The sequence below is a fragment of the Diadema antillarum genome, unplaced genomic scaffold, assembly GCF_040938485.1.
Source record: "Diadema antillarum isolate AM-2024a unplaced genomic scaffold, OU_Dant_1.0 seq00000919_RagTag, whole genome shotgun sequence".
Classification (NCBI taxonomy): Eukaryota; Metazoa; Echinodermata; class Echinoidea; order Diadematoida; family Diadematidae; genus Diadema; species Diadema antillarum.
The window spans coordinates 472,488-544,576 of record NW_027271771.1 but is presented as its reverse complement, the minus strand read 5'-3'; the positions used below and the strand labels follow the sequence as shown (position 1 = coordinate 544,576).

General features: G+C 38.3%; 3 protein-coding genes across 3 annotated transcripts in view; 1 reads left to right on the top strand and 2 right to left on the bottom strand.

The window, feature by feature from the left end:
* The window catches only part of LOC139741319 (geranylgeranyl transferase type-2 subunit alpha-like), an 11,540-nt gene extending 8,557 nt beyond the window's left edge, over positions 1-2,983 (top strand). The window contains exons 9-12 of the mRNA XM_071651905.1: positions 1-98; positions 788-1,014; positions 1,833-2,031; positions 2,496-2,983. The exon at positions 1-98 is cut by the window's left edge and continues 43 nt beyond it. Coding sequence (XP_071508006.1) covers positions 1-98; positions 788-1,014; positions 1,833-2,031; positions 2,496-2,653 — 682 coding nt within the window. The 3' untranslated portion in view covers positions 2,654-2,983. The remainder of the gene's footprint in view (positions 99-787; positions 1,015-1,832; positions 2,032-2,495) is intronic.
* Positions 2,984-12,073: 9,090 nt separating this feature from the next.
* LOC139741311 (uncharacterized) lies at positions 12,074-18,187 on the bottom strand. Its single transcript, XM_071651898.1, has 7 exons — positions 18,164-18,187; positions 16,164-16,261; positions 15,280-15,561; positions 14,851-14,964; positions 14,063-14,222; positions 13,531-13,612; positions 12,074-12,319 (listed from the first exon to the last, which is right to left on the bottom strand). The coding sequence occupies exons 1-7, from the start codon at positions 18,185-18,187 to the stop codon at positions 12,150-12,152; spliced, it is 930 nt and encodes a 309-aa protein (XP_071507999.1). The 3' UTR covers positions 12,074-12,149.
* A 12,748-nt stretch (positions 18,188-30,935) lies between these two features.
* LOC139741310 (putative ATP-dependent RNA helicase TDRD12) lies at positions 30,936-67,855 on the bottom strand. Its single transcript, XM_071651897.1, is given in 30 exon segments — positions 30,936-31,053; positions 32,725-32,838; positions 34,391-34,470; positions 35,113-35,242; positions 35,586-35,710; positions 36,096-36,185; positions 36,470-36,748; positions 37,762-37,864; positions 38,696-38,760; positions 39,777-39,914; positions 40,403-40,542; positions 41,068-41,188; positions 42,179-42,307; positions 43,221-43,412; positions 44,370-44,414; positions 44,943-45,044; positions 45,721-45,858; positions 46,297-46,485; positions 47,397-47,565; positions 48,045-48,331; positions 48,370-49,118; positions 49,459-49,525; positions 50,661-50,746; positions 51,267-51,322; positions 52,748-52,867; positions 56,005-56,052; positions 56,823-56,911; positions 57,568-57,723; positions 60,043-60,097; positions 67,738-67,855. Coding segments are annotated over 29 exon segments (4,152 nt in total). The 5' UTR covers positions 60,070-60,097; positions 67,738-67,855.
* Between the last annotated feature and the right edge of the window lie 4,234 nt (positions 67,856-72,089).

Genomic DNA, 72,089 nt, shown 5'->3' with positions numbered 1-72,089 from the left:
TCTGTTCACTGCTGAGCTCAGCGATGAGAAGTCCGAGCTTCTCAAGTCAGAGCTGGAGTCTTGCCAACAGCTCCAGGAGCTGGAGCCAGAGAATAAATGTAAACTGTTGATTCATTGTCCTACTCATTGGCTCAAGTTTTAAGGATTGTGTGCTTTCAAGTGCATGCTTTAGGCCTTTAGGGCTTTTTTTTGTGTGTATGCTGTTGTTTAAAATCTATATCAAGGTCTTTGTATCTGTCTATATGTCCGTTTAATGATCTTGTATGTCTGTCTGTGTTTCTATGTGTTTTGTGCATCTCAACATCTTTCTATCACTTTTGGCACCTCCTTGTCTGTCCATCTCTGAACTGGTTTTTCTGTCTGTCATGTGGTATGTCTCACTCTGTTGGTCTGCCTGGATGTCTGTCTTGTCTGTATGCTTGTCTGTTTATCTGTATTTCAGTCTGTCTGTCTGTTTTTCTCCCTGAAGGTCAAAAGACAGGGCTGCAAATGACAACCCCTGGTAAAGAAGTGTGCATAGAATGTGAATGTGGCAATAAAGTGACCTATGAAATCTATAAAACAAATCCACTGGTTAGGAACTTTGACAGACGTCCACGATTACCGGTAAAGATCAGATTATACAATAAAACAGCAACAAATGTAATAAAGGTATATCACACATTCATAGTGTGCTTACCATATTACTTGCTATTGCTAGTGTGAATTGATACCTAGGCAAGAGCATCACGGATTGTCAAAATCTTTTTTTTTTTTTGCACAAAATTAAATCTTCATTCTACCACAGGGTGTCTCCTGACCATCATTCTCCTCATGAGGGCGGTAGACCCTCTGAAACACGAGACAGAGATGCTTCGCTACTTCCAGACGCTCCTCACCCAGGATCCCTACCGCCAGAACTACTTCCGGGACCTCCGCAGCAAGTTTGTCATGGAGAACGCCATCATGAGGCACCTCCAGGGGTCAACGCAGGGGTCAGAGGGCACGCAGAGGTCGCTGGACCTGTCTGGAAAGGTGAGATTGCGCCTCTTGATTTGCTGTGTGATCACTTTCTGATTTAGTCTAAAAATGTTTCATGTGAGAGAGGATTAAAGGTAATGTAAAGGCAGATGACAAACAGATAGATTGAAGCAAAGATTAACTTACAGATAGAGTGTTAGATGTCTTTATATTCAGTGTAACATACTCTTTGACAGTCTTGTCAGGCTGAAGTTTGACACTTTTGTGCTAATTGCTGTTCATCTGTTATCTAACTTGCCTACAAACACACAGATGGTTACTCAAAAGAGAGATGCCTAGGAGTAGTAGAATAAAGTGATAATTATGTCAAAGAAAATGTATTATTTGTGTGCAGAATGTTACCCATATGTTGTGAATATGAGATGAGACAGGACAACTCATGTTTTCAGCGGTAAACATCATCATCATGACCAGTAGAGACATTGATAGAATGTCCACGTCAGTATCATACGAAACTTTTGACTCCATTCTACTCCATTGGCTCGTGACTATTGGATAAGCAATTTTCAGCAGCTTTTTTCGCTATACGAAACTTAATGAACACACACTTAACCCGTTGAGGACGAGTCCCATGCATACTTGGGCAGGGGTCTATGGGAAATATGTGTGTTAGCAAGATCAGCCCGTCCTCAACGGCTTAAGAAGAAAAGAACATCTTACCCATATTGGTATTAATATTCTGCTAGGATACTTTGAAATTCCATGTGGTCATTGTCAAAGTGTTTATCGTTTACTCTCATGAAGCATGAAAATTATCTTTTCTATCTCATTAAACTGTATCTCTCTTTCCAATGTGATCTCCCAATATCCAGGAATTGTCCACTCTCCATCACCTTCATCACTTGTCCAGTCTACAGAGCATTGACATCTCCAACAACCAGCTTGCCTCCCTCTCTGGTGCCAATCAGCTCTTCTGCGTGAGCAGCCTGGTTGCCGATGGCAACCGTCTCCAGGACATCTCCCACCTGGCCAACCTTCCACTCTTAGAGAGTCTGTCTCTGAAAGACAATCGTATCCTCTTTTTCGATTTTCTCTCTCTTCTTGTTTTTATGGGGATAAGCATATTTAAACAAATTTTAGATGGTTTATATATATGTTTTGTAAGTTAGAAAGCCACATCGGTCCCTAAGATGTTATAGTTTACTGGCTTTTCTCATATTCACACAAGTTTCTAGATGGTTTTCGATATGTCCCATTGCCCCCTTGGGAAAGTTATATCAGTTCCTGATAAGCAATACAGTACAGGTTTTTCTCTGATTGATTGTAATGACCATTAGGAATATCTATTCTGTGGGTATTATTTTGTTTCACCATTAGTGATATCTATTGATCATTTTCTTATATCACATTTTTATACACTAGTTGCCTTGTTGCCTTCTTTGTGTATCAAACCACTAATATAACAAGGATGAATAGCTTATATTTTACTCTATCTGACACTATTGAAGGAATATTTCTTAACCATTTATTTTCAGAAATATCCACCCTCTCGCAGTTGCAGTCCCTGTCTTCGTGCACGGCGCTTCGCAGCCTGGACGTGTCCAACAACGCAGTCTGTGAGGTGCCAGATTTCACGTCAAAGGTCAAAGAAATCCTACCGCAGATTACCACTCTGAATGGGGTTACACTTTGATGTTTGCATGTCTGTATAAGTATGTGATATTAACCTGTTTCTTCAGTGATAAGATAATGCCCTATAGATTTTAATGTGGGGTGCCCCATTCCCATAATCAGTGGATTAAAATATCATGCAACTTTTTGGAGTAACTTGACATTGCAGGCAGATAATCATGGGCCAAAGGTATTGGAGTGTTATAATCTATTTGCCGTATCTACATATGCAATGATTATGCCTTAAATTGAATGGTGTAATCTGTGGTTTCAGGCTTGTGTTTTAAATGACACACTAATGATGGTGTAAGATAAAATAAGGTTTGGCAGCCATGTAACTCTCCTTCACCATCTTCAGGGAATCTTTGTCTAGGGATTTGGTACCTTTAAATTGCCTTTAACAAATTGATTGTAGTAAAAACAAAAACAAAAACAAAACAAAACAAGATAAAACAAAACCCTTTTCTATTGAGGTGGCATATTACATTGTAATACCATTGTATTTACTTGATGGTTGTCAATGACATTTTTTGAGCACCAGTTCTAATTGAATAATGATGTTTTGTAGTGCCATATGTATGTCTGTGTATGTGTGCACTAGTACTTCACTCGGTATCTAGAGATCTCCACAAATACAAAGCAAAAAGTGTTTTGCTTTATATGTTCTTTCTGCAACTCATTGCACCACAATACTCCCATGATGTTACACTTCTGCATGTGAACAGGCTTGTGGCAATCCCACATTATGCCTCATTGTGAATCAAAAACATTCCATTTTAATTATTAGCAGAGATAATAAATTGCAATACATATGACTCATGTTTTGTCTTTTCTGCCTGGTGTATTCATTTCTGATGCTGTCATATGGATTTGCCCAAACACAACATTCAAGGTTTCTAGAATGAATTCCTTGTCAAGACTTCAGTAGTCAAAAGAAAAAAAAAATTGCTTTGTAAGCTTTCCTACAGCTATCCAGTAGCAGGTCATTTTCATCCTACATGTAGTTCTGATAGTAATGCAAGGGACCACATCTCACTGCCTTTACATGGCTTCGGTCTTCTCTTTATTAGAATTACAGTTACACACTTGCCTTGCATTTTTTTGCAAGGATGCATAGCACCATTGAAGGAGATGGGGTAGTCTGATGTATGCTTAATGTATTGTGTACCTGGAATATAGGATGGGGAAGCTCTTGATAGAAAGCATTGGTTTGGCATTTGAAAGGAAGTCATTCTATGAGTGAATGTTATTGATGTCATGTGTGATAAATGACTCATTTGTATCAGGGTCACACTAACTTTGAGCACACATCACATCTATTGGCTAATGGAGTGTTAAAAAAAACGCTGTACATTCTTATGTGAAAGTCCTCACAGCCAGCTTCCACATTTGAGAATAAAACTGAAATAATCTCTGCACGTGAAATGATGAAAAAAAGACAATTTCGCCTGCTACTCCAAGGCTGGTAATCCAGAGTGTCTGTAGTGATGGTAATCTATCATAGAGTCCTAGTTTTCAGATGTCTACAAATGTGTACATTACAAATGCAGCTTAATCATGTGAACAAACACATTCTACTTTTGAAGTCACAGATCACTGGATAGACCACAAAAGCTCTGAAAGCAATGAGTGATTATAAAACAAAAAAGTCTTCTCCTTTTTGTTATTGATGTAGTGTCTGTTGTGAACTTTGATCTGGAGCTGTACAAACTTATTTAATGTTAGGTGTAGAGACTTTAGGAGGCTGTGGACAAAGTTATGTAACTGTCGATGTGATGCAATAAATTATTATATTAATCCAACGTGGTGCAGAATAAATGAACAATATCAGAATGGAAAACATTTGATATTTAGTCTCTTTTCTTTCTCTGTCCCCATCCTAACCATTCTTTTTTTATTAGTAGCACACAAACACACACACACACACACACACACACACACACACACACACACACACACACACACACACACACTACCCCTCCCACAAAATACAACCTCGTGCACTTCATTGTTACAGATACAAGTACAGTCAACCTTACTTAAGTCAACCTCGTGCAAGTCAAATAATTGCCTAAGTAGGTCTTTTTCAAGTCCTCTTCTCTTTATACTCTATTGATTTTATTTCTATTAGAGAGAGAGAGAGAGAGAAAAGAAAAAAGCAATCCCTCATACATTTTATGTCGAATTTTCTCAGAAGTCGGTGCTTTTTCTTCAGTTCGAATAGATTCGACCTACTAAATTTGTGAGTAGAAGCTAATTCTGCAAGGTGAACACGAGAACAAGATACAGCTGTACGATGTTTAATTGCACACTGCCCAATACCAAGGCATCATTTATACTAAAAGAGATTAAATCTACTGCAGCTGATGTGATAAAAGTACTCTTCGGTGTCATGTAATTTTCATGCGAATGTTATTGACAAATTAAACATGAGATTTCCAGTGGTGACTGTGCCAAGTGTTTGTGGCTCTGTATTGTGTATTCCTCTTACAATCAACACACAACCGTCTACATCTCTTAACAGCAAAAAAAAAAAGAAAAAGAAAAAAAGAAAAAAAAATATAAAAAACAGGCTGATTGAACAATAAGTAGTAATAATTAAAAAGTAAATTTATTTGGTAAACATGAAGCTGTACATGTATCATAAAGATACAAAATATTAAGTTTTGAAACAAAAAACTTCCCTTTGCATAGTTCAAAATGCATACAAAAGCAGATAAACACAAATTTCGTGATACATACCTCGCATAAGTTGAGCATAAGTTGACAAAATCAGAAAGTCCCAAATTTTTGCTCATTTTATTTTCTCTGAAATTCTTTGTGTAAAGCGAAATTTACAAGTCAACAAATCGCATTATGCCGACATGATTTCTTGGTCCCACCTGGGAAAATCCTGAGTTAAATTTTCGCACAAGTCTATTGTCATATGGGTAACAATGAAAGACAAGAGATTGATTTTCGGCAATGTGGTTCAATTCTCTGTGGTGTTCACTTGAACACACACATACTTCTACAGTATGTGTCAAATACACATGTTTGTGGGTTGATTCTGACTGTCAAGATTTTTTTTTCTTAGTTGATATCAATACCAGCAACAGTGATACTGCTGACTTACAATGAGCAATAAGATTGGAGAGAGTGGAGTGGAGAGATTATGGATACAGTAATTCGATAACACGTTCAGTTTGGGACTGGAGTTGCCTTCTTGGTGAGAATACAAGCCATTTCTTGGGTCTTTGCACGAGTTATGGTGAGTGGTCACTCACGGCGAAGTCTCCTCTAGTGAGACAGATAGGCTCTTTGGTGTACAACCTTGCCCACATCCAACATCCAAATGTGAGTTTGAGTATCATTTAAATCAACAGTGAAAACGAGAACAGAAAGAAATGAATACAAAACTAGTTTCTGCCAAAATCGCAAAATACGAAAGCCCCGTGACTTGTGTGGGGTGGATGAAGTGGAGGAAATATATAAATAACTGGCATACTTCTTTCATCAACTCTACAATTTCAGCTGCTGCATTAACAACACAGGCTTATTGATAACACAATCAAATTTTTGCAGCATTTTCCATCATTTACTGGCAAAATAAAAGATTACCAAAGGCATACAGAGGTTTCCTTTTTGGCACAAATTCGTAAGTGGCAACATAAATGTTAAACAATTCTTTTTCAGCCTTTCTGAACATATCATATTCCTTCAAAATTGACGAGATTTCAAAGAAAATGGATACACAAACATGCTAACACGCATCTACAACTTATACAAACATCTCGCGGATACTTTCATTTCAGTTCACTTGTAAAACTTCCTTCAAGAACAAGTTGCATTTTTAGCTCGCTCTCCCTTTGTGACATAAACTTTGTCCAACAGGCAAAATCTTAAAGCTACTTCATGGCCAGGGCTACGTTTTCAAAAGAGGGCGGGAAGCCACTTCAGGGTTTCATCAGCTGACAAGCAAAAAAAAGAAAAAAAGTCTACATCGCAAAAACAAACACCTTACTTGCATTCACAGGTTTCATTGTCATTTTTTTTTTTCTATTGCCACTTCCAGGGTAAAAAAAAAAGGTGGGTGGGCCCCAAAGTGGTGACACTCAACGTATTCCTACACTTGAATGTACGGGTGCAAAAAAAAAAAGGGGGGGGGGGGTGAAAAATAAGTGGCCCCCGGTTCTGCTGGCCCTGTAGTTACATCTCTAGTGTAATGATCACAATGGGTCAAAAAACCTGGTAATCCTTCCATGGATGTTTAGTTTCCCTTTACTTGCTTGCCTAGGTAAATGTTTTTTACTACTACCACTCTTTAAAGTCTGCAGTACTCCAAAAGCTAAAGGCATAATTTACCATTTGCAGATGAAATAAAAACCCAGCTTTAGTACGTCATAATAGTTCTCAAATGTGAGTTAGGGATAGAAACAACCAATGTAAAAATTTGAATCAGTATACTCAATGTTAAGTATTGTTCAAAATGCAAAATGTGAAGAATAGTTTTATTAATAATGTTTAATAAATAATTAATTAATAATGATTAATAATGGTTTCGTACCAGAGCAGAGCGGGCTCTGAAAAATTCTAACGAGCCGTCAGTTGGACTCGACGCGGTACCGCGATAATCAATGTACACGTAGTGTACGAAACCATTATTGCATGATTACTGACATGAGAGCACTTTAGGGCGAGTAAGTCTCACAGTGTTAGTTATATGAAAGGTACATCTGTATACTTTAACCTGAAACACAAACTAAGACAAGGAAACTCACAAAAACTTTTGAGGTACCAAAACTTTATATTATCTTTAACTAGAAATATCCGTTGGAAGTGTATACCCCATGTCGTTTTAACTTTAGGGGGTTACTAGTATACCAAATGAAACTTGCATACCAAAGGAGAAGAAATAAACAAACAAACAAACAAACAAACAAACAGTCAAAAGTGTGGTAAGGAATGTATATAAGTTAGTGACATAAATATGACTAATGACCCCATAAAAGATGGAATACTGAGAGTAGCATCACCAAACACACCAGGAGTCTAGATTTGACCTACACACACATGAGTACAAAACTTCAATAATATCTGTCATGAAACACCACCTGTATGGCATACACAAAATACCCATCAAAATATAACCTTTGACCTTATGAAAAGTGGATCACTGAGAGCAACATTACCGAACTAAGGATCTAAAATTCCCCATAATGTAGCTCTATATGAGTCATTAAAAAAAGAAGAAATCATAAAGAAATGTAGATGGTAGAGCACACACAAAGAGGTGTGACATGGTGATGGCCTTTTGCAGAACATGAGGGCAGTACAACCAAAACTAGTACAAGTCAAGATTTGACAATTATACACCTTTGTACACAACTTGAATGCATTGAGGCAAGTAGAGTGCACACATGCAGACCTTTAAAAACCAACTATTAAAAGATAGTAGAAGTGAGCTTGCTATCACCAAGTTACAGTCAGCTGTTTTTTAGCTATTTTTTTGGGCTATTTTCTAATTGATTCACTTCCATATCGAATTTGAATAAAATCTGTCAAGAAATGGGGCCAGTATTGCACATGCAACACGTAATGCAGCAGCGGTGGTGTGGCCACTGTACAACTCATACAAAAATGCTGTTAAAATGGCAACACACATTTTGACACTCACGAAAAAAAAAGGTCTTGCAAAATGATATATTATGGTAATCATGTGTCCAAAATTACAACTCAAATGCTCAAAAAAAAAAAAAAAAACCCACAAAAAACAAAAAAACAAGGGAGCAGTTTGTTACACTAGATTTAAAAAAAAAAGAAAAACGAAGTTGCCAAGGCAATAGATTAGACATATTCGCCAAAAATGTGTCTTGCACGTTATATTACATTGATCAAATGTGCCAAATTACAACTGAATTGCTTTAAAACTTAGAAAGTACTTTGATCCACAACATTTTGGCATGATTTTTATGAAAATTTGCATTCACCATGGCAATGCATTTATACTCAATACTGACAAAAAAAAAAAAAAGGTGTCTTGCACAGCTACCTATGATAGCAGTCATACATGCTAAATTTTAGGTAAGTTGCTCAAAAATGAGGGAGTACATGTAGTTTGATCCACAAGATTTTGCAACACACTGACCGCATGGCTACCTGACCTCAGGATGATTTCTACATACGACACCTAGAATGGCCACTTTGGTCATGTGACTGTATTTTCACTTGAGTTGTATTCTTGCTTGCTTTCTATACAAAGAGGCATACATGTAGGATGTGATTCATCCCATTTCCTACACAGGCATTAATTCTACCATGGAAGATCTTGGAAGACATGGCAATTAAACAAAGTTCTTGATGACATCCGGGAGGTGTTTCATCAACGCTTGTCATCGCCGACAACTGTCGGCGCTGACCAATTTCAGCAAAATCCTTGGTTTTGATTGGCCGAGATGCTCTGGTCACTGACTGTTACTATGGTGATTAAAGTTGTCAGTGCCGACAAACGTTGATGAAACACCCCCCCCCCCCCGATAGAGTGTCATGGCAACGGTTCTTCCAAGACATCTAAAACTGAATGTTTCACTCATGAAATGAAAGTACATCTTACTGATATGTGACCAGTTGTCACATCACACTGAAAAAGTAGCAGATAGTAAATCTGACAACACTACAAGATGAAGTGATGCTCCTGAAGTATATGAATTTTGATATGTATGAGAAAAAAAAAATAGGACTTTCACATTTTCACAACCTCCTACCTAACTGTCAAAGTCCAAGGAAGTTGATAACTTTGAAAGTTTTTTCTTCCCTTGAAGCATATTACAAAGGAGTTTTGAATTGTCTCATTATACAGTCAACCTCGCCTAAGTCGAATCTACTGGGACCGGCGAAAACACTTCGACTTACGCGAAATTCGTCTTCTGCGGAAGTCGAATTTTTCTTCGACTTGTATTTCCAGACGAATTTTCATAATGCAGTGTCTTTTTATGTTTTTAGTGGCCATGAAATTACAGCAGACGGTAGTATTATGTTGTAATTAGTATTTTTGTTTTGTTTACGTTTTAAAAAAGAATCCTGGAGCTCAATTATTGGACTGTGATAATCGAAATGCGTTGCACGTAATTGCTGCAAAAGATCGCAAAACGAACGCGGGATTTCGGGGCGCCAATATTTGTTTGGGGATGTTTTTACTTCGGTAAGAATTTGAATTACATATATATATTTTTTTTTTTTCAATGAACTTTTCCGCACAATGCGTCATGATCTGGTCGTGATTTGTTTTTGAAAACGTCTTTACTGTCTCGACATAGCGCTTCACCTTCGCCAGACATGCGCGATGTTCGCAAAATCTTCGTGAAACCTCGAATAGACCCCGAAGCTTCTTCGGAGAATGTCTCGCGCATGTTTCGTGATATTCTCCGATAAATTTTTATAATGCAGTGTCTTTTTATGTCTTTATTGGCAGTTGAAATACAGTAGACGGTAGCAATACGTATAGTATTTAGTGTTTTTTGTTTTGTTTTGAGTTTTCAAAAATCGAGAAACTTAGTTATTGGACAGTAATAATCGAAATGCGTTTCATGTACGTCAAAGGGATCATTCGACATTTATTTTAGCATCTTCCGGAGCTGAATGTTATTGCTATTTATTTTCGAACGTAAAAGCAAACATCCGGCATTTATTTTATCATCATACGGAGTTGAATACTATTGTTATTCATTTCCGAACGTCAAAGCAAACATCACACGTTCATTTACGCTGCACCATCGAATGCATCATTTCGAAATTTAAAAGCAAACTTCCGACAGTTACTTTAGCATCGTATGGAGCAGAATATTACTGTTATTCACTTGCGAACGTAAAAGCAATCATCTGACATTTATTTCAGCATCTTCCGGAGCCGAATGTAATTGCTATTTACTCTTGAAGGTAAAAACAAGCATCCGACATCTATTCTATTTAATCATGGTACAAATACGGTGTTGAATATTATTGTTATTCATCTCCGGACGTATGAGTGACCATTCGACATTTATTTCAGCAACTTCCGGAGCTGAATGTTATTGCTATTTACTTTCGAACGTAAAAGCAAACATCCGGCATTTATCTTGTCATCATGGAGTTGAATACTATTGTTATTCATTTCCGAACGTCAAAGCAAACATCAAACATTAATTTTACCATCGAACGCATCTAAATGTTACTGTGATTCATTTCAAAATTTGAAAGCAAACATCTGACAGTTATTTTAGCATCGTATGGAGCAGAATGTTACTGCTATTCATTCCCGAACGTAAAAGCAATCATCTGACATTTATTTCAGCATCTTCCGGAGTCGAATGTTATTGCTATATTTACTTTCGAAATTAAAAACAAGCATCCGACATTTATTAAATCATGGTACAAATACGGAGTTGAATATTATTGTTATTCATCTCCTAACGTCAAAGTGACCATTCGACATTTACTTTAGCATCTTCCTGAGCTGAATGTTATTGTTATTTACTTTCGAACGTAAAAGCAAACATCCGGCAATAATTCTATCATCGTACGGACTTGAATATTATTATCATTCATTTCCGAACGTCAAAGCAAACATTCGACATTCATTTCAGCATCTTCCGGAGCCGATTGTTATCCTTATTCATTTCCAAACGCAAAATCAAATATCTGACATTACTTTCAGCACCGTACGGAGCTTAATCTTACCGTTATTCATTTCCAAAGTATGAGCAAAGATCCGACATTCATTCTAGTATCATACGGAGTTGAATATTACCGTTACTCATTTCCAAAATTAAAAGCAAATATCTGACATTTATTTTAGCATCTTACGGAGCCGATTGTTACCGCTGTTCATTTCCAAAAGTAATGGCAAACATCCGACTTTTTCCGCGGGCCACCAAAATCTTCATTTCTGAAATTTTGGTGGCCCCGGGCCACCATTAGTGTCGAGCCCTGTATATACACTGTAGGCCTGTTTGGAAACACATTATTTTTTTAATAAAAAAGTCCCAAAATACACTTTAGATAACTCTAAATGCACGCGGAAATTATGTTTGAAACTTAAGATAATGTGTGGGGGAACCTAGGGGGAAAAAAAGATGCTTGTGAAAGATGCCTGTTTCGACTTATGCGAGGTCAACTTAGGCTAGGTTGACTGTACATGCATAATCTCTTTCACACTTGATTGAATCTAAACTCCGGAGCCAAGTTTCCACACACTGCGTCTGTCTCAAGGATGGCTTTCTCACTGTTTTCTTGGCAGCTTTGTGTAAATAAGGTGAACAAATTAGATATCGCTGGACAGCTCTCACAGTTTGGAGAAATTGCCCACAAAAATATCCGATACTTGCTGGTCGGCAACTTTATCACAGTTTCACAGCGGCGGGTCATTATGTGACTTCTGTCTCATAGATACAAGAACGTGGTAAGCTGTGACCTCACAGGGCTGACTGTTCATAAATAAGAGAGTCCAGGATCACACATGACATTCAGGCAAGAAATGTCTAGGAAGGAGGAAAGTCTTTTTTTCAGCTGCTGTAGCCAGTCTCCTGCTTTTCTTCTGACGAGTGACTGATATCTTCGAAGGCCTTGTCGAACTCGTCTCCTGAGAAGTCTGAGAAATCCTCGCTTGATTCCTCTTCCGATGTCTCTTCTTCCGATCCCGGCTCCGCTATCCTTCCTGGGGCTTTCTTGGGAGCTGATTTAAAACAAAATAATAATCACACTGATGTAGTAACAACTACAAGTACGACCTAGCTCACAACCATAACTACAAGTATGTGTATGATCCAACCCACAACTACATGTACAAGTAGATCCAACCCACATCCACAACTACAGTGTACATTCAGATCCAAACCACAACCACAACCACAACTACAAGTAGATTCAACCCACAACCACACCTACAAGTAGACCCAGCCCATAACCACAACTACAAGTAGATCTGACCCACAACTACAAGTAAACCCAACCCACAATCTGAATCACAACTACAAGTAGATCAAACCTACAACCACAACTACAAGTAGATCCAACCCACAACAACAACTAAAAGTACACCCAACCCACAACCACAGATACAATTTTAAGGACACCTGGGGTACATCCATAACCATACCAACAACCCAAACCCAAACCCCAACCATAACTACAACCACAACCACAGCTGCAACAACCTCTACCACAACATCAGCGGCACCTCCAACACCACCACTACTTCCATCACTGTACATACCACTGTGATTATCCCAATGTTAAAGCTTGATTCACTTGAATGTCCTCTGTGTTTTAGTCACATCTTTTAGAAGATGACATTCGGGTTTTTCATCTTTATCATCTGGGCCCCGTTTTATCAAAAGATAAAATCGATTTTAAATTTCCTTACCACACAGGCTGCCATAGACTTACAGTTGAAATCAACTATATAATCAATTTTATCTCTTCATAAAACAGGGCCCAGCTAATGCATCAATCTTCTGGTAATTTTCTGTTTCATATTTTCCACAGCCTCTTTCACCAATGCATACATGCTCTATCTCTTTGCCGTTTAACTCCACCAATCCTCTCAATCAGGAATTAATTCATTGTTTTGTCACTTCTCATCTACTGTAAAAGTGAATATTTTCGCGCAACTAATTTTTCGTGCTTGGCTTGGTAAGAAGAATTCACATGTTTTTAATTTCGTGGAATGAAGACATCAACTACTGGAACATATGGCAAGCAAACATATTCGCGTGCTTTCATTTTCCCGCTAATTTCAGGTTGCGCGAAATGCGCGAAAATTTCAACACCGCGAAAATTTCCACTTTTACAGTAATAGAAAGATAACCTTTGGACAGGTTTGACCATGTTGTTGACCATTGCATATTAAAAAAGAGCACAGAATACTGTTACAGTGCCACTCACCTCTCTGTTTGACCTTCTTGCGCTCTGACTCTAAGTCGTCGTCGTCCTTCCATCGTTCGAAGTCGATGCCCACAAACGGCAACTGATCGAGAGGAAAACATTCATAAGAGAGTAAACACGAGTCTGACTGAATGCCCACTGCAGTACTACGAGTTAACAAACTGTGGTTTTTATAGCGTACCAAAGTGTGACATCATACCATAGCCATTCATCTGCATTCATGGGCAGTAGTCCAGAAGAAGTCTGAAGAAGGCTCTCAGTCAAATGCTACTTCAGTCTTTCCCTGTATTCCTGTAAGTTCTAGTGACCGGCTACTGCCTGTCAGCGTATCTTCAACCTAACACTGCCTTTCACTCTGTTACCCAAAAAGTGCATCTTCAACCTGACATTGCATTTCACTTGGTTACCCTGAAAGCATATCTTCAAGCTAACATTGCCTTTCACTCTATTACCATTCAAACAAAAACTTATTGAAGATATTGATAATGAAGATATTGATGGCAAGAAATGATGAGACTGTTTGGATCTCCACCTTTTTGGAATGTGTTAGCCTCGTCCACTTAATGCCGATGCTCTCCTTGTAGAGCGTGATGAGGACCTCACCACCAGCTGGTGCCACCACAAAGTTGCTGCTGTCCACTCGGCTGAAGAGAGCCAGCTCAAACTCGTACTGCATACTCCCCAGAATTGCACTGTAAGTGAAGTAAGGGTCGTAAACTTGAGCAATGACAAAATATGTTCATTTTTTTTTTTTTTTAGAACATTTTTGGTAAGAATGCATTAAGAGCTATATATGCTTGACTGCAGGTTTTAAAAACGTTTACATTGTATTTTGACCAAAAAAAAAAATTTACATCAAATCAAATTGATTATCATTTTGATTTTCTTGTACACAACATTTCTGGATACCAATACTGCCTATTCTGTGATACAGCTTCAATCACATTTCCTTCATAATCTTGCAATTTGAATCCTTTTTAAATTTGAAATACCTCATTTTAAAAGTGACCACTGATATTGCTACACTATACAAAATACACTTAATGAATAAATTAACAAATCAATTAAAATGAGAGTGAATATATAAATAAATCGTAATATTGCACAATGTGAAAGAATAAAAGTGAACAAGCATTCTTCTATGAAGATAAACTTCTTTACATTGAAGTCAAACCTGCACATGTTGATTTTAAGTGTGGCAATATATAATTGCATTGAATGGCCTCAAAGAAAAATGACAAAAACATACAACAGACAGAATCAAGAAACACGCACACACACACAAACGCACATATTGAGAGTTATACTAATGTCTCATACCAGAAACTTATGCTGTTTGTAGTGACGTGGACTTCAGGGTTGACGACCCCTCGTAATTGCACACTGAGTAGTACTGAGTTCGGACGCTGGGACCAAAGGACCTTGGGGTGGGCGCTGGTTAGACATAGGAATATAACAGAAAGAAAATCTTACTTTCACTCTAGAACCAATTCATTCTCATCAATGATACATGCTCTTGAAAGAAAACTACAAAATGTATAATGAGGTGTTTGGATGATAGATTGGTACATAAAAAGAGAGTGTTCTACTTCTATTTCTATGGTGCTTCTCATCAAAGCCAGGCTTTGATGACATTTTCCTATTCCTGTTTCTAGTTAGACGAACATTAATAAATCTCTGGCAGAGCAAGCAAGTTTTAAAAATGCATCAGTGTTGGTCAACTTTTCGTGATCCATTGTTTATACTCACATTTCTAACTCCTCTTCACTGTCCACTAGTGGAGGCATGTCATCAAATTCCATTCCTTCCACTTCCCCGCTGGCATCCCCCCTCCCGTCCAGTGGCGCAGTCTGGGGGCTGCCGGGTGATTGGCCCGTGGGATGGGTCTTTGGAAAGCTTAATTCCGTGGAGGGGGGCATCCGTTGGCTGCTGGCGAGGGAAGCCTCATGGATCTCATGCTCGTCTAGGACCCCCAGGAGTTCCAGGCAGGCATCCTTGGTGTCCTGACTGGTCCGCTCTGAAATGCACCGGCTGAAGCGGTTAAGGGAAAGCAAAAAAAAGATCTCACAATATCACCTCATAATTTGAAAGGTTGCCTGCTCCACCATGTGCTCTGTGACGTGGCACAACATTATGACTCCTTGTTGCAACAACAATAAATTTGCTTCTTCTCTTTTTTTGAAGCGCTATTACAAAATGAAGATTACAATAGCCAATAAAACCTCATACTCATATGTACAGTGACAACATGTGCTTGCATGTATGATAAATCGGCAGCAGTATCTGTGTATGAAGTTTTATTTCTACCCAGAATAAATCATAGGCACACTTGCATAGCAACAAGCCCACACATCTGTTTCTAGAGAATGAATCATGTCTTCACAGTTCGTTCTTGACTGTGAGGTAAAAAAGAACTTTCACATTTAAATCCTACATTGCCAATTTTAGGGCAAACAATGGAACATGGATCACAGTATTTTACGATGAAAACACAACAAAACAACATCAGTGATTCATTATAAATTCAGTTAAAATTCTCTGTCAGTGCATGAAATACACTCTTTTTATCAAATCATTAAAATCACAAAAATGACGACAGGAAACTTCCAATCTTGCCATGACAACTGCCTCACCCTTCCAGGCTTGGAGGGAGTTCTTCTCTGATCATGGTCTGTCTGGCGCTATGGCTGTCTGACATGCTGTGTAGAAACTGTGCCATGGCTTTTATCACCTGTTCAGGCAAGGACAAAGAATAAGCGACATATCTGAATAAATTTTCCTCTTGATAATTATCCAACTCTCAGGACACACTTGCTTACATTTTCTTTTTTCTAATAATGCTATCACGTTTAGTTACCTTTGGTGTCACATAGCCCATCAAAATATCATTCCAGCCTGTCTCTACAAGAACAAGGAAAAGTAGAAATTACGCGGTGCGTAATATATGTCCCCGCCGGAAGTAGCATTTTGTAGCAAAATGTGCAATATAGGTAAAAAATCAAGGTCAAAGGTCAAAGAAGTCAAAGGTCAAAATTCTGTGTAAAAGTTTTGAAGCCCTCACCTAGTGCCATCACATGAAGCAAACGGAATCGAAATCGGGTTAGAAATGGCGAAGGAGTAGCATTTTATAGCCAATGTACAATACAGGTCAAAAATCAAGGTCAAAGGTCAAAGAAGGCAAAGGTCAAAATTCTGTGTAAAGTTTTGAAGCCCTCACCTAGTGCCATCACATAAAGCAAACGGAATCGAAATCGGGTTAGAAATGGCGAAGGAGTAGCATTTTGTAGCCAATGTACAATACAGGTCAAAAATCAAGGTCAAAGGTCAAAGAAGGCAAAGGTCAAAATTCTGTGTAAAAGTTTTGAAGCCCTCACCTAGTGCCATCACATAAAGCAAACGGAATCGAAATCGGGTTAGAAATGGCGAAGGAGTAGCATTTTGTAGCAAAATGTACAAAATAGGTCAAAAATCAAGGTCAAAGGTCAAAGAAGGCAAAGGTCAAAATTCTGTGTAGAAGTTTTGAAGCCCTCACCTAGTGCCATCACATAAAGCAAACGGAATCGAAATCGGGTTAGAAATGGCGAAGGAGTAGCATTTTGTAGCAAAATGTACAATATAGGTCAAAAATCAAGGTCAAAGGTCAAAGAAGGCAAAGGTCAAAATTCTGTGTAGAAGTTTTGAAGCCCTCACCTAGTGCTATCACATAAAGCAAACGGAATCGAAATCGGGTTAGAAATGGCGAAGGAGTAGCATTTTGTAGCAAAATGTACAATATAGGTCAAAAATCAAGGTCAAAGGTCAAAGAAGTCAAAGGTCAAAATTCTGTGTAGAAGTTTTGAAGCCCTCACCTAGTGCCATCACATAAAGCAAACGGAATCGAAATAGGGTTAGAAATGGCGAAGGAGTAGCATTTTGTAGCAAAATGTACAATATAGGTCAAAGGTCAAGGTCAAAGGTCACGACTGAAATTATGTGTAGCAGTTTCAAAGCTCCCATGTAGTGCTATCATATAAAGCAAACAGAATCAAAATTGGCTCATAAATGACAGAGAAGTAGCAAATTGAAGATTTTGATCACACACGGACGCACACACGCACACACGGACGGACACACGGACACACACACGTACGGAGCCCGTTTCATAGTCCCCTGCTCGAACTCGTTCGGCGGGGACAAAAACATGTTTTATATCCAACAAAGTATTTGTAAAAAAAAAGTATTTCTATGTCTCATCTTTTTGGACTGCTAAAAAAAATGTGAGAAAATACTTTGATTAGGTTGAGAAGACTGTTAAATGGTTAGGTATACTGATGGAAAACACAATACACAGTGCATGCTGTTTGTGATGAAGTACAATCATCCCAAGGTGAATTCATATATGCGCTACTGTTGACATTGCAAATTTTGTGGTATAGAAGTTTTCACTATATGCGCCCACTGAACTATAAGCCTAGGTATTAACATTATAACATGTACACATTAAGGAAAACAATGAACTGTGTGCAGAAAATGTTCTTAACCACAAAACCACAGGCAAGCAGAATTCAATGAAATTGAACCAGCACAAAACAATAATATACAATTGAAAAAGTTTTCACTTTTATGGGCTGCAACACCTAATAAAGAGACTTACCTGATTGTCTGTGGCACACCACATCATTTCGCAGGCTGTATCCAAGCAACCACGATCTTCAATGATTTCTCTGTTCCTTTTGAAACATGGGGGTTGAATGGCTTGCATTAGTGCATTTTAAATGACATGACTGACAACAGAGCGTTCTAAATAATGCACCATGGCAAAGTAAAGACGAAGCATTGGAATTATGTTGGAATATGCAAAGCAAAAGGGCCGAAGACAAGTTTGCAACATTGCTACTTCTAATAACTACTACTTTTGTCTCCATCACCAATGATACTGATGATTATACAAGCACAAGATGAAAAACTTTGCTCATGTTTTTCTCCCTTATCTATCATTTAGGGTACACTGTCTCGACCAAAAGACATGGTCGTCAAGCACACATACCTTTGTGTTTTTGCGATGACCGTCAGAACGTGGAGAAGCTCAGTGAGCGTGTTTGCGTCCTCTGATGTCTTTACCATTCTACTGATGGCAAGAATGAGGTCGGCTGGTATTTGCTCTTTCACCCTGTGCAAGCAAACATAGACAAACAAGTTTTGAGCACTCTTCAATAACATGATTCTAGAAGAGGATGTCATTGGCATTGATTTGAAAATGGCTTGAGATCAGAAACAGTTTACTTTACTGGCATCATATTTATCTTCTAATTTCTTCTTTTGTAAATCTTTCAACGGTACAGAATCAGTTTAATGGCACACCATGAGAGTGTTCTGACAGAACCAAGGAGAAATAGTCTGTTACTATATGGGCCATGACGCGAGAAAAGGAGCCTTAGGGCCTTGAATACCGAAAATGAGTTTTCACCTCCACATTGTAGAAGGAACTCTGACGTATTTAGATATGCAAACCTTTTTCTGAAATTCCAATCCTAAATGACCCCTTAACGACATTCAAAAAAGCACGTTTTGTCCAAATCCTGTCAATTTTTGATGCGTCTATATGCATGTGCGCGCATTTAGCTAGTTGATCTTTTTTGCGCGTATTGCTTTGTCAAACTTCCGCGCCGTTTTCTGGCGTTTGCGAGCAGCAGCGCTAAGGGCCCTTTTCTCGCGTCACGGCCCATATATGTGACAGTGCACCTCAAAACGAACATAAAGTCGCACACACTGATTTTGCGTGAGGACTGAAAATAAGTGAAATGGGTCAACCTAGCCGAACTTGACTTTTTCATATATTGTGAAAGAGCGGGTCTTCTTTTACATTATGCTAAAATTTGGTATCATAAAACGGGCAGGAAATTGTGTTTTTTTAGCAGTTTATCTCGAACATTTTAGGTAGAATAGTGTGATTAGGTGTGTCTTTAGAATCCTTTTTTCATTTCTGAAAAACCTTGTCCACACTCTTCACTTTCAACTCTAATAACTTTTGAAAGGATAGTGCTACTGCTTTGAAAGTTGGCATTAATTATGGACAGAATGTGTTAATGAGGCATACTTAATTTCAGTTCAATTTGATAATTCCTTCATTGTTGTTACTCTGGTGGTTTACTTTTTTGTTTTTTGTCCCATTCATCGCACAGCCAGCACGGTTTGGTAAAGATTAAGCGCTTGAATAGACACTGTACTTCAGAGCCTCTTTTCTCAGTTCACACTTTTCCTGAGTTTGTGCTTTCTTTCCAATATTTAGATAGGTTAGGAGAGTCCATTTGATTTGAGTTATACATCATTTTAAAGCTTAAAGTCTGCTCTTTCAGAATATGGTCTCAACTAAAATTTCATGTCTGGCGACTTTTTGTTTGTTTTGAGGTGCAGGGTCACATATAAAAGGGATTTACAGTTCCGTCCTCAAATCCCTGGAATACTAGTAATTCTTTTTTTTTCTGACAGATATGATCACATTTTAAATAATGTTTGAACTACAAACAGTTTATTTTTGAATTTTTTTCTGAATTTTTGTTTTATTACTTTTTTTTTGCATGATAATGAGAACACTAAGAAACTCACAAAAATGTCTGATCAGCTGCTATTTATGAAAATATCAACGTTTTCAGGATATGAGGCAAAGATGTGAAATTACATACATGTCATTGTAGTGAAGCAGGTTGCGGAGCACACCACACACGTTGCTGACCATCACCAAACTGCTACTGCCCGATGCCAGCTGGTCAGCTAAGACGGCCAGTCCTCTGGCAGCAAGGAACAGATCCCTGGGTCTATGTCCATCATGGTACAAGAACAAGATCAGGAATTGTGTTTTGAGAGTACCTCCCAACTATCATGATTACATACACAAATTCCCATTGTTCCATTCCATTGCTATATATGATTAGATGTACAGTGGAATAACTGATATTGCAAGGAGTTTTGGAGGGGGAAGTGTACGGGTATGTATGGTTACAGAATGTTACTCATTATCCAATGTCATCTCTTGCTCACAAGTATCAGCACAGCTGTTAATTGTTGTTCAGCAGTTGCTAACTTTCCTTTTTGCATTGAAAGAATTCTGTCCACTAGTATCCATCAAATCCTGGAAACCCTAATTTTGTGGTATGATGCTGTATGTTTTTATCATTATATTTATCATTCATTGCTGGTATTTCATGAGGTGGAATCAAAACTTCTCTTTGATTTGAGTCTTATTTTGGTCATATAGAGTGTACCACTGCTGATTACAGTTGCAGCACTTATCAAAATCTTGAAAATCACTTAATTCATAACCATTCTTAAAATTGGCAACACATCTTAACCCTAAAAAGGCCGGGGGGGGTTGAATCAACCCCCCCCTCAACATTTTTCGCGACTACTCCGCCACGCGAAATTTTTTGACCGCGCCGTTCACTGACTTTTTACTTTCAAGTCTTGCGCATCTTCTGACACCATTTTCGCGAAAATCGCGCATACCGTTACGACGCTGCATGATGTTTTATACATGCCTGTCAGGCCAAAAATGGCTCAAAAATGTGATTTTGTGTATAAAGTCTATGTAAATGGAGTTTTCTCTTCCTATTCATAAAGATATGATTATTTTCACTTTTATAGGCTGAAACCAATCATTTTTAGCATAATTATGCTTGAAATAGGTTCTGTCATAAATTTTGCGGAAAAAAAATGATAAAACAAAAGGTCGAAAAAACGAAGAAATACATAAGAAATTCATAAAACAATAAAATACATAAGAAATTTATTTTGATACCAATTTTTTTTTTCGAGTACATTGTTAGGAATGCTACAAAGAATGTTTTCACAAAAAATAAAAATTCTAGGAGCTTTAATTTCTGATTTAGAGCAAAATGTATGATTTTATGCATATACAAATTGTATTAGCATAATTAATCATTATGACAAAAATTTCCATTTCTTTTTGTATAGCGTGGTAGAATACGCCACAGGCAATGCACGTGCCAAATTTCATGGCGATTGCGCTATCGATGGCCGAGATCTCAGGGGGGGGGGGGGGGGGGGGGGTGAATCAACCCCTCCCCAGCCACAGAACACCCAAAAAAGCCCGGCCTGGTTAGGGTTAAAGGTGAATATTCTGTTTCTCTCTAAAATGGGTAAATTTGTGCCACTTTCTCTCTGATTTTGAGTATACTTGATGATCTTACTCGTTTCACCAAACATTTCTCCACTATGACAGATGTAGACAAATTCAGCGATGCCAATTTAATGATGAAAAAATAATCATTTCTGGACTGGATGGGTTTCTCAATGACATAGAGCCCATTACAATCATGTCACAGTATGTGTTTAAAAATATGTGAAGTTTTATTCTCACCTTTTCTCACTGGAGATGATTTTGAGAAGACCCGTAATATCCTCCTTTAGGCTCTGGTCACTGGTCTGAACAAACACATACAAACAAACATACAAACAAACAATCAAACTCACTATTTAGTACTTAAAGAAGAAAACATGCCAATGCACGCAGGTACTGGCTAATACAGCTCAAACAATCTCTTAGTTTTACTAATTCTCAAAAATTACATAAGATTGAACTTGCTGCTTTGTACATCTGCTCAGAACCTCGTCAAGTACAAGCCTATTCTTTCTAAATCCTTTTAGTTTGTTTTTTATCTGGATTCATGCATTTCTAATTTATTCATCTATTTAGCTATTTATTCACTTCTTCATTGGAACATTTACTCATTCACTCTTATCTTACTTACAAATTCATCCATATATTTACATATCTATTTTACATATACCCGTATATTATTTCATTCATGATTTTTTTTATCCATTAACTTTTGTTATTGCTTATTCATTAACCTCCCCCCTTGTTTTTTTTTTTTTTTTTTTGGGGGGGGGGGGAGGAAGACTCATGAGTCCACTTTCCCTCTTGCATTCCACATAGAGTTATAACATACAAAGAATCACACTATGCAAGTCAAGTCATGTAAGACTAACCTTCTGTAGCTGAGTCAGAATTCCCTTCAGCGCTCCTTCCTTCACTACTTCACAGCTCACACTGCATGTAAGCACAGACACACAGACACAAAAAATGAGACATTATTATCAATGCATTTGCAATAAAAAGGCATGTGCAACTATCAATGATTAACCTGTGACCTGACTCGAGGATAATTACTTTACATTTAAACATTCATTGATTTTTCTTTTTCTTGTGCATTAATGACAATCTACATTTTGTACCTTATTTTCACTGTTTGACCATGGTGGCATCATGTGATCAAGTCTTCTGGGTACCCATAAAACTAAAAATGTTGCTATAACGACTGGTATGCCTCCAGTTTATTGCATAATTCTCCCAAAGGGCCTACAGTATATCTTGCCAATGTGAGACAATAGTTTCACATGATCACAAACATTCATTCCAAGTATATGGCAATAATCCATCTGTTTTCAAGACAATACTTTGAGCTATTACTTATCATATTATCTTGATCTGGTAACACATATAACGTACCTGTAAAGCTTTGCAGAGGTAAGGGGAAATAGTATTTTGTTTTGTTTTTTTACTTTATCTCAAGACCTTTGATCTTGAGCATGTAACACAGCTTCATCCACTCACACAAACATACATATGCCAAATTTCATTTGCATACCTTAAACTGTTCTTATTAAAGTTATGTTGCCCACAAAATTGGTCATGAATGTATGGACGGACGGATGGACGACCCAAAAACATAATGCCTCTGGCAACACTTCATGAGCGGAGGCATTAAAAATAATTGAAGACAACAATCATTTGTAGAACATGATTGACATTGCTGAGAATAGAAGGTAAGCTAACCTCAGTTCACCAGATGCCAGCTGTATCAAGCTCAACACCAGCTGCTCCTTTGCATCATCTCTGAGCTGTCCGTTGCACAGGACATGGCACAGCCCCCTCACACAGCCACACGCCATCAGGGTCGTCTTGTCACTGCAGCAGAAAGAGAAGAAAAGGAAAATATTGGACTACTGTCAGTAGGGACCATCAGTTCAGTGTTACAATTCTCACATGAGAAGATGACAAATGAGGATGTCTCACTTACAATGTAGATACACTGTAAAACCAGACATGTTTGCGTGCATTTTACTTTTGCAAATTTCACGAGAGCCAAGATTCGTGCAATTAAAAGGCACATCAAAGTTCTTGTCTACACTAAATGCATTTAATGCCACTTGCAATTGGCGAAAATTTCATGCTGCAAAAAAGGCTGTCCGCTCCAATTTGTGAAAATTTCATGCCACAAATAAATCTTGCTTTACAGTAATCTCATCACAATCTTGAATAGGTCATCTTTAAACAATTTTGAAATTTCTGCGACTCAATAACAAGTGAAGAACAAAGCTGAAGCAGCATTGCTAATAAACACTAATAATCACTTATAGCTTTTGAAATCTTACAATAAGATGTCAATATTTCAGAAAGAAATTTATTCAAAAAAAATCATTCTGTTAAGAGAAAATCAGAATAAATATGCTGAATACCAAAAAACTAGAAATGTCGCTATGGCGACTGGTATGCCTCCGCCATAATGCGTGATTCTCCTAAAGGGTCTAGATAGATGTGGACAATGTGTGATTACATTTTCACAAAATTGGCAAAATATAAATATGACAAGTTTGTTACAAATGTGTTGAATGTTCACCTTCCTTGACCTAGGTTTAATTGGATGAATTGGAGAGCATGTATTTGGGATTTAAGGACTTTAACTTGACTTTGACCCATTCATATATTTATGCATTGAGCAATTTTCTAGGTACATGTATGGATAAAAAGTGCAATTTCTGTATTGAATAGTAGATTGTTACCATTTTCACCTGGCCTTTGACCCTAAAATTCAAAAGATAATCACTGTCAGGCAGAACATGCATAAATATGTAGTACTTTTGAGCCACTTCCGAGATATGGAGGAAAAAATTAGTTCAGCACTTTCACTTGATCTTTGACTTTTTGACCTTTGCGGCAAAAACAAAAGAAAAAAAAAACTTTCTAGAGAATCTCTATTAGGTTATACGTGCATACACCAAGTGCAAAGAAAAAAAAATAATCCTGCTGGCATGGCATAAACATGAGGGAAATAGTACAATTTTGAAGTGTTGCCATTGACCTTTGACCCCTGACCTTTGACCCCATGAACCCTAAATTCTCTAGATAGTCACTGCCAGTCAGTACATGTATATATACTGTACTATGTTCCATGAAGACATCTTGAACAATTTCCAAGGTACAGAGAAAAAAGGTAAAGTTTTACTATTTTCACTTGACCTTTTGACCTTTGACCTCATGACCCAAACTTTCACCAGAGAATCTTAATTGGGTAATACATGTATACACTAAGTTTCATGAAAATATCTTCAGGCATTGCGTTGATATGGTGGAAATAGTAAGATTTTATGTATTTGACCTTGACCTTTTGACCTTTGACCTTGAGTATGTGCACCCAAAAGTTGATAGGCACAACTTCACCCCCTAATACACATACATGCCAAGTTTCATTAGGATACCTCAAAAGGTTTTGATAGTTACCCTGTCCACAAAATTCATTACGGACGGACAGACAGACGGACGGACAACTTGAAAACATAATGCCTCCGGCACCACTTCGTGGCGGAGGCATAAAAATGCATAAACTGATGAATAATTTAATAGATTATATCTATAAACCATCCCCCACCAATTCTTACAGAAATAGTGTAGAAATTTTGCAGAGTGTTCTATAAGATACATTTAATCACACATCTTCTGAATTCATTCTGTTAATGTGCAGTGCAATTATTCAATATCAACTCTAATATTGATAAATACACATACACCATGAAAAAATTGAACAGGGGCAAACCTTGCTAGTATGCTATGTTGGCTCCTAAAATCAATGGAGCAGTACCAGGAGCATACCATGAATATTTTGCACACATTTTAAATGGATATGTAAGCGCAAAATACACATATGAAAAAAAGGAGGGTGCAAACCCATTAGAGTCTGAGCAGCACAGAGATCTCGCACAGCAGCGCTGCACTCAAAGAAAGATGGATCCCATACACTTTTGTAACATACCTCACATTCGCCAGCTCTTGGGTGATTTTATTGATGAGGGTAAGCTGCCCTTGTAAACTCTAGGGAAGACAGAGAGACCGAGGAAATACAAAACAGAAATTAGGAAAGAATGCAAAATTTCTTGGTGTTCATTCAAATATTCAAAAGGGATTCACATTCCTGGTAACAAACACAATACTGTCCAGATCAAAGAAAATTGCATATACATGGAATTGACAAATCACATATATGTGACCCGCTACAGCAAAAGGATCCTAAAGTCGCTGACGGGCTAGCCAATCATGACCCCAGAAAAATGCTATTTTCAGGCCTTTTCTTTGATCATTTAGCTTCGAAATTTTGGCAGATGATAGCAGATACATTAGACTACAAAATTATGTTAAAAACAGAAATCTAAACGTTTTGACAGATTTTGGTGATCTGACTTCAAACTCGATTTTCTCGGCTCATCGGTCAGCGACTTTAGAATCCTTTTGTTGTAGCGAGTCACATATATCATCGGCTGAAAATGATAAGGGTGTTACGTTGTCACTAAAAGCCATAGTGTTCGAGGCAAATTACGGCCTTTATCATTCTCAACTGATGATAAGTTTACTTATGAAGATCCATGGAAGAAATCAGAACAAAGTTTCATGACACAAATAACATATAAGGCTCAAAAGCAAAGTGTCTTGACACATTTATGAACAGTCCTGGGCCCTGTTTCATAAAGCTGTTCACAAAGTTACAAACGACTTAAGAATGACTGGTGATCAGTTCTGATGTGCTATACTTATCAGAATTTCAATAATTCAGCACAAGAACTGATCGCCAGTTGTTCTTAAGTCGTTCGTAACTTTTAGAACAGTTTTATGAAACACCCCCCTGGTGGTATAACTTTTAGGACCAAGACAGTTTCTTTTTCTTTTTAAGTACTGTAATACAGGTACATGTCCACACGAAGTCGGTCTACCTTGGTCTGGTAGAGCTGTGCACAAAGTTTGTTGAGCTGCTGCCCTGGGCTACCCTCTGTTGAGTTCACATCAAAGCTGCTGACCATGACCTGCAAGAGGAAAGGAAAGGAGGAGAAAATGCCTTCATTTTTCATGCTGATACAGAGGTAAAATTGCTATAATCTTTCTTAAACAAAAATTCACTATTTAGGATTCACCAAGCTTTCATCAAAGATTTAAGTCAATCATAAAGCTTATGGTCCACTTAAAATTCTGGTATAATATGTATGTCTTCACTGATATTTAACTTCCAAATAAAAATGAAATTCTACAGGCCTTTTCATGCAGTCTTTGATATTAAACTCCCCCATCACATTGATAATGTAAACATTTAGTCGCTGGAGGTTAGAGTACTGTATGCTGGCTATACGCTACATGCAAATGAACGAGGTAGTTTTACACATCCGTGCGCAACATGCGGAGGTCAAACAGGATCACACTTTTGGGGTTCCGTTGTGCACTTCCGGTAACGCGGAGTTAATGTGCAGTAGGCACGGGCAGAGCGTACATACGATTATCACATCCAATTTATCCCCTTTTTTTCATGATTAATAAAATGTCATTTCACATATGACATAGTTTTGAGATAAGGATAGTGCTCTGTGTTTTTCATGAACGATCAAATAGAGCTCGCGCTGTGCACCAGCGAAGCATTGTCAACTCCTTATGGAAATGAAATAGTGCCGCTACTGTTTGAGTTTTTACAGTTATATGCAATAGCAACAGTTTAGTGAAAGAGGAGTGTCTCTATAAATTCTGATTACAATTTGAAGTGGATTCTGAGAACACTGACTAAAAGTTTACAGGGAAACCACTGGCATATCATAATTACAAGTAAAAGATAAACTTTAGTCAAAATAAGACCATTTGTAATCCATCTAAGCCTGGTACTGTATACGCCATATATTTAGCGAGTCTAAAATTTCATGAATCCGAACTTCCCAACGATTTCGTGAGTGGTTAAATTCGCGATTGTGGAGTCCTGTACTGAACAGAGAATTGTATACGCATAAGTCACATTAATATTGGGATCAGAGTCAATATTTTTGCGTGTCTTCAATTTCATGAATAGCACCTGACTCGCGAAATTTGCGAAAATAAAAACCTCATGAAATATTCGGCATATACGGTATCTCATGCCATCTGATTCACAAACCTTGATCAAGTCTGCTGTCGGCCTGGCATGTCCACCTTCTATCAGCTTCTTACTGATGGCGATCTTCTCTCCGCCTGCCTGGTCAAAGACGTCCACGGAGTAGAAGTAGCCTCCCGTGATTTCACAGGACTCGGAACTCACCACCTGTGTTGGTCGAGAATACCGCAGACACAATATCTTTAATATTTGACAAGCACCTACACATTGACAACTGACACAAGTATTGTTTAGATCACACATCTTGTGAATATCTTATCAAATGTTTTGAAAACAGAGCAATCTTATTACAAGAAAGACATTACAATACAATACAAATGATACGTCAAAGGAGGGACTGTAATGTAAAAAGGTTTTACCCATTGCCTAAAAAAGTGCAGTAATTCATCATACAGTTATTGAAAGCATGACAAATCCTGATCCTGTAAATTACTACATTATGAAGATTTCCATGCAAAATGTGGAACAGGGCAAATATGCTTGATAACTTTTACATGCATATATAATGAAGTGGAATATGTCACTCACATCTTTGTATTCAAATATGCTGCTTGACTTACATAACTCACTTCAAGAGAGGAAGTATAACCATTCTTAGATCTTGCAAACCTGAAAAAATATATTACGTCTATTATGTTTGTGCATCAATACTTCAGAGAAAAGATGGAAGGGTAAAAACATTTCATATTGCATGATATCACTCTTTGAAGGGGGTAAACTACAACGAGTCAGCAATGCCTCAGCTTATTTCTATCACGTCTACCACTTCCTACGTCATCTTGTCGTCACCCTATGTGATTGTTAATGTCCTGCTGTCAGCAACAGCTGCGCAGATGACAAACCTCAACGGTCAGGGGCACGTTGACACCTTCTGCTCCGCCATTGCACATGTCCCACAATGCACTGCCCGCGACCTCTGACCAGCCGTCCTTGCAAACAGGTTCCACAGCCCTCATGGAGCACTGGATGGCTTGTGCAGGCAGCTGGAGTGGTGATAAAAATTGAGTGTCATTCCCAGACGCATCGTGCAGTTTGCAAATATACAAGGGTGTGGTTTGTAGTCCTCACTCAAATCAGTCAGAGTCTTTTCTTCCCTTCTGATGATCTCCCTCACCCCCCCCCCCCCCCCACTCAAGCGGCACTACAGAAAACTGAACCTGTGAGGTATGTATGTCAACATTGCTGATGGTGTTGCATATGGATCATATTGCATTTTCAGTTATATCGGCAATCACTGCCCAAACGCTGAAAATGAAACACTTTGTATTAACATACAACATACATTGTAGCCCTCAATTTCCTTCTGCACTCTCCATAGTTACTCAATGGATTTAGAGTCTTATTCATTGCAGACAGGACTTTCACTTGTTTTTTTTTTTAACACATACCTGTATTCCCCATCTGACTCTGTCATTTGAGTAGCTCTTAAACCTACACACTAAGGCCCGAATTCACGAAGGTGGTACAAATGAAACCATGGTTTAAACCATGGACAAAAACCATGGAGCGCCAAGTGTCGCATGGAATATTTCGTTACGAAATCAGTCATTTCCTCGATGAAATGATTATTTTGCAACGAAATGACAACATTTTGTAACTAAATGAACATTTCGTCCACAACATGATAATTTCATTAAGGAAACGATCATTTTGTCGACGAAATGACCAATTTCATAACAAAATATTCCGTGCGACACTTGGCGCTCCGTGGTTTTTGTCCATGGTTTAAACCATGGTTTCATTTGTACCACCTTCGTGAATTAGAGCCTAAGTGTTTGATCTTGAAATTTCATTTTCAGCACTCTTCAAGGGAAGGGCTTTCTTCATTACCCCCTCAAAATATGATCTCTGAAAATCCTTCATGAAAGAATTAGCCTATTTCTTGACACAAAGTCAGTTATGTCTTGTATCTCTCTTTCAATCAATCAATCAATCAATCAATCAATCAATCAATCAGTCAATCAATCAATCAATCAATCAATCAATCAATCAATCAATCAATGTGTCAGTTATGTCTTTTATCTATCTTTATATGAATCAATCAATCAATCTATCTGTTCTTTCTATCTATTTATCTATCTGTTTTTTCTATCTTTCTATTTATCTATCTATCTATCTATCTATCTGTTCTTCCTATCTATCTATTCATCTATCTATCTATCTATCTCTGATGGTATTGAAGATATCATCCATCAGAGGGTAGCTCCCCTACGAATGCCACATGAAGAGACGGAGCCTTACATCACAGAACTCTGGTAGCATGGGGCAGACGAGAGCAGCCGACACCCATTCCTGGTCTCCCCAGTCGACAAAGAAGATGTCTTTCTCCTTGGTGGTCTCATTGCTGTCCTTCACCTGACCTCGGTACCACCTGTGAGGGCAGCAGACAAAAAAGAAATTGGTTTATACATCTAGGCCCCATTTCATAAAAAGTTGATATGATAGCAACTCTTGCTGCAATGGCAATTGTCATGGTAACAACAAGAATCCAGCTTCCTGATTGGCTGTTGCTATTGGAAGTTGCATTCCAGCAAGAGTTGACATCCTAACATCTTTTATGAAATGGGTCCCTGAAGTATGTTTCCATACAAATGCTCTGCGCATGCAGGGAGCGCAGTCCACCTTTCTCAGTTACTGTAAAACGAGGAATGTTCGTGTGCATTTTAATTTCGCGAATTTCGCGAGCGCCAAGATTCGCGAAAATTCTTGTCTACAACGTATGCATTGCACGCCAGTAGCAATTCGCGAAAATTTCATGCCGCGAATATATCATGTTTTACAGTAAGGCTCATTCCTTAATGGCAGTGTTGCAATGTCATGTAGTCTGCCCTCGTTATGTGAAATATTTATATGATAAGAATACATGTGTATTTTTTCCTACATCGTTAATTCGTGTAAATTTACAGTGTAAATTTTCCAAACAAATTCTTTACAATACATCAATCAACACTAAGAGAACACAAGCTTCATTGCATTCAGCATGAGCACTACATTTTTTAAGTCTCTTCATACACACTTCAGTTTTGTTTTGTTTTTTTATTGACAAAGATTATCATATGTGACGTCATATTTGATAGGAGTAATTGCAACTGTTCTTCCTTGTATATTCCATAAATTTCAAAATTTCCATGGAGCACACAAAATCAGTTTTCTCATCTGTCAAAATGCTGCTCACCTCCCATCAAGGGGGAATTGGGCGAGGCAGAAATCTCCCACGGCAACGGTGGTGTCCTCCGTCTGGGTGTGGTTTGCCATCTTCTGGTTCAGTGTCTCCATCAGCCGCTCCAGTCTGTATAATGACACACACAAAATAAAAAGAGCCAAAGAAATAAACAAAAAAAAACCCCAAACAACCCACGGATACAATAAAATTGTGAAGGAACAGCAGACACAGGACAGATGATCGACAACACAACAATGAAACCATCATGGTGTGGTAGTTAAAAGGAAACGTTTCATCTAATATACATGTGGACTAAATGAATGCAGCAATATCAGTAGAAAGCATAAGTGAAAGTTTGAGGAAACTTGGACAATCCATCCAAACGTTGCGAATTTTCAAAGTTTTGGTGCTGTAATTGCAGGATGAAAAGACTACAGCAGTTCATCATGTACATGTAACTGCTGAACAACCAGATAAAGAGAGTTTAAAGAGAATTTATCAAAATTTTATCTTTCTAGCAAAATGAAAGAGCAATTGACATGTACCTCTTTGAGAAAGCAGTGGGAATATCACTCTTAACCCTAACTAGGCCTGGCTATTTAGGAAGTTGATAGAGTCGGGGGGGGGGGGGGGGGGGCCTCCCAGGCCCCCCCCCCCCCCCCCCCCCCTCTCCAGATCTCGGCTATCGACCGCGCAATCGCGACGAAAATTGGCACACACATTGCCTATGATGTAATCTAAAATACCATGAAGTTAATTTTTCAAAAACTCATCATTTATGCTAAATTATGCTTATTTATGCATAATGATGCATGAAATCAGACTATTTGGTATAAATCACAAAATAAAGCTCAAAACAGGCACATTTTTTGTGTAAATAGTCTTTTTAGTGTCCTTAGCAAATGTCACAAAAAAAATTGTGATATCAGAAAAAAAATTCTAAAAAAGTAAAAAAAGTATTTTATTGTTTTTGGAATTTCTTATGTATTTCCTTATTTTTTCGACTTTATGCTTTTCATTGTTTTTTCAATGAAATTTGTCCGTGACATCGCTTCGAACAAGAAAATATGTTATTCATCGATTTTAATCAATAAAACACCAAAATAATCATGCTTTTATGAAATTTGCCTGTAAGCACAGTTTGCATTGAAATTGTACACGAATTCACGTTTTTTGAGTAATTTTTGGTCTGACATGCATGTACATATTTATGCGTAACTTCGGAACCGTGCGCCCGGGCGTCGCAAATTTGGTGTCAAAAGATGCGGGAGACTCGCAAGAAAAAAGTCATGAAACGTCGCGGCGATAGCTTTTTGCGATTGCGATACATCGCGCGGAACGTCGAGGGGGGGGGGGCCTCGGAGGCCCCCCCCCCCCCCCCCCCCCCCGGCCTAGTTAGGGTTAATGCATGTCAGTAACACATCAAATGAATGTGTACTTTTCAGAAAAAAAAAGTTGTTCAAATCAAGCGAAACACCTGAGATCAATGTTTTAGACAGTTTGAACGATATGGGTGTTTTTTTTCTTGCAATTTAAAAAAATGAGATGATTTTGAAAGATTCATTTCTACCACTCACACAGGGTTGGTCTCTGCAATGGCTATGAAAAATGTGGTAAATATGATGACTACACTTAATCCATGCACAGAGTACTAATTCATGATCATATAACTTATTACTACCCAATGCATTCTTTACTATTTCATACTGCACCATGATTGAGTTGAAACAAACAAACAAACAAGCAAACAGGCCAAAAGCAAAACAAGGGAGAAATAATTCCTATTTCAGAGCATACCTGTACTTTGATTTGACCAGCTGGACATAGAAGCAGTGAGGGCTGTCTACTGCTGACAGGTGGACTAGGTTTGCTGTGTCCTTGCGGAGCTGGGCTGGTGGTGGCAGCCTCACACTGTAGAATCCAATACATGAGAGACAGACAGACAGACAGACAGACAGAGAAAGAGAGATAGGTAGACAGAGATGGAGTCATGATTAAGATGTGACTAACCAAATGAGATGACCACACACACACGTACAACACAGACACACACAGATGAACACAAATGCACACTCACACAAATACAGACACTACTATACACAGACACACACAGAAGCACACACACACACACTGACATACTCAATGCTGCTATCATCTTTTATGATATAGCATTTTTGTTTTTCAAACACTGCGGGACTTGTATGCAGTCTGGTTTGTGCGATATCTATGTGGTTCATTAGTTTATTACTTTATCGATTTTTTGTACTGGTGTAATTTTAGTTGGTCAAGACAAACATATCCGTTCTCCGTGTAAAATTATATGCCTATGAACTCAGGAACCTACAGTTTTACAAGCTTTAAAGCTTTTATGTAGGCCCCATCATATTTCTTATACTTACTAGTGACATTTTCATATGATATGACCATGTACATTTGTGTCAAGTATATATTTTTTTCTTTTTCTTCTATAATCAAAAGACATGATTGTATATATTTTGTATTCTTGTTTTGTTGTCAATAATTTTGTAATCTCATCATTGAGAAAATGGAAATATGAAATAAAATTTGAACTGAATTGAATTGAATGTAACTGTACGGCTGTGTGTCTCAATACATGCAGTTGCAAATAAATAATAGAAAAGCATCAGAGGCAAACAACATACAAACTGAAAGACTTTTTCCACACTTCTGAAATAAAAAAGGAAGGTAAGAGACAAAGCTTAATTGATTGTAAAATGCAATATGAAACTTTTCAACCTAACTATATACTGACAAGAATATACAGTTTATTTACCCTCTATTCAAACTCTGTGTTCAAGAGAACCATATAAAGATAATGCTAATCATCTAGGGCAGTTCAAAGACAATACTGCAAATTAAATAAGAAAATTCTTACAAGTATAATTTCTTTTAACTGACAAAGAATCATCCTCACTAGTAAAATAATTAATCATGCACTAATTTCATTGCAGTGCCTGCTTTTCCACAAGACATCTCTAAATGCCAGATAATAAATATTCTCAACTTGCAGTCTAGATATAAATCAGTAGCTGTTGTAACTGTTACATAATTTGTGTGTGTGTGTGTGCGTGTGTGTGTGACAGAGAGAAGAAAGAAAAGAAAGCACAACAGACAAACGACCAGTAGACGAGCTGAACAACACATTGTGAAAACTGCACTTCTACCTGGAAGCATATACAACACAGGTGTATTTTGATGATTCACAGGTCTGAATTTTATCGTATTAAAAAAAAAATAGAATGGAAAAAACAACAACAGGAAGCCCACTTTAACCCTTCGTGTGCCTTGAGTGCTGACTGACACAGAAAACCCCATAGCATTGTACACACTGTACAAAGTCCCTGGCACAAAAGGGGTTAATCTCCAGACAATAAAAGACTGTGACACAGTCAATGCATAATCTTCATATTAAGCACTCCTGGATGTTTCTGTCAATACTTACCTTTCTTTCTCCTGTGTGGAAGACTTCAATGGGGGAAGTTTGACTTTCCCTTCGCATAGCTGCCGAAGATTCTGGATGTGCTATCATGGCAGACGGAGAAATATACAAATAAACACAAATGCAACCTTTACAAGACTCAGAGATTTATCAACATATTCATAACTATATTTTTATAGCGAGGGTTTATGTATTAAAGCTTGCTAATGGTATCGCCTGATATATCAACAGTTCGTAGATTCAAAGTTCATTCAAAATACTGACAGGTAATAAATGGATGCATGTTGATTGGAAAGTTGATCACCAAGTCCTAACAGAGAAATATTTACATCTTTGGATACCTTGATAAACCACTGCACTTCTCTTTGAAGACCTATTGAATACACCAACAATTGAACCGAACAATCAAAAATTGAGAGAGAACTATGCAGGCCACCAAAAATGTTCAATCAGAATCAATGAATTTACTTACAAATGAATTTTTGTAAAACAACTGCATACTTTTCATTTAAAAAAAAAATTCTTATGAGGAAAAAAAAAAAGCATACCAAATTTTGTAAATCATACCAGTGGGCAGCTCTGACACATCCAAGGGAACTGCTCCCCCACTACAGTGACATTAAATAATTTATTCCCTTATTCCTTTGTTAAGTGTAGTGTAACCTAATATGTTAAAATATGAAAATAAGATCTTTTGATTGAAGTGAAAAAAAAAAAATCTGTACCTCTGGATTGTTCACAGCGAACTTCCTGCGGATCAACTCCTGTCGGACATTGTAGATCGTCATCAGAGCTTTGGTCTCCTTTAGGTACTTTCTCTCAACCAGTGGATCCAGCCACAGGGTGTTCCCCAGGCTTCAATGGACCAAAAGAAACCGATTTAACCCTTAACGAGACCAATGAGCTTAGCTATACTCGCCAAGCTTCTTCATCAGCATTCAGTAATACATCCAAACTTGAACTTTTCATAGATTTGCAAACCCATTCAGGTGCAGCAATGTGCTTCAGTTTAACATTAAAGGCCAAGACGACACAAAGTAATGAAATTTACTTCCTAACTGTGACCATTCCATGAGTGCAAAGAATAACAATAAAACTGACAAAGCTGAGAGCTAGCAACAAAATTTTACGCTGCTCTCAATAGTTCAAGAGGCTGTTATTTGTTCACACAGGATGTATCAAATGAGTGCCTCCTCACCTCAAGGCAATATTGCCTTCCAGCAGCTTTCCCTGCAGGAGTTGGTACATCTGGAGATCAGCATGTGTTGTCCAAGAGAAGTCCTTATCAGTTGGCTTGGCCTTGCACACAACCACCTCAACCGCCTACACACCAAAGACCAAACCAAGCACATAATGATGAATTTCAAATCATACCACAACTCTGAGATAGGGTGCATGCATGAGATAAACAGATATAAACATGCTTATACATGTTTTGTAGCATGTTTGGGATGTACGACAAATATCTATATTTTCTTAAGATGAAAATAAAAGGAAGGAAAAAAGACTACAACAAAGAATAAATGAATACACACGGACCTAAGGAAGTAACCAACCAATACCACCTAGAAGTACACTTTTTTTTTTTCTGCACAACACGTCTAAAATGTGCAAATATCATTCCTCCGTCTGTTTCCATCCTCCTTTCGTTGCATTATTTGAAGGTCAAAGATAAGAAAATCTGGTGGAAGCTTCCAGCTGCATTCACCTGAAACTTGACAGCGAGCAGGTTGTCCGGTAGTCTGAGAAGTTTGTCCACACTGACCTCCTGATAGTGACCGTCATCGACATACTGCACCTATTAGCAATCACAGGAATAGAAATGAAAGGGACACAATTAAATGCAATCTGCTGTTTTTATAACTCAAGCTCAGTATCTGTTTTATATCTTGCTTTGGCACGGCTGCTCAATCATAAAACTGACATACTATTAAAATGGTAGGCTGCAAGTCCATAAAAGTTCAAGTTATACAGTGACTTCATGCTAAAAATGCCTTCATGGTTGATTAAAAAAAAAAATAAAAATGGCTCGATCCAATATAGCCTAATGTTGTACAATAGGAGAACAAAGCTTCCACATACCTCAGCTGTTGCGGGTGAGTCCTCCGTTGCCTTGGCAACCCAGGAGAGAACCTGGACCCGGGCGTAGCACCCCACGCTATCCACCACGCCACAGACTTGTCCAATCTTCAACGGCCTCTGGGCCAGCTGGTGGGCGGGGTCGGCGTACCAGGCTTGGAGGTCAAGGTTCAGTTGGACGGCATCGGTCTCCATGGAAACGGTGTGGTGGTGGTCTGATGGGCGGTGCTTGATGAGGCGGGCGTAGTAACAGGAGGCATCAACCACATGGGTAATGAGTACCTAGGTAGGTACATAAAATATATTTGATAAGCATTGTGCAAAGAGAGTAAGCACCTGTGTGTGTGTTTATATCTACACATTTGAGTGTGCGGACATGTATAATTGGAATAGCTCATATCTGTCCTCTGTAAATTCATTATCTAGTGTTCGTGTTTCACATTTATGGATGTATACATGACAGATTTTTATTTACTAACATTTTATTAAACATACAATGAAATAACTATAAACATGAATATTGAATATCAAACTCTACTTAATCCTTTAAAAGAAAAAAACCCCTCAATTTATATGACTATGACCACAAGCTAAAAGCTGATCAGAATTGAAATATTTGAGACAAGTTACAGCTCGATAAAGAAGTCTACATACATAGAAAGATAAATATATGTGGTATCAGTGCATAGGGGCGATCCATAGTATAGGTTCATACTTTACGTAAACACACGTTGTAAGTAAAAGCCCCCAGCCAATAACTTTTTTTTTTCCCTACTCCTGCCAGCTCTAACGTGTATATGCATTTGATACTTGATTACAATTATGTTATGTCTGCACATGCATGCCTGGGCCCTGTTTCATAAAGCTGTTCGTAAAGTTACGAACAACTTACGAGCGACTGGTGATAAGTTCTGATGTGCTATGCTTATCAGAATTTCCATAATTCAGCACAAGAACTGATCACCAGTCGCTCGTAAGTTGTTCGTAACTTTACGAACAGCTTTATGAAACAGGGCCCTGATATGTTTGAAACACTTGTGACGAAAGTGCTGTAAATTAAATGCTAGTGTTATGTCCAGGTCACAATATGGCCTATCACCATCAGGCAAGAGCAACACATTGCTCAAACTCAAATCAGGATTACCAACTAAATATATCAAATGGACCTGGGCATGGACGGCTCAGCACATTGTCTTGTGCAGCTGATAACAAAAGGGGTTTATTTTATACACACATCTAGACACAAGCATAATAAACTATGGCATCAGTTTTCCTCACTGAATCCTTGCACATACCATAACTGTCCCCTGGGTGGGCAGGTCAATGTACTCTTTCTGGGAGCCTGGTGTGTCGACCTCTGGGAACACCATGTGTCTGCTAGAACACTTAATCTGGTCCCTGGAGGAATAGATGAAGAGAAGAAAAAAATTCAACTGTCATTCTGAATCAGTATATTAATAGAAATAGGTCATTGAAGCACAATCTGACTTTCCAGTCTTGTCACTGCTTTGCTGTGGAAAACTGTTTCATGCCCTTACAGGCAAGATAAGGGAAATTCCACCTCTTTTACCCTCAGCCTGCACAAAATGACAAAAGGCTCCACAAAGAATCACGTAACAGTTTAAAACATATTCTGTGAACATGCCAACAACCACTATCAAAAGTGATTTGCTCAACTTGAGACAATTTCATGTAATTTCAATGGACAACTTTGATGATATCATGTACACATGGTCGCATTGCAAAACGTATCCTACCTTGGCATGCATTACCCTCCCAACCCCAAATTATTCTTTCATCGTAATATCTATTTATTTATTTATTTTTTAAGACAAAAGCACATCCATAGCCAGGAAGTGGAACACAATTCCACTGTTATCCAATTCAATTCAATTCAATTCAATTCAATTCAATTTATTTCCATCAAACAAACAAACAAAAAAATACATATACTGTAATACAAAGTACACATTAGTCAACTCACATTGTGAGCAATTTGAAAAAAAAAGATGCATGTCCTGAAATATAATACAAAATATATGTACTACTAATTATATAAATTTCTAACATACACAACTTTGTCACACTATCATGCAATATCATTTTCATAACATACATATTAAAATGTGACAGGCATATGCTGAGATGTGCACTTAGATATTCAAAGAATTAGAAGAGTGTATTCAAACAGACTGCAAAGGAGGGCAGAACTGCAGTTTTAGTTCTCACCTGCACACTCCAAAGCATTTCAGGCTATGGCAGAGGGGCTTGGTCTTCTTCCGTTCCTCTTTTGCCTAAAATGGAATGACATTGGGCAAAACAATTAACACATCAAAGATTGATGGAGAGATTTTCAAAGGGATATACCTACATGTAGCACCACCCTCTCTTTTGAATCGGAGGACATGTCAGTATTTTTCAAATATCTTCAGATGAAAATATTCTAGAGAGAGTGCTTTTACCAAATAAACGACATACAGATTAATATCAATAATTGCTAATCTGATATCTATCTATCTATCTATCTATCTATCTATCTATCTATCTATCTACTTATCTATCTATCTATCTTATCTATTTATCTATCTCTGTGTTTCTTTATCTATATACAGTTGAACCTCTATTATCCGGCCTCCCTTTATCCGGATCTCTCTATTATCCGGACGCAATCTCGCCGTGATTTTTTTAATCTTTTTTTAAGAATTACGGGAGGAAAGGGGGATTCCCAACTCCTTGAGAACTCCTACACAAACACACATGAATTACATATACTTGATACATTTCTTAATAATTATTTAGGTAAGTCATCCCAAGAATTTATAAAAGAAAATGATTTCATTCTTGCAAACACGAACCTCTATTTTGGGGTCTGTTACTGAGTGTAACAATGAAAAGGTTGCGGTATACACATTACTACATGTGGTACTACAATGGGCTACATCAGTACATGTGTATGTATATGTACATGTATAAAGCATTGAGTCTCCCGTATCCGGCCAAATCCCTTATCCGGATGAGCCCCGGTCCCGACTTGTCCGGATACGAGAGGTTCAACTGTACCAATATTTCTATCTACCTATATCTCTCTATTTCATCTATGAATGCATCTATCTATCTTTGAATCTATTTATCTATCAATCTATTTTCTGTCTTTCTACCAATCAAATCTATATACCTACCTCTGTTCCATCTATCTATCTAGATGTTTTTGTCCACCTATCAACTGGTATAAATCTGCGATGTACAGGGACTGCATCTTCCCATCTCTCCCTTCTAGTTTGTACTGTATGCCAAGGCATCACCAACTAACCTTCTCAATTTCTTCCTTCTCTGCAACATGGCTTGGAACACCCTGCCCTGAACGGCTCAGAATGTCTGCCAGGTGAGACACTGCATATGTGTTGGTTTTGTCCACAAAGAGGATGGACTGGCACTTGGACTTCTTCACCTAAGAGAAAAAGTTGCAGGCAAAGTAAGTTAAACTAATGTTAATATGCATTCAAATATGTCATATCTATCATGTACCATAATCTTCGCCAATGAGAGACTGCATAAAATGACAATAGCATGCCACACACACAAAACAACAACAAACTAGTGGCACAATCTTACAAATGCAATGCCAAGTGAACTCAACCACAATGACAAATAAACAAATATGACTTAAGAGGAGTCTTAAAATGAGTGTATGAGGTTTCCTGTCAGATGTTGACTTTAGTTAAAAGAAAAGAAAAGATTGGGGACATTCTATCTTACAGTGTGTACATGATAGTCTTGTTTGCACATAGATGCCCACTTAGTTTTCATTTCAAGCCTCTTTCTTCCTTTAATAAATTGAGTCTAATGGCAAGCCCTCCCTCTTGAATTCCATGAAATGTTCACATAGAGAGGACATTTTGTAAAGGAACAAAAAAAAAGCAAAATTTCAGGCTTAACCTGTTTGAGCTGGACCTCGTAATGTCGCATCATGCAGCCGAGTCGCCTGCCGTAGGCATTCTTGCTTGGGGGGAAGTCAAAGTGGATGATGTATGCCGCATCGGTAACCCCCATGTCCTTGATAGCTCCATCCGTCATGACTATGAATGGCAGAAATACACAGGCAAGTAATAACAACAGCTTATCACAGCACTGATTAGCCTTGCATGGCAGAGAACTTCAGGTATTGGTCAACATATTGGCTACATTATCATATGCATACTTAAGATTATAATGAATTCTCACATGGCAAAACAGACTGTTCAGTTTTGTCTCTTTTTTCTTTTTTTTTGATTCTGAAGCAGCTGACCTAATCAGGAACATAAAGTAAAAAAAAAAAAAAAAAAAAAAAAAAAAAAATTACATTCGGATTTTTCCTCTTCAAACCCTACAAAGGATAAACCAAAAGTGCTTTTAAAAGATTTCTGAGAAAGATATTAATACATCTCTATTAGCTTTCTGTATATAAGTTCAATGAACGTTAAAAGGATATGAACCAGAAATATATATGGATTAAATGAATGCAGGATTATTAGTAGAGCACATCACTGGAGTTTGAGGAAAATCAGACAATCTGTTCCAAAGTGAAGGATTTTCAAAGTTTTGGTACCACTTGGAAGACTCACCTAGGAGAGGAATGGAGTCTGGCCTGTGGTGTGCTGACCACTCCTTCTTGACCTTGTCCAGTGTGTCGGTCATCATGTCTTCAGTGGCCATCAGGGTGTAGTGGGAGGAGGAGACCAGGATCTGTGATGGTTGAGGGGGGGGGGGGGGGGTGGAGGGGGCGGGGAGGGAACCAGACACGCCCATTGTTATCATTGTGACCCATCATTGCCAAGGCCTGATGACCTCACTTAGCATCCAGGTTTCCGATTTGTATTACTAATTTGTAATTTCCCCCAACTTTAAGCTTTCAAATAGCGCTGAGGGATTATAACCAACCAGCCTTGAAAATTATATCAACCTAGCCACAAACTAATGCATACTGTGGGGAGATAAGGCATTTAACACAATCAGTCATTGACTAACACCAAGCAACTTGCATAATAATAATAAAAAAGAAAATTAAATCTGATTTTAAAAAAAAATGATGGCTTGGAAACATATCATGAACATCATGATTGTTGATATGAAGATGAATTCCCTTTATTGCATCTTACTCAACTTACAATGACATCAACTTCATAGTTATCATCACAAAATAGTCCAATTTTGTGCACTATAAAGACTGCCTTGGAAAATAATGTCCTTAACACACCTTGAGAAAAAAATATGGTATGCAATACATATCCGCAGAAAGTGCAATATGTGAATTATTCTGAACAAAACACCAAAGTTAGTATGGATCACTTTTAGCAATACGAACCAGAACAAAGAACTATTAAGGGTCTAAAAAATGCGAAGTTGAATATCAACTTGACCTTTGACGATGATCATGTACTATTAAAGGATATAGATGTTCTTCTAATAGTGAAGATCTATTCTGATCTTTTCTCTTCTTTATTTTTCAGATTCACTGCTATTGTGTAAAAGTTCATTGTGTGTGTCTGCTAACTTGTAACATCTTGTAACGTTCATACACGAATAAACGATACATGTCCAAACTCCGAGAAAACAATTCTCCCTTTCTCTCTCCCTCTCTTTCTCAGAAAAACCTCCAAAGGATGCTCAGACAGTTCTTGCTGCCTCTTAAATGCCTTCTCCGCAGAATGACCATTCTGTATCCCAGCAGCCTACCTTGGTCAAATCGTTTGCCTTCTTCCGGTCGTTGGTGAAGATGATGACTTTTGTACCCTTGGCAAGGCCCGATTGCAGTTTGCCGAGCAGGACGCCTGTCCGTTGACTATCTTGTACAACCTCAATGCTCTGTAACACGAACACGGAAGGAATATACCAAACGTAATGTGCCCCAACAATGTGGGTAACAATAGTACGCATGCGCTGTGAGCACTCTATAGAGTGGATTTAGCGCAATATAAATTCATATCATCATGATTAGTATAATAAATTTGTAGAAATGAATGAAGATGTTGACTTGTGCTGTCAATGACACCATGCAAGCTTTTTGTTTCTCAAAATCTCTGCGCATAGCAAGGGACTGAGCAGATGAAAGCATATTTTTTTACAGAGATGAAAGTCTGCTGCTTACTCTTCACGGGGATATGTTCGCCTATGTTTAATGTCACAGTCGAAAGAATTTATTTCGCATTCTAAATGGCATCAGTGTGTGACTGGTAGTAAAATGAGAAGAAAAAATATACTTTGATCTTCCAAACTCAATATCAAGGCAAGATTGGCTTAATCCATTCACTGATTTTATCATAATTTGTCAGCAGGAGTACCTCCTTTTGTTGATACACATAGAAGGAGAAAAGACATTTGAGAATATGAAAGCATTACCTTTGTAGACTTAAAAGAATGGAAGAAGCAACAGGTTAATAAAAAGTTCACGACATTGAAGAAATTTCTTAAAAAATAAATAGATTTACAAGAAGAGAAGTAGTCATGATAGATTTTCCAAGGTCGAGAAGAAACTAAGAACAAGCAGTCCAGGACTGTAAAGCAAGAAAATTTTTACTAATTGTTGTTGACACGCCTTTTTCGCAGCATGAAATTTTCACGAATTGCCACTGGCATTCAATGCTGTAGACTGTGTAGAAAAGAACTTTTGTGTGCATTCTACTTCCAGAATCTTGGCTCTTGTGAAATTCGCAAAATTACAATGGATACGAAAATTCTGCTTTTACATTACTGTGTGTATTGTTTGTTGATCACATACCTGTCTCACTTTGGCGTAGATGGCGCCCTCTAACTTGTGCGTGACGACAACCATTTGATTGGTCATGTAGACCCGTAGGTAGGAACCGAGGGAGGAACGCCACTCGGAGGCGAAGACCAGCAGCTGGCGTGGGGCTGACCGGGTGCTTTGAGCCAGCAGGGAGGACGAGTACACCCTCATCAACTCCTAGACCTGTTTGACCAAAGGAGTACAGGAGGGTGTAGAGAAGCGGATAAAGTAGTAAAAAGGGGTACTTTAGTATGGCCCACTTCTGGCCATTCTGTATCACGCTCAGTGTATGACCTCGGAAAAAAAAATTGCCCCGGGCAATACCAAACACACAGAAAATACAATTCTGAATGATTTGCACAATCACAAATCTTAAATTTTAACAATTATGTGATCCTTATCGATGTTTTCCTACATCGTAAAGGCATACAATTATTGACAGAACCTTAGTTAAATAAGACCAAGAGAAGTAAACAAATTAATAGACTCTATTTTCTATAATATGTCTAAATTTCTTAAGAAGCAAGCATTCTACAACTGTTCAAATAAAGAAATATATGAGAAAGATTAATTAGTGCAAAGAGTGGTCAAGTATACTCACAAGTTGTTATCAGATAATAAGAAATACTACATTAGGTGAACGTGCCGAGCATTTCAAAATATTATGATGCATTACTTAATGATACTTCCCAATACTTTAGTCGGTGAAAACACTAGTTTCACTGAAATATGGAAATTGCAATCCTGTCGACAATGCTGCTGTAAACAGATTCTACACATGTTAGAATCCTTCCCACAAGCAATGGATTGAAAAAAGAAAAGTACCAGGCTAGCTGGGGAAAGCATCTACTTGAAACATTCTCAATATTCTGTAAAAGTGGAAATTTTTGCTGATTTCCAAAGACAAGAAACTAGTGCAAAAACCCACAATTTTTTTTTTTTTCAGGGGGGGGGGGGGCATTTTATATGAAACACTGTCTACTTTATGTTTTGATTCTGCACAATTAAAAAACATACCAAATTCATCTTACTCTCACAGAACAAAAAAAAAATAACTTACGACTGAATTTCCATTTTTACAGTAACTATGTGAAACAAGCAGTCCCCTTCAGAAAACTAATACCATCGATGACCCCTTACCTCAGTGTTGAAATCCCTGAAGAGAATATGAGCATTGTCAAAGACCTGTAGAAGGAACATAGATTTGGTATTATAATTGTGTGCAAGTTTCCTTTTTTTTTTGGGGGGGGGGGAGGGGGTAGAGGAGGGGGCATGAGGCTAGCGCAGAGTGCTGGTGCCATGATCACTTTCAACTTGTACATATTTTGAGGCATGAGAAACGACAACTTTCCAGAATGTGACTATGAGACATTTTGGACACTTTTAACTCAATGAAGGTTGTTAGACATGAGTGATCTAAATGCATCCTTTATCATCAATTTTGAATTGTAAAAGCCGACAGATTTGATATAAAACCTCTCTTTCATTTTTTTTTCAGTCATTATCGAGGCATGTGTGTCACATGGACCACTTCACCAGGTTTTTAACTGACTATTCTTTACAGGGAGAAGAGGAGTGGGATCTTGGAGTTGTGGCTCTCACAAAACACACACACACATGGGACCTCCACATCACGTTCTCTCTGTGGGACACTGTTGTTTTTTGCCTCTAACTGGATGGGACGAAGACACACTCACACACTCTTTGACTTACCAGGTGGCAGAGGCGGTTGAGGTTGGTGAGGTTGCTTTCTATCATCCTCAAGACACAGGGGATTGTTGAGACCAAGATGTGGCAGCCATTGACAAGTTGAACCTTAGTGGCAGATTATGTAAGTGACATAATGTAATGACCTCCTTACAAAACATTACTACTTACAACTGAGTACAAAAACAAACACACAAACAAACAAGTGAATACATAATGACACTAACGATGATGATAATAATAGTAATAACAATAATTAACTATTCAAACCTACTAATAATGATGTAGGAATGCATCACTGCATTTAGCTTAAGCTTGTGCTACAACTTATGTAATTGATTCTCATTGTTACCACAGTACTGTAATATACAAGTATGCCATATACCAACACAGAATTTTTATTTTCATACATTTTGCAACTTGATTGATATGAATATAGTTGATATGATAAGGATACTTGATATTGATGGAATATGAACAACCAAAGTACTGCCCTGACATATGAATATAATGTATCATACATTTCCTCTGCAATACACAAGAAGTCATAAGTATCTCTACAAAATGGACAAATAAGAATGATAGTTGTGATGAATGATTAATGACTACAAAGAGCAGCACAGCCTTAAGCCCATTTTGCAAATGTATGTGGCAAAATCAAAAACTTGTGGATATAATCTATATAGTTCTCTTGCCTAATAGCAATGTCTCTTATTTGGAAATATGTAGCAAGAAAATATTAATCGACTGTTACAAAAAAAAAAAAATTATGAAATCATCTTACTTCTTGCTGGTGTTCATTGCCTCCGCCATAGATCAGAATGGTCTTGAGAGTTTTGCTGGCTGCCTTCACAAACAGGTCGCACTGCTCAGCTATGGTGGTGGCTTCAAGCCATGACGGACAGACAATCAACGCGAGGGGCTGCAGGTTCCACATACAGAAAACCATGGTCAAAGCATGTGCACAGCGTTCCAATGATACATGTATAAGTGAAATATGTACTTCCGCTACTACCAAATCATCTTGGTGCCTTGTTTGCATTAACATATTGTCAAGAATTTTCCCACAAATTTAGAATTTGTGTGAATATGAATTTTTAAGAAATTGTGACGTGCTGAAAGTTGGTAGAGAGATGACATTTTAACATGTTAAAGGTGCAGTGTGCTTATCCCATCCAAAGACCTACGACAGTGAATTTTACACCTCATTAAATACTCCACAAATCACAATGACTCAATTTTTACTCTGCTATACTGGCTCACTACAATTGGATAAGCAATTTCAAGCAGCTTTTTCCTGGAAACAGAATGATTTTAGTTATGAACGATAATTGGAAGATGCATGAGAATAGTCACTCACTCCATTTCCTGCTGGCAGACTGGTGTAAGTGTCTGGTTGGAGGAGCTGAGTGACGAGGGGCAGAATGTACGCCAGACTGGACCCAGAGTCCCTGGGGGCGATCCCCACCACATCACGCCCCCGTAGGACTGCCTTCCATGCACATGCCTGGATGAGACTGACACCCGATGGGGCAACATTCTCAAAAGTCTGAAAACAAAACGAGGGGAGTACATACATTTCAGGCATTTATAATCCATGACTATCCCACGCTGCTTTTGTAATGAATGTGTGCAGGGAGATGGAGAGAGAAAGGAAAAGAATTCTAGGGTAAGATGAGGGAAAGTTTGACTGAACAAAGCAGATATTTGAGTAAATGTTTAAGAATGATTACCTCTCTATAGGGCATACAACACTAACAAACTGAATGTACATGTACTTGGATCACCTTCTACATTTGTCCCTCTCCTATGGTACGTGTAAATTCTTCAGCATATTGTTGTGGCGGATTCAGGAAATCTGTCAAGGGGAGGTGCCTTTGCAAAATTAAAGGGGGGCGCATGCACCCCCCATTTTTTTCTTTTTATATCTTTTGTTTTAACCAAAAAATAAAGAGGGGGTGCGCGTCCGCAGCGCCCCCCTCTGGATCTGCCACTGATATTGCCACAGTAGACCAAACAAGGTTTCTACAGCGCACTGCAAACAATACAATGACGCAAGGCCTGAATGGGCAGACGCTCACCTATTGTATATCTTCTAGAGGAAACATTCTTCAACTTGGGGAACATTCCTTAGATGCAACTTACTAGGATGTGTATTCCTTAAAATAAAATCAGGATGCTCAGCAGAATGCCAGCTATGGTATCTACACAATACAAATGCATCCCTTGACACCTTGAAGCACAACAGGTGAGATCAAACAGGAGTAAACTTCACAAGAAAAGGCAACTGCTATCAACTTCCCACATTTCAATCTAAACAGATGTTTCATAGACTATGAACTTCATGGAACAATGATCTCCTCCTTTCCTACAAAAATGAAAAGGAATATTCCTCCAACTTGGAAAAAGTTGGGTCGAGACTTCTTTGTCAGATCACAAGTGGTGAAATAGAGACCTTACCCTCTTGAGAATATCTGGAAACGGAGCTTGGGGCAGACGCTTGATGGGCTCTGGGATGTGCTCTCCGTGGATGACCACGCCCATGTCATAACCATGGCGATGATCAAAAGATGCTGAAGATGAAGGCTGGGGGACCGTACCATCATCTGGAGCTAGCTGCCTCATCAAACTATATAAAGATGACAGACAATATCACATGTTAACCTGCAATAACACATTTTTATCCCTTCAATGTTAATCCACTGCATTCTACTCTTCAATACTTTCTGATTTGCTTTTCATCGTTCTTCCCCAACATTACTCAAAAGCAGGATCTAATTCTACACTACAATCCTTATGTACAAAGCAGTATAATGTCCAACATACTGTATATACACTACTTTCTATCACATGGTAGCTTGTAGAATATCTGTCAGCAATGCTGAAAAATATCATACCATGGTAATCATTCAAATTTTTTCTTCAGAAATTATTCAAAGAAAAATGAGAATCATTTTACCAATCAGTACTCTTTTATCTGCAATTTTATATTCATATCATTCATGCCATGAACAACGCATATATGACTCTGAATTAATTAACTGCATTTACATTTGAGATCAGAAGGATAATGTTAGGCATCTGCATGTTTCATCTGCAACTTCTCACCTCCTCTGAATAATTTTTGTGCGTTCAGCCGACGACTCTCTAAAATTGTCGCCTGGCTGTGCAGTGCTGTCTTGGTCAGATGTTTCTGAATTGCCTCCGCTGGCCGAGCTCCTCTTGTTCCAGTCTGACGAGGGAGGCGTGGCCTGCCGTCTCCATGGTACCCGTGCTACTTTCTCATCATTCACTGGAGAGATGAACGATGGCGGAGATTTGCTCTGGAGTCTGGAGACTTCTGGCGGAAGCACTCCCTGTAGCGGTGTCTTCTCTTTGGGTCGAACCACCGGTGCCTTTATGAAGGGTAATCTTAGAGGGAGGGAGGGCGCACTGGGTTTGGTAGATGGCTCAGGGAATGTGGAGACTCCATCACGGTCCTGAACTCTCCTCTTCTGGACTGAGATGCCTCTTGTGGGCTTGAGTCAGAGACATCGCTGGGTTGGGGTGACTTTGCTGGGGAAGGTGACTTCGCCATCATCCGCTGCAGATTGTCCGATTTTCGAATGTTGGAGGTGGCGGGTGGTGATGAGGAGGAGGCAGGGCTGGGAGAGCGGGTACGCCCGACTTCGCTCTGCTCACCAAATGCAGGCAAACCGCGTCCCCTACCGAGAGGTACTGTCTGAGGGGCTTCACTGCCCTCACCTTGAGTCTCTGCTCCTTGTTTCAGTCCAGAGGTTTCCTCATTGGAGTGATCTGCTCCCATCCTCTCCACTTTGTGGATGGAGGGACCCATTTTCTCATCGCCTGATGATGGGCGTACATCTTGCAGTGCCCCCCTGCCTAAGTGTCCTCTTATCTCATCGGCTCTGTCAACTGTGACACCAGGTGACCTCCTGTTTGGTGGTGATACTGATGCTCCTTCACGCCTCCCCTTGTCACTACTGGGAGACTTTGTCGTTTGTCGCCATGGTAACACTCTCGATGCATTCCCGACTGCTCCATCTCGCTGGGTCCCTGCAGCTAAACCTTTGCTGTCCAAGTTGCCACCTTCTGCCTTTCGCGGACTGGTGATCTGAGGTGTGTAAGTTCTTGGCGTTACCGGGCGTGATGGCGCACCTTCCGAGCTACCAATTTCAGACACTGCAAGAGAACACAAGACCCAGAAATAATTTACCATTAGATAATCCATGACAGTGCCTCTCCAATCAATCTTCGTACAAATTATGATATCACAGTTGGTGGAGTCAATATTTGATGCTGTTACTACAAATCCATATATTTCCCTTGTAAACATATTCCTTGCCAATAAAAGAAATACTGATTACCCTGATACAATAGAAAGAAATAGAAAAGTAAGCAAAGAGAGAGAAAGGAGAGATACTTCAGAAAAAAAAAAAAACAGGGGATGCAAAAGCAAATGAAACCGAGACAAAAATGTTTGTGAGTCAAATCAAAGACAAATAAGATAATCATTTCTTACCCTCATCAAAATCCCGCTCATCTCTGACAGCAAATTTCTGACTTAAGAGTTCCTCATTCACATTCACCTGCAAGAGAAATAAGACACCTGGATTCATTTCACAATTTTCATAAATTCAAGCAAGTCTGGAAATTATGGTCACAGAAAATCCCTGTGCTATTCTTAATAGCAGAACAAGTTAGTGATGAATATTAGAAGCCCAAGTTTAGATTGGAGAAAACCAGGAGAAACCGCAAAATTCTGAACTTTATTTTGAGCTGTGTTGGCTGCAGCATTTGGACAACTTGCTGGCATAGTAGCCTACAGGCATTTTATGAGTAGAAGAAGGCATCTTCTCATTGATCACTTTACAAATATTATGTTTGGGCATTCTTGGAAAGTCCGGACATATATACCTGAAATATCATACTAATGTCTCTGTTTTTCATGCATAAACCACAGTCAAATATTTTGCTAGATGTGTCATGATGAAATTACAATTACGGTAACTTGACAAACCCTTATGATTTCATGTGAAATCATTTCAATGTCACTCATTGAGAAAGGTTGATTTCACTATGGTACTGCTGATTGGTTGCTTAAATGTCACTTCTCATTATACATCCATGCTGATTGGTTGCTCAAATGTCATTTCTCATTATACATCCATGCTGATTGCTTGCTTGAATATCACTACTCATTAAACATCCATGCTGATTGGTTGCTTGAATATCAATTCTCATTGGACATCAATGCTGATTGGTTGCTTGAATATCACTACTCATTAAACATCCATGCTGATTGGTCACTTGAATGCCACTTCTCACTATACATCCATGCTGTTTGGTTGCTTGAATATCAATACTCATTGTACACCAATGCTGATTGGTTGCTTCAATGTCACTACTGATTAAACATCCATGCTGATTGGTTGCTTGAATATCACTACTCATTAAACATCCATGCTGATTGGTTGCTTGCATGTCACCACCCATTAAATCAGAGGAGCTGTCATGGCTCAGTGGATGATTTTGGATGAGTTATGAATCATTTTAAATGCTGGGAATCTCTGCTTTCAAAATCTGCTGGAATCTAATAATTCATGTCTGGCTACTTTTTGTAGATTTTGTGATACAAGGTCACATATTGTAATATATTTGTTGAATCCAGTGAACGTGCTGATATTTTAAGAAATTCAGATTAAAAAAAGGACCCTCCTGTACCTGTCCCAAATGGGTGTTGATGTACAGAGTGACGAAGCGCGTTTCTCTCCTTCCTATGCCATGGATGTCAACTTGAGCCGACTTGCCTGTAAAGTGAGTGTTGGAGTATAGCAAAGGAATAGTACAATATTTATATCAGAGAGTGGTGAAAACTGACTGACTGGTCTTACTGTTAGTTAATCTTTGCACATTCAATGCTGGAAAATATAAAGTCTATATTTCTACATTCGTATTCACATACATGTATCTGCACACACAACCAAAGAGAAGTCTGAAACATGGAAAGGAGAAGTCGATATTGATGACTTGCCTACAAGAAACTTGATTTCATCTCTTATTTTGTGGATCACAGCTTCCAGACAGGTTTGCCAAAATTTCAAAGTTCACGTATACCTTAATCTGTTGAGGACGAGCTGATTTTTGCTATGACATGCATTTCCCATGGACACCTGCCCGAGTATACTTGGGACTAGTCTTCAACGGGTTACTAATAAGAAACAGACTTGATACCTCCTTCACAAAACACACAGAAAGAGAGAGAGAGAGAGAAAAAAAAAAGGAAATAAGTATTCAGCATGTTGTCATACACAGTAAAGACAGTCATACCTTGGATCAACTTGTTGAAGAATTCCACAGCAGCTTGGTCCCATTTCTCACAAGGACTGCAGAAACAAAATAGTGGAATGAGAGAGAAAAAAAGATGATTATAAGTGGGTTTGTAGGTTTTCATCCATGTCCTGTTGTCAATTTGCTTGCAGTATCACAGCAGAAGGATATTTTACAGGGAATGCAATACAAAACCAACACAATGGAAACTAATTATTTATCAATTATTAATCTGTATTGAAAATGACCACTTACTGCTAGTGACTACTTCAAACTAATGCAGCATTAATCTAACTATAAGGACATCAGCACCTTTCTTGTCAACAGCAACTTTTCACATAGCAATTTGCTCACCAGGCACAACTTGGGCACAATTGCATGTACCGTACATGTACAGTATTTGCAGATTGCTTTCATTTACTCTACTGAACACCAACAGCCCCTTACTGCTAATCCCACCTTCCTAACTGTAGGCAGTGAATAAGAGGATTAAGCAAAGGTAAATAGACTTGGCTCAGGTGAGAATATGGTATTGTTCTTAGGGCACTAATCTGCTCTGACACAGCAAGGCATTATCTAGTGCTTACACTCACTAATGCCCTTGGTATACCGGGAATTTCACATAATGCCTTCCCTAGCTTGAAAACAGAGGCTATGTACTTCAACTTTACTCAGAACATTTCGGAGAGGAAAATAAGACACAAGTCACAGGGATTTCCCAACTAATCGTGCAACTAAATATATGCACAGGGGTGAAGGTCGAGGTGTGAGTTTTCTTCAATTTGTCTCAGATCAGCAGTTGCGATCTTACAAATTTAATTTGTAGAGGGAGACAAACTGAAGAAAACTCACACTTTATAGGGATCGTATAGTTTTAGTTGAGCCCTAACTTCAGGTTTCTAACATTTCTCGGTGAGATAATGAGAAACCTCCTATGAAATGTGAAAAAGCATGTAATTCCAAGAGGAATTCAACATGTATTTGATAAAAATTGCCTGTGGAATGGGTGAGAAACAGAGCAATCCTAATCAAAGGTGGGACACACCTTTTATTACGATCGCTTTGTTTTACTTTTTTAAAAAAAAAATGTTTCAGTCATTCCAAAACCGATTTTCATCAAATAAACTTTGAGTTCCTCTTAGAATGGTATGCTCTGTACTATATCTTAAGGGGTTTCTGGATATCTCGCAAAAAGTAAAAAGCCCAATCCTCACCTCCATCAATACAATACTAGCCCTTTAATAGTGCGACTGTTCACATATCTACTGATCTGGTACTCGCGAGTTTAGGTTGAGGCCTTGCAAAGGGGAAATTAAATCAGCGACAAGATTTTCAATCCTACAAGCCAATCTGGGAGCTAGGAGAGGTTGAATTTCCAACATGACACACTGAAACAAAATGCCTGTGGAGTGTTTTGATTTGTTGGATATGGGGAGCATAAGGCAGAGAAATTGACTTCTCTACAAACATCAGGGTTTTACCTCAATTCTGCCACATTCTCCTCCAGGTCAACACTTAGCGTGGTCGGCTGAACTCCGTGAAGTCTGAAGGGTTTGGCCTGCACTGGGAAGGCTTTTAGCTTGGCTGGAATATCCTTCAATCTACGAAAAACAAACAAACAAACAGATTAAGTATGTTACAGGTTTCAATACAAACTATTCAATCATATTTCTTTCTTTGGCTATATATCTTTTAAAATATTTCATCTCTGACTTTTTTTAAATTTTTCATTTGTCATGAAATGTCTTGTCTGATAGCAAAGTCATGCAGAAACAACATCTTGACAAGAAAGTGTATAAACTGAAATCTGAGATATCATAACAATCTTGCAGCTCTTGTATTTCTTTTAGATGCTTTTGTAGAAATTTCTGAGTAATCTACACTTTGACAACAAACACATTTTACACATTTTCCAATTTGACTCCACATTATTCAAAAATTTCTGTGTAGAATACTGTGTATGCCATACATTCCAACCCCATGGCCTCAACATCCAGGAGAAAAATGACTAATATAATTTTTGTCATTCCTTGCTCTATGCATTTTACCTAATATACACCTTTTATTCCTGTTTTTTTTTCTTCATTTTGTCACAGTTACTTTTTAAAAGTCCTATTCCACATACACACACACACACACACTTTTTTGAGTGTGTGTTTATATGTATGTAACAAGTATACACATAATATTTTGTTTGTGTTTACATGTATAGACAAATATGCGCACATCATGTACTGTATATATTTCTCCCTTTCTGACTTTTGCTTTTACATAACTTACCCACTCTTATATAGTATGTATTGTTTGTTTTTTTAATTTGTTGATATGTTTTGTACTTTGCATTTTCTGGTTGGCTCTCACTTTCATTTTTTGCCAATCTTTGTACATCATGTTTAGGGCTCACTTCTTGTTCCCAGCATTCTCCCCCCCCCCCCCCCCCCCCCTTCAGAAATGCTATTGGTGATAAGCACAATCAGGGTATGCAATCATGACTTTCTCACTTTAAAAAATTGTAACTTCTAAAAGAATGCACCAACTGACTTAAAAATTCACATGCAGCATGCTAAGACATCAGTAATCACATGTGGTAAGACAATAGCTAATTTTTTCTCATTTACTGTTAATTATTAAAGGTTAATTACCAAAAAGTCCCCCAAAACCCACGTAATGCGTCAAAAAAAGCGTTTTACAACTTACGTAAAATCAAGATTTGAGGTCCATATTTTTAGTCTACCCCTATGTGTTTGGTATCAAATTAATGGATTTTTCCCTGGCATTGCTTGCATGCAATAAAAAACAGTGGTTCTTTCAGCTGGAGAAAGTTATAAGGTCTGAAGTCCCATCCTGGTAGGAGTGTAATGCTGGCTTATTTTTGTGACATTGTGACCTTTTAACCCATGCTGTACAGCTATACATGGAGAAACAGCTTATTTTTCTGCTTTTCCTGAAAGTACTGAAGACACACTACAATATGGTGCGCTGTTTGCCAATAAATGTTCAGCCAGTTTTGAGTTTTGAGCCATTTTCAAATGCTGAGTAAAATAAGTGCAGCCATTTTTCAGTATTTTCAGTGAGGTATATCCTAATTTGACTACTTTAAAGACTCTTTTCCCCTTATTGAATATCCTTGTTTTTTTAACCGTGAATTGTACATATGTAGAAATCTATTGTGTGAAAATTTTAGCAAATTTGAGCAATAGGAACTTATTTTTTTATATTTTTACAAATTGCTGAGCATAAAAAAGTGCAATACACGCCCATGTTATACTGCATGAAGGTCATATGATAAGTGTTCAGTGTTCATATTTCAATGCTTGTTCAATTTCTAAAGATATCATAAGCAAAAACATAGTATTTTGGCTTAATATGTCATTGTTTGACTGTCACAGCTTGGATATCAACTCAAGTCATCATAAATCTCACATTCATTCTTCTATCTGTGTTTACAAATATGAGAATTGATCCAAACACTGTGCGCGCATTCAAGGTCAAACTGTACAGATGATTTTTTTGATGAAAAATAAAATATCTTCCAAAGTACCGGCCCTAATTTCATAAAAATTTGTAATAATGGCCACTACATGTCTGTTACCTATTCCTGAAAGTTTCGCCTCTTCACTCTTTGGCAAAAATGAAATATGGTAAAATATGTAAAAGTGGTTTTATTTGAATTCAAAATAATGCCTACAAAATTGATCATCCATTTCGAGAAGTGAAAATATGAAATTCATTCATATTTTGTGATATGTCATGGCTATGTGCTGGTGGTGAATGAAAGTGATATTTATCAGGAATATCTAACAGCATTATCCGATGAAAAAAACATTCTCCTTTTTTTTAATGAATTTTTCCAATATATTAGTCATTTCAATGTAATTCGACACCCCTAATTTAAATGCTAATTTATGCGCAGTTTAATGCAAAATTTTGACTCGTTCTTTACATGAAATGAAAATTTGAACACTCAGCTACAACAAACAACAAAAAAAGCATTTTCACCACGTTTTTCATTTTTGCCCTGTTACACAATTGCATACCCTGATTGTGCTATTGACCTATTCCTATCTCACTCTTTTCCTATTCTTGACCCTCCCATTGTTCCTTAGCTTGTTTGATGTTGCCTCCCCATTCATGTTTATCCCTCACAGGTTGCCCCCTGTGATCCTTGGCATCATCACTGACCCACCTCTGCCTTTTGTCTATTCACCCCCCTTGCTTTAATCCCCCTTCCTTTAATACCTGTTTGGCTCCCTGCCTTTGACTTCCAACCAAACCCTTTTGTTTTCATCGTTCTGTGTCCATAGCTCTCCTCAGACCGTGCTTCTTGTGTGTAGTCCATAGTGATTGCCTTCCCCACTTTTGTCATTTTGCCTCTGATGAAGATTCTGCTAGGATCAAAAGCTCAGGTTCCTTTAGACTCCATATATATCGCAGGGGTTTTATTTTCGCAAAATTGAAGAGTCTGGTGCTAGGTATTCCCAAATTTAACAACATGCAAATGATGGAATCCCATTTTCTGTGATCACTTTTTCACACGCAAATATACTAACTTTGATTCTGATACGAATGTTATGTGCGCACATACATTTCTCTCTTCATAACTGCACTCGAATTTATCCATCTGCAAAAAAAAAAACAACAACAAAAAACAAGACCTGCTAAATACATCTATATGGCCAAAACATTAGTCCATCATTGTGTTAAAAAAGGAATTACGAATTCAGAGTATAAAACTCACCTGCTGATTGGCACCAGGATAGGTTCCCCATAGTCCACCATATGACAACTGTGAACAAATATCATGCTTTTATATAATTTATCATAATCATCATTATGTTTTCTACACATGAAATGGGAGCAGGTTTACCATCCAAACAACTAAACCCTAACCCCTGCCATTCACGATGATTGTTACCAAATTTGGCTAACATATCATAATGGCATACATAATTGCATGCAGTCATGCTCACTTTCATTTTCATATTCGTATGTTATGTCAAACTGTTACCACTTACTCAGGGTGCCTAATCTAGCTTCCACTACCACTGTCATGGACAACCTAAACATAGTTGTACTTTACTTCCCAAGAGTACACTGTGTCTACAAACAATGCAACTTGGCTGCCTTCTAGTGCTAGCTCTGGACAGGATGATCACTGAAATTGACACACTTTGGGGACTCAGGGGCCTTGCCTTTGGGTCCCCTGGGGACTACCTGTACCATTTCAATATCTTGGTATCCTCTGTCCCTGAAGTTGCATTTTAAATTATGACTATGGTTTGAAGATGAAGATGGAGATATAAAAGACAACATAGAGCAGATAAAAAGAACCTGCAATATAATAATAGCTCACTTGAGCCCTTCATTTTGGGGTGAAGGTCAAAGGTCAAATGAGTATCTCCACAGTGATGCAATGAGATATCATTGGAGGTCACATTAAACACAGAATAGCTATTTCTTCCATTGTGACTGAATTTGAGATGATACATGCAGAAAAAGAAAACATTCATCTAAATACACTTGATTTGGGATAAAACTTTTGTGATTCATACTCACTTTGATTTGATACCGTTTGATGTCTGTAGGTTGTTGAGAACTCGGACCCGATACCAGACCATATCACTAAGTCTCTGTGCCAGGTACATCTGATGGAAAAAATAAGACAAAACATAAAAATGTGATGTACTGGATCTATTGCAAATCAAGTAGAACTCTCGACTGTCCTTGTGATTGCCAAGTTTAACCATTTCTGAGCCAGGGACTTTGTACAGTGTGTACAATGCTATGGGGTTTTCTGTGTATCAATCAACACTTAAAGCACACAAAAGGTTTAAGATCACTTACAGAATGTACAAACTATGAAGAAAAAAACAAAACAAAACATGCAGTTTAGAATGAAAGGTTTTGCTTACTTGCAGTAGGATGTAAAATTTCACAAAGGGGCAATTTCTCAGAGAATTTTATAAGAAACGTAAACAAAGCATAAATGTGAGGTGTCACCAAAGTCATGCAGCTTTTTGTTTAAAAATGCAAAAACAAAGGGAAGCTGACCAGAAAAAAACAAACAAACAAACAAACACACAACTGAAAATTTTCATTAAATATATTTCTGGTCAGGAAAAAAGAATAAAGAAAAAAATATATATATTAGATGCAACACACATAAAATGTTATAAATGTTTTTGCCATATACTTGTATTCATGCAATCTAATATCAAACTATGGAAATGAAAAGCATTATTGCACAATAGATAGGAAGATAATACAATTTAAAAATACATTTAACAGTCTCCCCCATTACCTTTCCTTTGACAGGGTCTGAGATGTATTCCATGACATACTGGTCCGATGAACAGTAGTCCTGAATTTCTCCTATCAGTCCCTGGAACTTGATGGTCTCCTCTGACATCCCTGGTCCTGGGACCTCCCTGCCCCAGAAGTGATAGGGGTCCTCGCTCTGTGTAGCATATATACAGTTTTCATATACAGCAGTACAGGCATTACATTTTTAAGGCATTATTTATGAGCTGCAGATGAAACAAAAACCCAGCTTTAGTGTTTCAAAATAGTTCTAAAATGGGAGTTAGGGATGGAAACAACTGCTGTTAAAATGTTAATCAGTATAATCAATGTTAAGTATAGTTATTTAATATACAAAATTTGAACAATAGTCATAATAAATTTGTTTCTAGAATAAACCATCTACAGTAATGGCTTGTTGAGAAAAATAGTGATATCTTCTTATACTTTAGGGTTTATTACAACATTTTCATATGGGAGGATGTTTTGTGATACAACTGACCTACACATACAAGTGCATCAAATGTGATAACTTGAACATTTTTTAAATCACTGCTCCCAATGGTTGACAGTATCTTTAAGATTGGTAGCTTTTAAAGGCACTGTTTATTAATGTTTCCAGTTTGAAAAATCTGAGCTGCCAAGTCCCACAAAAGTCCCATATGAAGCTTTGTATGACAAACTAGATATATCGCTACGGCTACTGATATGCCTCCGCCATAATGCATGGTTCTCCTAATAGGTCTATAGTACAATGTCTTGACAATGTGTGATGACAGTTTCACACAATTGGCAAAATATTAAAATGACAGGTTTGACACAAATGTGCTGAATGTTCACTTTCCTAGAACTAGGTTCAATTGGATGAATGATTAAAATGTCAGAGTGCAGGTATTTGGGGAACTGATGATTTTTACTTGACTTTTGACCCTTTTATAAGTTTATGCATTGAGTAATTTTCAAGGTATTGAGAAAAAGTATAATTTCAGTATCAAATGGGAAAATAGCATTATCTAAACCTGGCCTTTGACCTTTGACCTCACAGTTCCAAAGAGAATCACTGTTAGGTTGAACATGCATAAATATGTTAAGTTTCATACCTTGAGTTACTTTCGAGATATGGAGGAAAAAGTGCAATTTAGCACTTTCACTTGACCTTTTCCTTTTGACCTTTGACCTTTTGGCAAGAAACTTCAACAAAAATATATATTGGGTAATACATGCCATATATCAAGTTTAAAAAAAAAACCCTTCGGGCATATTGCATTTTAAGGAAAGTAGTGATATTTTGAGGAGTTGACCTTGACCTTTGACCCCCTGACCTTTGACCCATGACCCCCAACTTCCCTAGATAATCACTGCCCATCGGTACAAGCATATATACTAAGTTCCATGAAGATACCTTGAACCATTTGCGAGATATGGAGAAAAACATGAAATTTCATTTTTTTTCCCACAAAATAACCTGTGACCTTTGACCTTTGACCCTGTCACCCTAAAATCCACACAAAGTATTATCCCCCAAGGATATACCCTCATACCAAGTTTGATGTAAAACCACCACACGGTTCTTGAGATATCGACAAAAACAAAACGGGACGGACAGACGTACGAACGGACGGACGGATGGACGGACGACCCGAAAACATAATGCATCTGGCCACTTCGTTGCGGAGACATAAAAAGAAGAAGTATTTGATTATAAATGCTAAATGTTTCATAAAGTGAAAATCTGTAAATCTGATATATTGCACAGAACATTTCTCATTTTAATACAGCATTAGATGAATAAATCATTCAGTAAACAGTTTATTGCCACGGTGATATTAACATATATCACAAATGTGAAGTTATTGCCAACATATAAAAATGCACTACAGTGACATTTAACCTTGACTATCATTACTATCACGCAAACAATTGTTTGGTATTAAGTTGCCCATTTCTTTGGACCCTGTCCATAAACTTTATTTGTACACTGTCAAACAACTTTCACAGCCACTGCACATTCACAGGTGAGGTAATGCCCGGAAATTACTTTTTAAATTTGTTTTTATTTGGTAAATATGCAGTGACCTCATCCCCACTTTCATTTCATGTAAATGGAATTATGACGGACATTATGTGGTGTACTTATTTATTTCTACCCTTATTCCAAACACCACTGAACATTCCCACTAAAGCTGTAAGCACTACTTTGAGCCAGATTCACTGACCTTTGATCCTCTGCCCTGTCGTGTTTTGCCTAAAATCTAATCAGCACAACTCTAACTCAAGGAGCGTGTAAAAACCTGGATCAACTACCTCAAAAATCCATTCAAATTTCATTTAAATCATGATATGAGACTAGACCTGGATAAGGCAGATGGGTGGACCATTGGACAGAAAGATAGATGGACAACCCCCCCCCAAAAAAAAAAAAAAGTAGTCTAGCACCCAGGCCTCAGATCAGAGGAATACAAACAAACTCAAATACCTTTAGTATGGTAATGTTTGTAGTCATGATGATGTTGTCTCATGCCACACAGTCGCTGAAAAGGAAGAAAGAAACAAGTGTGAAAAGTCAATAAAATGAGTCAAATAGGCCTACCCAAGAGGGAAAGAAAGTTTTATTGATTAAAATCAATTAACAACATATTCTTAAATTTGGAACAATGTCGCGGAAAAATTTCTTTGAAAAAACAATGAAAAACAAAAAGTCGAAAGAAAAAGACCAAAGAAATATAAAATTAAGAAATTAAAAAAAAACAATAAAATACTTAGGAAATTTTTCTGATGGCACAATTTTTTTTTTCCATCTACATTTGCCAAGGACACCAGAAAGAATACTCACACAAATGTGCCTGTTTTTAGTTGTTTTTTTTTAGCGATTTATAGCAAATTATCTGATATTCATGCATCATTATGCATAAATTAGCATAATTTGGCATAAATGATAATTTAAGAAAACAAAAAATCAATTTAACAGTGTTTTAGAATACGTCACAGGCAATGTGTGTGCTAATTTCCATCTCGATTGCGCAGTGGACGGCCGAGATATGGCGGGGGGCCTGGGAGGCCCCCCGCCCCATACAGCATTTTTATTTCTATTGAACATTATGTTTCATACCATTTCTAGAGTCAGTAGTGAAACCATGTCAGCTAGACTGACCCAAGTGTTACATTTTTGTCAGTCCAAGTAACACATGTTCATCACTAAGTTTGTGGTTTAAAATACAATGTTTGATACAACTTAAAGGCTGTTACTAATTTTCTTTTAGTCAATATCAGGCCCTTCAATTGAAAAAAAAATGAACATTTATTATTCAACCTTCATGTTAGTACATGGATGTCATTCCAGCGTAACAAGTATTTGCAAAAAAAAAAAAAAAAAAAATTGGAACACATTAAAAAGATTGCTTGTTTGAAGCAATTTTAGGGCAAAGCTATCTATCATTAAAGTTCAAAAATATCTTATTGTATTGGGGAGGGGGAATGCACATTGGAAACAGAAAATAACCACTCATCCCTGAAAGTATCAATTTACTGTGGAAATACCGAAATATATTTAGTCAAGAACAAGAAAATGTGAAATTTAACAAAAAGACGACACACATCGGACATTGAACAACGAGTGATCGCAATAGCTCACTTGAACCTTTGACTCAGGTGAGCTAATAACACAGAACAGTCAAATATACAACACAAGCAGAAATGAATGAGTATACATTACTCCATAACCTTGATAAAAACAAGGTTACCCATAAGATTCAAGAAGCTGCAGTTTCAATTCTAAAATGATAAAATTTGAACTATAGCGATATAATGTCATGTAAACCTGTACCTCTTCAGCACCTGCACCATTATACAGATAAAGCGGCCCAGTCTCATCAAGGAACATTCTATCTCCATATAAGGCTCTCTGCACTTCTACTGCTATGAGAAGGGTTGCCATCTTGAATGTTTGGATGTATCCTTCCTAGCTACATCTGATCTGAATCTGTCCCAACTTTAGGTTCATTATTTTGCTTGGCACTGTTCCCAAATGGCTCAGTGAAACAGTTCCTAACTTCCGAGGCCTGACTGATCCCACAACTGTACCCAAGACCAGTTTAATTGAACTTAGGATTGATCTTAGAGCTTTGTGAAACAGGCCCCTACAATCTTTGAAAGAAAGAGTCATATATCACCCACTACTGAATGCCCACACACTATAAGCATAACTTGTCAAGCTTTTTGATCAGCATTTAGTAATCCCACCAAATGCAACCCAACTGTGAAGTTAGCACGCCCTCTCAATAGTAGCGCTGTGCCTCAGTCCGGCAGGAAAGCCAAGGTGACAAAACATGCATTGGAGGGATTCAGTATCATAATCTCTATTCATTGACAGTCAGTTCCCATGCATACACTGCATGGCTGGTGGAACCGGGGGGGGGGGGGGGGGGGGGGGGGGCAGGGGGGCTCGGGGTCTCACTTTTTTTGCACCATACAAAGGAATACATAAGGTGTCACCACTTTGGGCCCCCCCCCCCCACTTTTTTTTTATCCCGGAAGTGCGTAAATGGCACTAAAAAGAACTAGATAGAAACGTTGAAGTGTGAGTGCAGTAAGGCTTTGTTTTTGCACTGAAGACCTTTGGTTTTTTGCTTGTCAGCTGAAGAAACCTGGAAGTGGAATGACAAAGATGAGCAGAAGACCTTTTTTGTTTTTGTTTGACAGCTGAAGCAGAAGTTGCATTGCACTAGGCATTTTTTGTTTTTTATTTTTTGCTTGTCAGCTCATGAAACCCAGAAGTGCCCCCCCCCCCCCACTTTTGAAAACGTGGTGCCGGCAGTGAACTATATGTGCCAATTGTTGAATGATACAGTTGTTCACCGTAGTATCAGATATTGTTCATATTGGTTCAAGGGGATTCCCCACCACTGCAGTCATATACCACTCAATGCAAGTTGATCAGACACGATAGAAGTTATTGACTTTCATGTGACTCTGGGCTGAGGCAGCCTATCATTCCACATTAAAGGGATCGTATAGTTTTGGTTGAGACCTAATTTCAGGTTTCTTACATTTTTTGGTGAGATAATGAGAAACCTCTTATGAGATATGAAAGAGCCTGTAATTCTATGAGGAATTCAATATTTGATGAAAATTGGTTTAGAAATGGCTGAGATATCCAAAAAAGAGTAATTCTAATAAAGTGTGGGACCCACACTTTATTACGATCGCTTTGTTTTACTTTGTTTTTGGATGTTTCAGTCATTCCAAACCCGATTTTCATCAAATAAACTTTGAATTCCTCTTAAAATGGTATGCTCTGTACTATATCATAAGTGTTTTCTTGGTATCTTGCAAAAATTCAAAAGCCCAATTTTTATCTGAGTGAGAAAAATAAATAGGCAACCTGTAATGCCTATTCACAGATATGTGAATGACTAACTGACGGTATCTCAGCTCTTGTTCCATGGGTGCGGCATCATTGTGTAGGCCTACTAAGAGCATGGAACATTTAGAAGTCTAAAATCAATGCACCGCATATGAGGAATTCAAATAAAAATATATCGTAAACACATTTTCGATGGAATTTGGAGAAATTGTTAATCCTTAAAAAGTGTACTAAAACTATGGGAGGAAACCAAGCAGGGAAAGGGTTAACTGAAAGGAGATATCCCCTCGCACCCAACATAAATATCTGCATTTTTTAAAACTGAAGTGATAGATCTGGTGTACACTTTTGATGAAAATATATTCGTAAGTCTGTCAAAGGGGCATTCTAAATGATTTTCATGATTTCACATCATGTAGTACATATATCGAAAGCCCCATATAGTTTTGTGGAATTCATTGTGGTCGCTGAGAGCTGAGAAAACCTAAAACAGATTACACTGAACAATGTTGATGAAATAGGAGATTCACATATTTCAGAAACGTTGCAGTGTAATTCCATTACAATACCGCCTGCTTAATTAAAACAAGTTCACCTGTGTAGAATGTATGCATGCTTTCTCCTGTTGTTCTGCTTCCTTGAGCCTCAACTCATGCATTCTTATGGTGAGGCTGCTATGTCATCCTTGTTCATTGCAATTTGTTATAAATTTGAAAACGGCCCCACAATTTTGTCCGTTTACAGTGCCGGGCTTGGCCCGGGCTTTTAATTCAAACCTTTCAATATTTTGTCGTAGTGGCTCTCTGCTTGTAAACAAAAACTATTATTTGGAGGGTGCCGGTCACAATTTGATATCAGGGGCGGCGCAGCCGTGGGGGCCGTGGGGGCTCGGGCCCCCACACTTTTTGTGCACCATACAAAGGAATACATAAGGTGTCATCACTTTGGGCCCCCACACTTTTTTCAACCCGGAAGTACGTAAGTGGCACTAAAATGGGAGGGGAGAGAATGAGCTGAGGACCTTTTTTTTTTTTGCTTGTTAGCTGAAGAAACCCGGAAGTGGACGGGGAGAGATGAGCTGAGGACCTTTTTTTTTTTTGCTTGTTAGCTGAAGAAACCCGGAAGTGGACGGGGACAGATGAGCCGAGGACCTTTTTTTTTTTTTTTTTTTTGCTTGTTAGCTCATGAAACCTGGAAGTGGGCCCCCACACTTTTGAAAACACTGCGCCGGCCCTGGATATAGTCTGGTTTCCAGACCCTTGCCACTGGACTCCCTGGCAACAAAGTCGCCACCCCGCGACAAAGTTGCCGCCTTTGCAGGACAAAACCACCTTAAACTATACCAGTTTTCGACGTTGAGGGCGTTAATATCATAAATAGGGAAATAGTACGGGCAGAGAGTCTTGAAGCCATTAAATTTGGTACCGCATTTGGCCTTTTGCGCATTTACAGTGAAATGAAGGCCGGGCCCAGCCTTTTCACTCATTGTAAACGGGGTCTTGGTCGATGGGAAAAGGACTGAACATGGGCGGGTGTGGGAGGGGGTATCCCCTCCCATGACAGGGAGATTTTGCATTTTCAGAATTGAAATTCAGCAATCTGGTACACACTTGGCACTTAAGGAGAAATATTTGGACATGATGACATGTTCATTAGCTCTGTTATTAATGAATGGAAGTGCCCCTGCCAGAAATAGGCACCCTGCTGCAAACAGGTGTGTTTACCCTATGTGTGGATTGAGTGAATGCAGCAGTATAGTAGAACACGCCACACTGAAATTTGAGGAAAAGTGAACTATTTGGTCAAAAGCTATGAAGTTTTAAAGTTTCAGTGCTGCCATGGCGCGCCAAGGCTGGATGAGAAGACTACAGTTTGTGACATCACCACAGGATAACGATACACCGGTAAAGAAAATAAAGAGAATTCCACAAACAGTCTATTTTTTAATGAAAAGTACACATTCTCTTGACTTATTACTGACACCTGTGAAGGGTAATATTGACTTATTGTTAACCCTGCTTTCTGGAAGGGGTAAGTCAAGTGCCCTTTCATTTTGCCAGAAATGTTCATGAAAATATGTTGAATTTTGGTTGTCTATATTTTCTTTATAAAATATTGTTGTCCTACAGTGAAACTTTTGTTTCAATGGTGAAGCCTCACCCAAGAAAAACAACACAACATCTGCTTTCTCAGAAGAAACTTTGGTGCAATCCCACGCAAGAGAGAAAAACAACCTATGCTTTTATGCTACACCATTGCTGCACTCTAAACTGGAGTACGTTTGCATTGTCTGGAACCCTTCAATGCAGGATAACATTAACACCACCAAACTAGAGTCCAGGGCCCTGTTTTATGAAAGGTTAAAATTGATTATATAGTTGATTTCAACTGTAAGTCTATGGCAGCCTGTGTGGTAAGGAAATTTAAAATCGATTTTATCTTTTGATAAAACGGGGCCCTAGTCCGGCAACATTTTGCACACGTCATCCTCAACAACATTGTTGATGGGCCTACCAGTAGTGCGACATACTAGATGATTAACAAGCAGCACAACTTTCACAACTGTCGCGACAGGCGTCTGCCGTGCTGTGCATGGCGGTTGGTCAGGCAAGGACTGGAGGCCGCTATGACTGATGTCCACTGAACTGTACGTGTACGGTGTAGGCTTAACTGCGACTAGCCCAAACGCAAAGCAATGTGTGAGGAGCCCCCGGGGTTACTGTAGTACTAAGTAGGCCTAACTGCGACCAGCCCCAACGCTACGTACCAGTCTCCCACCATACAAATGTACAAGGAGCGCCCCGGGGTTAGGCCCTACTGTTGTTGGCCTAACATTTGTTAAATGAAACTGTGTTACGGAGCGCCCTGCCCGGGGTTAGAATGGAAGTAACTATCAGTAGGGTTGGACCTACTACTCATCGACCGCCTAATGTTTATTTGCTTGATAAGAATATTTAACACTGAAATTCACGTAAAAAACTTGACCTACGTGATTGAGAAAATCCAGCTCTGTCAAATGCCGTTGTTCCCTCTTCGATTCGAAGTTTCAGTGCAAAAATATTGCCGACGAACTTGCGTGGCCTCGTTTCAGCTCCCCGCGGTAAATCGCGTTATTAGGATCGACCGCTTTTGCATTGACAATGCACGCAAACCGAATTGTCGCGGTTGTATTGAACACCGCGTTGTACAAAGCTTTTTAGAAGCCTTTTAGAAACTTCCATAGACATTACATTGTGCTGTCATTACGATTCGGTGAAAATATTCATTCGAAATTTTGTCCTTGATTAAAACCATTAATGAACAGTGAATTATCGCGTTTTCCCACACCATCCTCATCTACATTCAAAGCCAATCCATTTTTATGTGCTTTGAGCGCAGAGAAGTGCGTACTAAGTGTTCAGTGCGCGAATTATACGCGGTCGGTTTAAAAGAAGGTGGTCGATATGTAGTAGGGCTACCATATACACTGTTACACAGCTCTAAGCGCTCTGTCGCTGTAGGCTAAGGACACAATTCAATGTTTCGCGCAGCGTCTTGTTGGGCTACACTGTCATGACTGCGGCGTCTGTGACTGTGTAGAACTAAGTCGTACGAATGGAAGCAACAACAGCATCAATTTCCACCCAAGATATATCTAGCTGACAGATCTAGATCCAGCATATGGTCTATTCTATAATGCCCAATGACAGAAATTTTACATTGTAGTTTATTGTAAATTTACGTTTAATACAACTAGACTAGTTACATTGCCAACAAGCATGACCGTGCGTGATGGTGTCCAACTAACTGCGACCAGCAGCCCCATATGCGTATGGGGCTGCTGGTCGTATAGGCAAGCATGGTGTCACCGGACACCATGGTATTACCGGACACGCACATTTTTGCGTACTAATGACATTCTGTACGCGCGAGACTTCGTAGATTAGCCTCACAGAACTTTGTGTGGACCGAAATCGCAAAAAACGCCACATAAAAATGTAAAAACACGAAAAAATTCACATTTTACCTCAAATTTATAGTTGAGTGACCCGCACCTCGCTTATAGTTAATATTTATGCATGTTTGAATCACATTTCGCGACTGAAATTCTATGAAATCCCACTCACATACAGGAAAAATGCTGAAGATTCTATTAGAACCAAAAGTTCACTGATCAATATCGGAAAAATTGTAGCTATCGTCCTCAAACGCGAACGATGCGGAATAGTTGTGCGCAAGGGGCACGCAACTCATCACCCGCGCGCGCGCGTGCAGCTCCCATATAGACAAAGCACGTATACTCTAACCAGTTGTCGATTTCTCACAAGGTTTTCTTGCGTGAACTGTTCGAAATGGTCAAGACAGACATTTTACTGTAAAATACGAAATTTGAGCTTCATTTGCAGATTTTTTTATGTGTCATCCGCTCGGTGAGAATGTGTACGGTGATTTGTGGGATGAATTGTGATTCTGGTGCAAGGATTAGGTGCGAAAGACCTCGATTATTCGATTACGAAAATAGCGTCCGGTAATACAATGCGATTTTGCACGGCGCAAAAAACCACTATTTTTAGAGGGGTATGTTTGAAGCATATTTTCTAAAAACTGGAACGAAGAAATGACGTAAGTTGGCTGAATTCGTAATTTCCATGAGTCTGTGAATAAGTGGTGTTGTTTTTAGCCGAAATTTCATTCTATGAGTACGGAATTCAAAGCCACAAAGAAAAGCGTCCGGTAATAGGATGTTCCACCCTACTAGTTAGTGTCCAACTTACACGAGGTAAAGTCTAACATTGCTAAGAATGTAGGCCTAAATTTGCTTTTCCTTACTCAAAACCAGCTGAAGCAGCCGTGGCAACTTGTAGAGTTACAACTGTGGCACACAAGTTTGACTGTGAAGCCCCTTTTTTCGAGCTTCATGCGTCCCACGCCGTTTCTTTAGAAAAAAAGTTGCAGGTAGTCAATGATCGATCAGTGGTCAGCTCGCCGTGTCGTGGGCCGTAATGCCCGCGCCGAGTAGTCAGCGGGGCCGTGTTCGTTTGGACTTCGCAGCGATCCTAGATCCAGCACCTCTGTGCAGCGTGCGTGTAGCAGGTACCCGCACCCTTGACGAGTCACAACAAAATACGAGGAGGGAACAACTCAGCCGGAGGACGGATGGAAGTTGGTTGGTTGGAAGCAAAGAGAATAGAAGTTTCTACGCTCTTTGGTTGGAAGGCCGAAATACGATTTTGAGGAGTGACACAATTAGATTACCGATTTGATTTTTAACCAAAGAATTTGAAAGAGCTTAATCATCAGAAGTTAAAAAAATCTGTACACACTGCGTCTCACTTTTGCATAATTATGTTAAAGTAATAAACACACTCGATGAAAAATGCGCTAAAATATACTAAATAAACATGAAGGTTTGCTTTTCCAAAGGTTTGCTATTCGGAAAGTTCGTTAATCCGAAAATAAATCCAGCAGGTCGCTATTTCAAATAAAAGCAAAGGTACGTTCACACGAAAATGAATTAAGGTTCGACTCCCTGATAAAATGCCGAAGGTTCGTTAGCAGGCCCTCACTTCCTTAACCCGTTCCTTACGGGAACCTGGTAGAATTTAGTATGGAACGGGTTAATTGGCCCTACTCACCTTCATTTCATTTTCCTAATAATTTACATTCTAGGTCCTATGTATTCGAATCTAGAGGATTCTACACCACATTCGGGATAACGAACAATTTTTTTTTTCCGGATTAACGAACATATTAAATGGAGGAACCTTCGGAGCAACTAATCTTCAAAACAAAGATTTGAAACCTGATGTTTGGCTGTACGGGGCCGGGGCGGCCGGGGGTAACTTCTTTCTTTCTTTCTTTCTTTCTTTCTTTCTTTCTTTCTTTCTTTCTTTCTTTCTTTCTTTCTTTTTTTCTTCTTCTTCTTAATATTTCTTCTTCTACTTCTTCTTAGTCTGTTAGTTAATCTGCATCCTTCAAGGGTATTCTCGCAGACTGATCTTTGGGCACTTCCAAAAGGATTTTCTTTGAATGTGCTTCCTGTTGACTGTTGTTACTAATACTTATGTATAAGATCTTCTCTTTATCCAATCACATAATTAGGCATTCATGCTTATGGAAAAAATGGAATGGCAAAAACATGACAAACAATCAAGAAAGCAAAGAACACAAAAAATAAAGAACAGTTCGCCTTATTCTAGAGGTTCTTAAGAAAGAATCCGAAAACAAAATAATGTTCGTTAATCATCCGAAAATTAAAAAGAGGTTCGCCATGAAATAAACGTCATTCAGTAACAAATTTACCGTTGTTGCAATTTACAGCAAACCACAGACCACAATAATATCAATGTGAATTGAAGGAAAGCACCAATATCACTCACAAGGTTTGAGGAAAATCGGACAATCTATTCCAAAGGTAATTTTTTTTTAATAAGGTTATTTTGCCGGTGCCGTCATTGCTTGATGAGAAGACTATGCAGTCCATACACGTAATTTTCGATAACAATATGAAGACAATGAAACTAGAATTCCGTAGAATCTAATTTTCATGAAAAGCACACATTCCATCAACTTCGACTGACATTGTGTGACGGGTATATTCCCCCTGCTTTCTGAAAGAAGAAAGTCATGCATGTGCTCTATCATTATGCTATACATAGAAAAGTGAAAATATTTATATGTTGAATTTTCTTTACATTCTCTTCTATAAATTGTCGATATTCAAAAGGATCCTGTTTGCTCCTCATGGTCGTGGGAGATCAGCCCCTTCCCATCTATATTATACTCTACACCCCCCCCCCCCCCCTCCAACTCAGGCGGTCAACATACTATGCTATAGCTTGCATGTTCCAGATTCTTGGAAATACCCCCTTTACGGAGGGAATGGATAGGATTTTTGACCCCCTAGCCTTTTGGAAGGGGAGCCATCGAAATTACCTTCCTATTTTAGGGTTTTGGAAGGGATCGAGGCTAGTATAGAATTGCCCCCTATCACATGCTTTTGGAAATGAACTTAACAAAATTACCCCCTAAATGAAGGAAGAGTGCTGAGGTAAAGAGTTTCCACAGATTCAGCACCTGCATGCATGGACAGGAATATATAGAGACGTTCTCTTGCTGAATGTATACCACAGAAAGAATGTATATACTTCCTGCAGCACTTTTCCTTCACTCAGGGTCCAGGTTGGGATTTCTACAGATGGACATGTCTGAAAGATGTTGGGAAAGATTTGCAAACTACCCCTAATTAAAAAATATTTCGGGGGAAATGACAAAAAAAAAACACCTATATATATTCTAAGGAATTTCGGGGATTTTTTTCCCCCGAGCTGAGCCCCGAAAATGATTATACCCCTTTCCCGAAAACGGGAACGCGCATGCGGTATTTATACGGATGACCACCTGAGTGGGGGGGGGGGGGGGGGGGGGGGGCTTTCTACACTTGATAGAAACGACGATTCCCCTTTCCTCCCCTGCTTCGCTATCTATATCATTATCAAATTTTCGGAATAACGACCGTATTTCACTTTCGGATGATCGAACTTTATTCGGAATACTTATAGTAACGAAAATTATCTCATCTGGGCACCTCCCAAAACTTGTGCGGATATACCTTTTCACTATTGTATAGAGCAATGTCTCCTTTATCATTTCCATTACATTTCGTATAGTTAAAATGTCTTTGCTATATGGCTGAAAAGAGTTTTTGAATCCATGGATATGCATAGAACTGTATTTGATGGATGCATGTTTTTTTTAGAGAACTGCCGGGGGGGGGGGGGGGTTATGACATCTCCCAGTGGTATATTGCTTTTGAAAGCGCTTCCTTTTGACTACGTAGATATTGTTGAGCAATAAATTCCCTATATCGTTTCCATCACATTTTATGAAAGCAGAAATGTTTTTGCTATTATGCGGTTGATCGAACTTTAAAAGTCAGGTGCAATAAACTCGATCATCAAACGCATAATGCTCTATGCATTATACCATAGTCTCCTCCACTTGTATACCTCGAAAATGATATGTGTTATAAATGTTCACATGCACGTATGTCATTTTCTTTTGTACCTGTGTGTTATATAAGTAAATCAACTACAATAGAGACAGATATTATATTGTCATGAGATGTCGGTAATAAAATCATCTGATTAAACAAGTTCTGAACTTTTAGCATGCAGGCTTGATTATTCTAGTATGTTCTACATCAAGGTTTTTCTTTTTTTTCATTTTAGGTAGCGAACTATTCAAAATTCTGATGTCGCAAACAATTTAATTCAGCTATACTTTGCGGTGTTTGCTTGTTTATTTGTTCTTTTTTAAATAAATATCTGTTTTCATTCGTCCTTTTCTGACCCTGACTATAGGTTTCATACCAATGACCAAGGTGTTCATACAGATGGAAACCCCCCAAAATTATAGGTAAAACATCTCAGAGAGAAATAATCATTCTGTTTAATATCGAAGAAAATTGTCGCAAAGGTCCTTGAAACATTCATAATGATAAACCAAACAAACACTGTGGCATAGCACTTTTTTTTTTTCAAATGACTGCATTGTATCGTTTTATATGATTCCTTTGTCAGGACAATCCCTAAAAACTCTTGAAAGTATATACCCAGCGCAAAGGCGATCACATACCCTCTTCTTTCGAGGAAAAATGCATTATCATAGCATGGACCAGGAATGGTTACACGTATAAGAAAAGCAGACTGTACCCTCTCCAAAACTCTGATATATTGAAATGATTACAAAAGGGTTATCATGATGTAAGCCTCTGCGACCTTGTTCAAACGATCTATTTTGGTTTCAGCAGCGACTTCAAATCTTTGGTGTCAGCGCTGAAATTAAACGTGCGTTACCGAAACATCACTGGCCTATAATATTAGAACCTTATATAGAAAAAAACAATGTGTCAAGTCACGTGCGATCAAAGGTAAAAAAAAAGAAAAAAAAAGAGGAATCTTGCGATATCATACGTCCACGGGCTCAAAGCAACGGGCATCGAAAGAAAATGGCGCATGCATGCGAATTAAAGCGTGCATTATAAAATATGCACCTGCTGAACTACACGCGTCATTCTTTTTTTCTTTTCATCACTTTGATCTATGAGGTCAGGCTTGATACGACTGTATACATCAAAATCTTATTGAGCGATACCAAAGCGTTGAATGATTTTTTTTATA

Bases quoted from the DNA above. Each gene is read 5' to 3' on its own strand.
- LOC139741311 (XM_071651898.1), bottom strand. From the start codon at position 18,187: ATGTGGTGTGCCACAGACAATCAG. The intron at 14,965-15,279 runs GTGAGTATAAAC...ATGTCTAACCAG, and splicing joins AGTGAAGAGGAGTTAGAAAT to CGCCCACCCCAAGGTCCTTT. The intron at 14,223-14,850 runs GTATGAGACATT...CTTCACTTACAG, and splicing joins ACAAACAGCATAAGTTTCTG to TGCAATTCTGGGGAGTATGC.